This window comes from Gopherus flavomarginatus, chromosome 8, assembly GCF_025201925.1.
Source record: "Gopherus flavomarginatus isolate rGopFla2 chromosome 8, rGopFla2.mat.asm, whole genome shotgun sequence".
Taxonomy (NCBI): Eukaryota; Metazoa; Chordata; order Testudines; family Testudinidae; genus Gopherus; species Gopherus flavomarginatus.
In genome coordinates this window covers 87,525,462-87,597,550 of record NC_066624.1, presented here as the reverse complement: position 1 = coordinate 87,597,550, position 72,089 = coordinate 87,525,462, and the positions used below count along the sequence as shown (strand labels likewise).

The 72,089-nt window shown below is 40.4% G+C and overlaps 1 protein-coding gene across 1 annotated transcript; it reads right to left on the bottom strand.

Annotated features, from left to right (window-relative positions):
• Window positions 1–18,879: 18,879 nt before the first annotated feature.
• On the bottom strand, window positions 18,880–50,280 carry AADAC (arylacetamide deacetylase). The gene is made up of 5 exons (XM_050966063.1): window positions 50,125–50,280; window positions 28,468–28,690; window positions 26,261–26,330; window positions 21,447–21,618; window positions 18,880–20,175 (listed from the first exon to the last, which is right to left on the bottom strand). Exons 1-5 carry the CDS (start codon window positions 50,260–50,262, stop codon window positions 19,567–19,569), a joined length of 1,212 nt encoding a protein of 403 aa, XP_050822020.1. The 5' UTR covers window positions 50,263–50,280; the 3' UTR covers window positions 18,880–19,566.
• Between the last annotated feature and the right edge of the window lie 21,809 nt (window positions 50,281–72,089).

Genomic DNA, 72,089 nt, shown 5'->3' with positions numbered 1-72,089 from the left:
TGAACAATGGGGAACTTGTCTGGTACATCATGGGGTTTGCAGACTGAAAAGGGGGGCAGAGGCATACAAGCATCAGGAGGAATCAGCATGAATGCACAAAGAACATAGATTCATGAAGATTAAATGTAACCACTTTGTTCCTGCCCAGAAAGATCCAGATGATCAGAATGGCAGTTTCATGTAAAGAAGCTAAAACATATTCACAACAGCCAACTCTTGGAGAAATTATTTCATACCTCTAATCTTGTTGCAGGCTTTGCAATGTATATAGTATGTACAAACAAGCTGTCCTTCAAAACTAGGCAAATCTTATGTCATCTCACAACATGTAATGAAATACTTATTACCATCTAGGTTATATTCTACGCAGGATAATTTGTGTTTTGTAAAGCATCAATTACATGGAGGGCCTTTAAATAATAGACAGAATCTCTTCCATTTCATGTATACAATATCCATATATATTTTGATATTTCTGGAGGGAAGCCAAAGCTCTTTACAAACTTAAACGGATACACTAAGTATATAACTTTTTCCACTACTGCCACATGTGGGATGGAACACTGCAACCCTTTAATAGTGAATAGAAATACGACAAAATAGTTTACATCAGGAGGTGACAAATACTGCCCAACATGGAAATTGCAAGTGGAGGTTATAGTGTGCAAAGTGCACCTTTCCAGAGGGCTGATGTATGCAGCTCTGCCACGGCAAGTTTGCACAATACCTGCTTCCTTTATGCATGATATGAGCCATTGCTGATTAGCTCTTTCCCTTCATGAGCTGCAAATTCTCTCTCAAGTTTGCTTTTTAAATCTCAACATTTAAAACCAAACAACAAGAAATCAGTCTTCCAGTGGGTAAATACCTATTGTTCAGGCAGGGTTACAGCGAACAATTCATTATCAGTTGTCTGACATTCTCTCTAATGTGTGAATAAAAAAATAGCTAGAGTGGGGCTTGTAGAGAAAGCTTGAGAGATCACTATAGCTCATTATAGTCCCAACTGTGCAACCGCATGTGTGGCCTTTGAGACAGTTTATCTTTGGATAAATATGACGCAAGTCATCCCCTGTAAGGGGGGTTTCATATGTCAGCACAACACTGGAAACCCATGATCATATCATAATTGAGCCAGACTCCAACCAAACATTAGCCCGGCAAATGTTACAATGGTAAATCCTGTAAATAGGACACTTGACTGGGAGGCAGAAGACCTGGATCTTCTATTCCTGGCTCTACTGTTGACCTTGGCTATCAGTTCCTCAGTTTTCCTTTCTTAGAATGAGGCTAACACATGTACTAACCTCTGTAAAATGCTTTCAGGTCACCTCCTGAAAAGTCCTGTACAAAGACTAAGAAATGCTGGTAAGTAGTATGCAGACTTCATATTGCAACATGAATAAGCCTATGAACATTCCCCTATGTTTAAATGGCCTTAAGAAGTAATTTTTTTTCATAAACTTTTTCATGTTCATGTGAAAAAGGGAGCCTCAAGCATGGCGAAACGGTTTGGGAACAGGACACCATTCAGAACCTTTCATTTCTAGGTCACGCACTCAAATTCAGTTCAAGTTGCTAGTGAGCAAAAGTGATCTCAGCCCTCTTCCACACCATAACGTCCTATTACTGCCATTCCTGGCAGTCTCAGCAGATATGTAAGGGACTGAGTAGGCTTAGTGTTTGAACTACTCTCAACCTTGGAGGTGGTCTCTGTTGGTCAGGGCTAAGGCACATTTGGAAACAAAGAGGAACATGTGTATGGTTATCATCATACTGAACCTGTTCCAGGGGCAAATAAAACATTTCAGGCTGAAGTGCTGTCAATCTCTCCTAAGAACGAAATTTGATTTAAAACATAATTAGCTCAAATTGTGATATTTGCCTAGACTGAGTGGTCAGGCAGATAAGTGGATTTTGGAGAAGACAAAGAGGAAGTGACTAAATCAAAGGAACTTGTTACGCCTTGGAGGCCTTTTGCTAAAAGTACAGTGAGAAATCGTAGTCACTAATTGAGGCCTGTGACTATGATACATCACCAGCTGCAGCACAGAAAATGCAATACCTTGTGAATCTGATGTAAATAAATTCAATATTGTCATAGTGATATCAAGCAAGAACCAGAATGACAAGAACCAAAAAGACTGAAAATTTTCCACCCTTTCGAAACATTTATGCTTAATGCTCACAAAAAGTGCTGGATTGAAAGCCCTGAGACCCCCTTTATCTGCAAAACAGGTGTAGCCCAGAAGTGCAAGGGACATTTCCCCCACACTTCTTCTGAGAAGGGGAATCTTTATCCTGGGGACAGAGAATACAGTAAACAACCTTCCATGTCCTTTCAGGATTTATCCTTTCTAGACAGAGACCTCACACATTTTTTAAAAGGGTAGCAAATACCTACACAATAGTAACGAATTTTGGTCACTAGTGACTCTGGACTGACTTCAAAGTAGTAGAGAGGAGAGGCTTTATCTCCTATTATCAACCACCTAAGCCATCATATCTCCCATGGGAAACCTCTTGATCGCCAAGATATACATATAGGTTTAAGCTCAACCCTGAATGCCAGATATGTTGCACTTTGGACCCCTGCATCCCATGCATAACAGGGATGAGACCTCTGTGTCAGGACTGTAATGGGCAGTACACAAGATGTGAAAGTGGGTGTACTAGTGGCACAGCCAGTGGATATGTTAATAAAAGTTCACCAGATCAAAACACTCATAGCAATGGAACAGAAGGCCATATCAACCTCTCCCACCCATGTACAGCATTAACTAGACAGAATTTGCCTACACAGATTTTCCTGAGCCTTCCATTCTGTAATATCTCCTTCCCTCAGATCCCTCCCAGTTCCTTACAAAGAAGACATTTTTGCCAGGCTTTGCTCACTTGTTCAAGATTGAGACATTGGTACAGTGTTGCTAAAACATTTGTTAAAAGACTCACTTGTAATTTATCATTTTCAGGATCATTTTCCTCCCCCTTACAACAACAGCTTAGAAGTTTGAAATGTAGATCTGCTTTCTCCTACACTGTGTGAGCGTAATGATCTGTTACTTAGGGGTTGCTATTGAGCACCTGACCATGGGCCCTGATCTGCAGGTATCAGATCCTATTGCCAATCACCTCAGCTCCAGCCCCTTTTCAGTGTACGTGGAATAAAGAGCACTGAACATTTGAAAATAATTATATGGACTTTGCGTATTATAAAGAGAAAGTATGTTCAACTGGGGCCTTTCAGCAACATCTCTGTAAATGTGATGTAATTTAACATGTAATTTTTCTTTATATTAGAGCATTAAGATGAACATTTAACAGTAATTGAGTCATACAATGTAACTAATATGAAACATGTTTTTAAAATGTTTGGAATCTAGCAGAGTCTCTTTTTTCATTTGTAAGATGTGTCTTGATGGCAGGAATTAGACTGCCTGCTCCGGGTTCTAAACTGACCTGGATGTCTCACTCGATACCAGAGAAGGATTCTACTCTGCAGGACTCATATTTCTCCTGAGGGTCATGGCTAGGCCCTACAAAATTCACAGCCAGGATAAATGCATCACGGACTGTGAAATCTGGTCTCCCCTCCATGAAATCTGGTCTTTTGTCTGCTTTTACCTTGTACTACACAGATTTCACAGAGAAGACCAGTGTTTCTCATATTAGGAGTTCTGGCCCAAAAGGGAGCTGCAGGGGGTCACAAGGTTATTTTGGAATGGGGGAGATGCGGTATTGCCAGCCTTATTTCTGTGCTGCCTTCAGTGCTGGGGGGCTGGAGAGCAGCAGCTGTTCGCCAGGCACCCAGCTCTGAAGGCAGCGCCCTGCCAGCAGCAGCACAGAAGGGTGGCAATACCGTACCATGACACCCTTACTTCTGCGCTGCTGCCTTCAGAGCTGGGCAGCCAGAGGGTGGTGGCTTATTACCAAGGTCCCAGCTCTGCAGGCAGCAGTGCAGAAGTAAGGGTGGCCATACCTTACCATACCATCCTTACTTCTGCACTGCTGCTAGCAGTGGCTCTGCCTTCAGAGCTGGGCTCTCGGCCAGCAGCCCCAGCTCTCCAGCTGCCCAGCTCTTAAGGCAGTGCCACCACTAGCAGCAGCATAGAAGTAAGGGTCGCAGTACTGTAACCCCCACTACAATAACCTTGCAACACACACACACACACTCTCTCTCCTTTTTGGATCTGGACTTCTACAATTACAACACCATGAAATTTCAGATTTAAATAGCTGATATCATGAAATTTATTATTTTTAAAATCCTATGACCATGAAATTGACCAAACTGGACTGTGAATTTGGTAGAGCCCTACTCATGGCACAAGGTTACAAGAGTTGTTAGTGTCCCAGCATCCACTAGGTGGTAGAAACAACATGTAATTCCAGATACAAAATGAATACAGGTAGCCCTAGAAATGAACACTTCTTTCATCATCAAATCCCATTGACATATAAGGCTTTGAGAGCCCTCTGTAAAGAAAAACACTGCATAATATCAATTAAAATGATATCCAAATAAGGATAGCAGCGAGACATTAATTTTCAGCCAAACTGGGTGGGAGACACTACACAGAATCTGTTGAAACTTATTTTGACTACTTCTTACAATTTTGTTACATAAATTGCAGACAATAAAACTCCCATATTATGACACATTTTGTAAATTAAGCCAAAAAGCCAGGAAGATACTATATAATGTATGCAAAGATCCAACTTTTTATCAGCTTTAGATAAGGCAGTCTCCACACATAGTCCATCTCCTATTTAAAATAAAACTAAAAAGACTATGGTGCGGACTGGCTCATTTGCCTAATGACAATGCTGTGCTTTCTCCTACCGCACCAATGACTTACATTCGTCTTTGGTCCCTGGCTCTTGGTATGTATCTGGGTCATAGCTGGGAGTTCTCTTAATGTAGTGCCTTATGTCATTCAACAGCAAGTCCTCTAAATAAAGAATGACAGTGACTGGTCCCAAGGAGCAGCAGTACGTCTTAATGGAAAGGATGATGAATGAAGCATGGGGCCTTGAAAGTAGAAGAAACATAAAGCAGGAACACTTGGAGTGGCTGTTAAAAGAAAGATCAAAAACATATACATAATTACATGCTCACACAAGCCGTGTCTAAATATCACCACCGCAAGAATGAGAGAAATAAAACTCATTTTATTACTCCCAATTTGTGGATTGTGACTAGTGCTCTCAGTTAGCATGAACAGGTTCAAAAGTGGCTTTTTAATTTTGCTTTCAAGTCACATCTCCTTTTAAGTGATTTGCATTTAAGTTATTGGCAGATAAAATAAAATATACTTTTATACCCCACAGAGCTAACCTTTCTCTGGAGAGGCAAGCCACATTAGCTCAGCTAATATTTAAAAGCAATATGCTTTTGAAAAGTTACCTACACATCTGCTAAATAGTTTCTTAATTCATTTAGAAAGATGAACGGATTTATGTGAACTATACAAAAGTATTCACATATAATCATGATTTGATAGCATTTCTTTTGTAAGGTTAAATCTGGCTTATTGATTACTGCTATAGCAGACAAACTATAAAGGATACTCCCATTGTACTACCTAGTACTCACATACTAGCTGCTAAATATTTTGCTGCTTCAGGCAACCAAGTAGAGTGAGGCCTGAATAAACCAGTGAGTTTCTTCTATGTAGTAATAATGTTCAGACACTCTTTTCTTAACCCATGTACTAGATAATTTTTTTAACATTAGCTTCAATAAAATGTTTATATCTTCAAGATAAAGAAATAACAACATCCTTTTCAGAAATGAACCTGTTTGAAAATGCACATACGTCTATTAAAATGTGATTTTGCATATGCATGTGCACATCATTGGCAGGTACACATCAGGCAAAGTTTTGGCATTGCTGGGTAGGTTTGTTTGTTTATTTCTTAATTAGGGTAAAGACAAGGTGAAGAAAAATGGCAGGAAAGGGGGACTGAGTAAGGGCAAGGGAGAAGGTAAAAATGGAAGGGGAAAGGGAGGAAATTGCACCTCATCAGCTGTCTAGCCATGATCAGCAGGTAGAGTTTATAGGCATCACAGCACAGATAAGCCTTAAGGAGCTTAAGGGCATGATAGAAAAGGTTTTTTTCAGGGAGTCTTCACCATGCATACAAGGTGGTTCAAGAGAAAGTGCCGAGCCATTTGAGGCAGAAGCTTACTGGTAGATGATAACGGCTAGGAACAGTGGCTGAGTGAAGGTGTAGGTCGCCATTGTGATAAATTAGTACAGCCCCTATGTAGGTCTGGGCTAAGTATTGCTTACTCATCACTCTCTCAGAAAGTTGAAAGTAATTGTTCTATTTTGATTTTGTATCTTCAGGCTGGCTGTTGGTATATAAAGTCATTTTGTCCATTTCTTTTAGCAAATGTCAGTTCTCCTTTATGCTTTGAATGGAACTAAAATGAAGCAGATTTAAAAAATGAAAGAAAAGAGGAACTTTACTTATTTGCAGCTTTTCTGTTCCAAAATGTCTTTGTTTGTTCACCAGCATCTTTGGCTGATATCCGAATAGCTAATAGAGTTTGTCAATTAACTGGAGACACAGAAACAGCAGGATGGAACAAAATGCTGGGCTGGATGTATTACGCCTGCTATGAGGTCCACACCAGGGACATATTTGTCTATTGCATTTTTTTGTTTTATTTTTATTTTATTTTTATTCACAGCTAAGGTAAGGGGTCTTTTTATCGTTATTGTTTACTTTCAATATTTATAAGCCAGAGGAGTTTCTGCTTCCATTATTACCATCGTCAATTTTTGAGCCTCCAGTCCAGACTTTCCTCCTATGAACTGCACAGAGCCCACAACACATGAGAACATGCAACAGCGTGGTGGTGCTCTGAAGCAAAGAGGCCACAGTCTGACCAGTCGCCCCTTACTCTTGTGTCAAAGTGGCACCTGTCAACAAAAGTATAATATGATGACAAAAGGTTTATTGACTGAAGCTGCCCTCCTTCGGCCCACTTAGCCAAAATGGCTCCTTAAACCATTTGTTCTTAACAGAATCAAACAGAGACATTTCTATTGGTCACTTCTCAGAAGCTGATTTTGTATTCTTCCCTCATGAAAAAATGAAAGGCATCCCTTCTGCAAAGCTCACCCAGGATTCCTTTCCCTCAGGGTGGATTCTGAGGGTCTCCTTCATACTCCTTATGACAAATGCCTGACTCTCACTTTCCTCCTCCAAAAATAGCCCACTGTCCCATCCCTGAAACATTCCATTTGGCTGGTTCCCAATCTAAGGGAGTCAGCCAGCCACCAAAACAGCTCCCGAACTGGTTCCCAGCCAGCCATCCAAACAGCTCCCCAACAACACTAAGTCCTAAAAGTCAGCCCTTTCATGGAGGAAAGTAATGGCCATTTCCAAGAACCATGATGATATTCAATGGAACGACTACCTCCAAATCAGTAAGAGAGAGACACATTTGACACTCATGGTGTTTCCTGACAGGCTGAAACCACTCAGCAGATCTTGGCTCACTGAGTTAAAGTTTAAATTTGTGGGGGGACAGTTTTTAAGCCACCTGGGGTTTTATCATTATGGTAACCAAATGCCTTCAGACTGCTTCAAAAGAGTTGCTTTGATGTGATGCCCAAGTCAGTGAGGAACAAAGCCTCCATTACAGTGTGCTGGCCCAGTCCTAAGCACTGCATTATTGCAAAACAAATTCATGTTAGCAGCTTTAGTGGTACAAGATCAGTAGCAATGTCAGGAGGAGGATGGAGACCAACATGTTCAGAGTGAATCTATGATCCAAAATGATATTATCCCCATGTCAGTCAGAAAAATGTTTCTCTAGTCTGAAACTTTTCCCCTCTGGGACTCATTTGTATTTCAGCATTTATAAATCACCAACCAGTTTTCAAAGATCTTGTTTCAGAGACCTGCGAGGATATGGTATTTCCTTCTTTTGAAAGGCAGAGCCCTATTTACAAAGATAATAGGCTGATGAGCTTGAGGTTTATGGATTTTCCATTACCAGAAGTACTTCTAAGTCAGTGATTCTGGTGGCTGTAAAATAATTTCTGACTCGAGATAGGCAAATACTGCAAAACAAAACAGTACAATCCCTACCCTCAGCCTCTACCCTGCAAATATTTGAGTTTTTAAATGAATTCCCTTCATGTTTGCTTCCCTTTGCATTCACTTTCCACAGAAATTCTAGCAGACAAATTATTTGAAAAATGTTTCCCAACTCAGTGTGTTTTCAGCAAATATCGGAGAATATCTGTGGGAAAACAAATATTGAACCAATAAATGCTGGTATTGGCACCAGAAAACAGATTATAAAAATATCAAATTGGAACAAAATAACATTCTGACATTCTCCCAAATGCCAACCACAACTCAGACTCATGAGACCAAAATAAGATGATAACTTAATTGTGCAGAACTTCATAACACCAGAACACCTTTGCCTTGTGTGCTGTAATCAGCAATGAAATAGTTCATGTGGACATTTGGATAGCCAGCATTAAGCTTCAGCATAAACACTCATCTAGCATAAAAAGGGGCAAAACTCACACTACTTTAGGGGCTTAATTGCCTTAACCCCCTGAAATTAAACTAAAGCCACTTTGCTTGTGAATAAAAATTAGGATTTATTGAGCTTCAACTTCACATTTTCACTTCATTGGTCTTAACTTTTCTGAGTTTTCCACTGTATATATGCCCTAGATCTATTGTTTTAAACTGTTGGCCAACATCACCACATTGATTCATATACTGGTTGCTTTTCAATTTTGATTTATTTTTGTATCCAAAATAACTAAAAACATTTTTTTGTTAAAAAGGAAATCTCTGACTCCCGAGCTCAAAATTCAGCCACCAAAGAAAGGTACCAGCTGGCTGAATGCACAGAAGCTGGTCCAGTTTTGCCTAAGTCTAAGGAGTTTTCTAATCCAGTCAGGGAATAGTAATATACCATATTGCCCAATCAAAAATAACCATAGCTTAAATTTCAGCTATAATCAACTTTTTTCCAAACCAAGAATTGTTTGCACAATTCCATGACACTCTAGAACATTGTGGGTTACTTATAGTTTGTATCAAAATTTTAAAATCTTTCTAAAATCTTTAAGCAAGTCACTTTCCTTCTCCATGCTTTTTTTGCCTCCCACCATTTATCTGTCTTGTCTATTTAAATAGTGAGCTCTTTGAGGTAAGGACTGTCTGTTACTATATGTTTGTGCAGCATCTAGCACAATAAAGCCCTAACCTCAGTAGGAGCTTCCAGGCCATCCCATTATAGAGATAAAACAATAGCTGCTACTGTATAGTGTTAGCAAATTTAGTAACAGTACCTGTAATTCTTTCATTGCCTTCTTTTGTGATCTTCATTGGCAGAAAATACCAATACAATGTGGTCCATACACACTATTAAATGAGAAATTATTCCTCATCTCCCACGGTGTCCTTACCCTGTGGAATTCAGAGTTGCAGGACACTGCTGAGAGAAATGGAAGAACTGCATCGTCTAGTTCAGTGGCTGGGGCTCTCAACCTTTCCAGACTACTGTATTCCTTTCAGGAGTCTGCTTTGTCTTCTGTACCCTCAAGTTCCACCTCACTTAAAAACCGCTTGCTTACAAAATCAGACATAAAAATACAAAAGTGACACAGCACGCTATGACTGAACAATTGCTGCCTTGCTCATTCTTACCATATCATTATATATCAATTGGAATAGAAATATTGTACTTACACGTCAGTGTATTGAGCAGTATCAACAAGTCATTGTCTGCATGAAATTTTAGTTTGTACTTACTTTGCTAACGCTTTTTATGTAGCCTGTTGTAAAACCAGACAAATATCCAGATGAATTGATGTACGCCCTGGAAGACCCCTGCATGCTCCCAAATGTATGAGTACCCCTGGTTGAGAACCACTTGTCTAGTTGATAGGACAGTAGTTTAAACTCAGGCGAGATGGATCTAGTTCCACTCTGCAACTGATTTGCTGTGTGTGGTGTTGGGCAACTCAGTTCACCTCGTTTCCTTTCCCATCCTTTTATCTGTCTTGTGCAGTTAGGGTTCAAGCCTGTAAGGACCTCTCAGATAGGAACCTAGCAGCTTACAGGATCGAGCCCTTGGACTCTATGTTCCCCTGGGACAGTTACTGCTTTTTACAAGTTTGTAAGAGTTAGTGTTTGTACAGCACAGCAGCAATTGGGGCCTGCCAGTGCTATCATAATACAAATAATGCTGAGGATAACCACCTCCAAAGCTTATCTGCACATTTCCAAAATTCTCTAGAATTGGTTTGAAAACTGGAGTTCTCATGAACATCGGGCTGCCTTGGAAAATTTCTAAGCATTCATCATTTCCATCTGATCAGAAATGCCACGAGAAAGGAATAGCTGCTACTTCACTTCTTACTGCAACATATACCAACGTGTGCACAGACGCATAAAAACAAGTGAACGAAACATCTAAAAATGACTAGGCTGAATTCAAATCCTGTATTAAGATGTCCGTGCTACAGTACCAAGCACAATGGGATGCTTGTCTGCGGCGAAGGCTTCTAGGCACTAATACAAATAATACATAACAGCTGAACAGATGTTTCCCTAACCCTAATTATTGTTAGGCAAATTCTTTAGCAAACCTGTGTAAAAAAAAAAGTTTAGACATAGTTATATCAAAAGAAATAATGTCTGTAATGACACTAGCTTCTGTAGATTTGAGTGTCACAAAGGATATTAGTCCTTATATGAGGTTTCTCCAGATGCACGCAGCCTTCCTCTGAAATGTCACGTGAAAGCCACTGCTATAAGCAGATATACTAAGCCAGATGGGCCATCAGTCCAGTCTTATATGTCTATTCCTATGTGTAAAGCATTCAGAGACATTTTGCTCTCATTACTAGTGCACTATGCATGTTTACCCACAACAACTTTGTGATTTTTAGTTTTGGTGTTATATACATGGAAATTTCCCCAAACTGTTTATGTCCGCAGTGGCCTATTTTACCATGAATTTCTACAGCTTTTCTGTTATTAAGGTTGGTGCAAGTGTTGGCCCCAGTTTTAGGCTAACACAAAATCTTCAATTTTCTCCAGGCCATCAATGTATTAATTTCCTCTCCTTTTCAGGAAAACAATTCATGTTATAACACTCATGTATTATAGCAGACAAACAAATTTAATGTATCACAGCAATACTGTTCATTTGTCATATACTTTTGTGGTATACTGTCCTCTACTGGCTGTTCTTTCAGCACTAGGTTTATGTCTAAAGTTATTGAAAATACATCTTGAATGGTTAGTTCTCACTTTGAATGACATCTTGGTTGTCTTTATAATAAACCCCAATCCTGCAAACTCTTAGTACTGGCATAATGTTTACAGATGCAAGTAGTCCCACAGAACTCAATGTGCAGTAAACACACCATCTGGTAGTAAGCATTAGCATGCAGAAAGTCTCAGAGCTGTAAGGTTCTCCTTTTCCAAACACTGTAAATACCCGACTTTCAGAACACTTGAGGAAAAAGTACATGTTGAAATTTATGCATACTTCTTATATACTTAGGTAAACTCTGCAGAGACCATCTTTCCACTCTATGTCTCTTCTGTGTCTAGAACAATGGTCCTGATCAGGACCTTTAGTTACTACAAGAATAAAAAACATAAGTAAATCAGAGATTTGCTGATTTATGTCACCTGAGAATCCTATCTAAGGTTGAGTAAGAACGACTGAGCTAAACACAGCCATGCAAATAACATGTGGCAGGGAAATAGAAGTCATACCAAAGCAAACTAGAGAGATGATGTTTATCATCACCGTGTGGTTACTATGCTGGTACCCAAAAGATTAAGCAATAAACGGTAAGTTCTAACTGGATATTAACAGCTGCATTAACAGTTCCAAGAATAAACACAAACAGAAATTTCCCATGGACATTTTTTAATCCATATATAAACTTGTATGGACTATGGCCACTCTATTTTTTCATGTCAATGAGGCCTCTCGCCTTTCTCCATTATTAAATGCAGTAACTGAGTGGCTTTTGAGTTAAAAGTTCTAATTTCCTGAGACAGTCAAGCTCCAGTGCTTATGTACAGTGTAAATTTGATGTACACTAATGAACATTTTTCTGAAGCCTTAATGTTACACATAGTTCATTTGACTGGCTGGCTCTCTGAACATGTAAAAAATTGCTTTCACAGATGCGTACTCTGTCTGTGGGTTTCAGAGCTATATTTACTGTATGTACTGTGCTTAGGCAGTACATTAAGTAGTATAACAGCAGTTTTATAATTAAAGAAAAAGAATTTGAGGGGATATTTTATTTCCTCCCTCCACGCTGTCTCATTTGCAAGTACAAACTAGTTTGCTTTCCTCCACATACAACCATCATTGTATAAATAATGCTTTGATGAAAGGATTGGACATTAAATTTAGTACTGCGCTCAGTAACTTCCACTTGAAGCAAGGTCAGTTCTGAGCTGATGGTTGTACAGTCTCATTAAAACATGTCTGAAGGTAAGAAAATCTGTCTTCTGTTTTTAAAACTCCTTCTTCAAAGGAAGCACAAGATGCCCTGTAAGGTGGAGGATTGGAAGGTCACAGAACATTCCTTTTGACTCCCTGCCAACTGCTAATTATAATTTCACTTTTTCTTTATGTAAATTTAATAGCAGTTTTTGCCAGTCAGAAAAATGAGACCTTTGTTGGAGATGGCACATACAGTTAAGTCAGCAGTTAGCATTGTCTTTGCTAGCTTGACTGTGTCAGATGTGTTCATTTATGATACATCTGGAACAATTCCATTAGCCAGCTAAGCTACTAGGCCACAGTAGAGGCTTCTTTTTTTGTATAGGGTTTTCAAAAGCAGCCAAATGTCTTATCAGTACAAATCTCCTTGACTTTTAGTAGCTGGGAAGGTTCCAGGTTCAAATCCTGTTATGTGATGTAACTGAGGCATGTCCTAATGTACACAAGCACGTAGAGTTAAGGTTCATGGTCCACATTAGTACTAGCATTTTCTAATTTTTGAGTGATTGACTGTGCAACCTGAATGTTCTTCCATGGGGGATTTTTAAGTGTAACGTAAGAATTCCTGGGGTGAGAGCTTCTGATTTAGCACCTACTGGGGTGCATCAATGCATTTGCTAGTGAGCTACAAATCCTTTCACCTCTATGCCAGTTTGAATCCAGCTCACTCGAGTGAAGATTATTCCCATCTAAAAGATGCTTGGGAGCTCTTATGTGAGATGAGTTTGGTGAGTCTCAGTGTGAACTCCTACATCACAATTCATCCCCTTAATTGGCCCCAATTGCCTGACAGTTGCTTAGAGAAGCCAAGAATTGCCTGGGTTATGCAGACTGAACTGTGTGGGCGGAAAGCTTGCCCTGCAGATACATGGCAGGAACCATGCACCAGCCCTGATGCTGCACAGTTTTGCATGGGATGAAGTTTATGGTTATATGCAAATTGTGACTATGCAAAACAGCTCATTCTATAATTTACATAATACCACACTTAGAGCTGCCTCAAGCTTGACAGCTCTGCCCACTCCCTCCAAGCCTCCTTCCTGCTCTGCCCTGCCTCGTTCCTAAACCCCTTGCAGCCACACAATCACTCTGCCTGCCCTGCACTCATGGTTCCTGGTGAGGGTGAGTCAGCTGTGGCCCCAGCAAGCAGTCTGCAAAGCAGGGGAATAGACCGGCCTCTAGTGGCAGGTGGCCACACTTGCAGCATCTACTTCCTGCTCTGGCCATCAGCTCATCAGCTGACTCACAGGGAGTGCCTGAGTGGTGTCAGCAGGAACAACCTCAGGCTTTTCCTCCCTCTTGCCTACACACAGGATGCGAGCGTTCCCCTCAGGGCTGGCTTCCACACAACTGGCTGTGACTGGCTATCACTACTCATTCACCCTGGGACAGTACAGCAGGCAAATCTCATTTTTAGCCCCATTAGGTGGGGTGTTACTTTCAGTGCTTGTGCGTTCCTCATTGCAGAGGCTACTGTGCATTGAGACCCTTCCAGAAAAATGACTGGCAGTGATGACTGCTAGAAGAGTTTCCACAAACGCGTCAGGCTAGAGATGTGACTGTTTCACTGCTCGAGCTTACCAGGTATTTCCAATCTGGAAACCTCCTTTAGGATTCTAGTCAAGAAAATATTTATAAACTTACAATTTGACTAAACTTTTAATACATATATAGCTTAGTGCTGATGGTTATACTATTTGTACTTATTCATTTTCATCAGCTGGTGGTTGGGGTTCTGTAGTTTCTGCATCAGAGTGTTGCTCTTTTAAGACTTCTGAAAGCATGCTCCGCAACTCATCCCTCTCAGATTTTGAAAGGCACTTCAGATTCTTAAACCTTGGGTTGAGTACTGTAGCTATCTTTAGAGATCTCACATCGGTACCTTCTTTGCATTTTGTGAAATCTGCAGTGAAAGTGTTTTTAAAAAGAACAACATGCTTGGGTATCTTCCAAGACTGCTATAACATGAAATATATGGGAGAATGCAGGTAAAACACAGAGCAGGAGGCATACAATTCTCCCCCAAGGAGTTGAGTCACAAATTTAATTAATGCATTATTTCTTTAATGAGTGTCATCAGCATGGAAGCATGTCCTCTGGAATGGTGGCCAAAGCATGAAGGGCTATACAAATGTTTACTATATCCAGCATGTAAATACCTTGCAGTGCTGGCTACAAAAGTGCCATGTGAATGTCTGATCTCACTTTCTGGTGACATTGTAAATAAGAAGCAGACAGCAATATCTCCCTTAAATGTAAACAAACTAGTTTGTCTTAGCAACTGGCTGAACAAGAAATAGGACTGAGTGGACTTGTAGGCTCTAAAGTTTTATGTTGTTTTGTTTTTGAGTGCAGTTATGTAAAAAAAGAAATCTACATTGTAAGTTGCGCTTTCACAATAAAGAGATTGCACTAAGATACTTGTATGAGGTGAACTGAAAAATGCCTTTTCTTTTGTCATTTTTACAGGGCAAATATTTATGATAAAAATTATATAAAGTGAACACTATATATGTTGTATTCTATGTTGTAACTGAAGTCAATATAATTGAAAATGTAGAAGAACATCCAAAATATTTAATAAATTTCAATTGGTATTCTATTGTTTAACAGTTAGATTAAAACCGTGATTAATCATGATTAATTTTTTTAGTCACGATTCATTTTTTTTAGTTAATTGCGTGAGTTAACTGCGATCGACAGCCCTAATATATACACACGTACTTATAATCTTTCCCTTACCTTGTAGCTACAACAAAACAAACAAACAAACCATACTAATGGGAGAGAGCCAAACCTGGCCTTCTTCAAGACACACTATTGTTCATAAAAGGGATCACTACACCTCCTACAGCAAGGGGTTACTTACAATTAAAAGGGACAAATAAAGTGTCTTAATATGCAAAATCTTTTCTATTTATAGGGCAGGGAACATAATAGCTGCCATGCTTAGCAGGTAAACTGCCAGGTTCACAATTCTCTCTTCAGCATGGTCCAAATAAACAGAGCTAGTTTTCCTTTGCAATGGTGGGTTCTCTTTTAGCAGGGTCTAAAAACAGTATCGTTCTGAGCCTCCTTTTTGGTAGGAAAAATAAGCATAAAAAGCACCCTTCTGAGCAGGGTGGAATAAAAAAATCCAGATCTTTCTTTACAGAAGGATGGGGGAGACGAAAGGAGAGACGAGTGACAACCCAAAAGTCTTATACTTTTGGCTACAGAGCACAAGAGTCCTACATCCTCTCTCCTCAGGGCTGAATGAACTTCAGCACCTGAGCAAACAAGCCCACATACCCACAACCTCGTCCCTCTTTACAGATGATTCAGTACAAAGCTATACCAAGGCCCTTTTTCCCAGGAAAAAGCAGAGCAGGATCTCCTTTCATGCCCTCTTACCCACTTCCCCTTCTCCCCGACAACATCCTCACTGCCCTACCACCTCTCTCAGGCCCTCTGGCCACAATTCTGATCTAACCACCTGCTGAAGCCATACCTCAATCACTCTGCCCATACCACTTCCCTATGCTCCTCCCTCACTCCTCTATCCCCCCTCCCCTACCCCATGTTACCAACCCATTGCCCAACTATACAACGCTTCCTGCTACCTTCCATGCACTTTTAGCAGCTAAGAAAAGCCGCACAAACCCATTTACATTGTAGTTAGATTATGCAACTCCTAACCAAACATAGTATGTCAATTAAAAAAATCCACTAAAAACTATGGAAGTCACCTTCTAAGGTTAACTATACAATCCTGACCAATTCAGTGACACAAATCCATAGATTAGAAATGTTGGTAAGGCCAACCCTCTGCCTAATTCCAGTCTTTCCCTCTTTGTTGCTTTCACACTGAAGGCCTAACACTAGATACCTTTGCACAGTGAAGGGACAAATGAGTTCTAATAGCAATGCCTTGAATTAGTATTGTGTTGGGAAGTTTGTTTTTTCTCTCCAAATCCAAGAAAATATTTAAGGCTTAAAATTAACTAATGTGTGTTTTCCAGCGAAGCCACATTCTATATTTCCCAGACTCTCAAGAATCAAAAAGCAAAGACAATGCAGTCTTTTTCTACCTAGGTCAGAGTTGATCACATGTGCAAAACCAGCTGTGCTTTAAGACATTAGCACCTTCTAAGTCAGTATGTACCCAAATCTCAGTCCCTGCGGGAGAACAACCACTCTTCTGTTTGTTATCTGATTTCTTCTAACAGACTGAATGAGGAGTGACCTTTTCTAAACATTTTCAATCAGAATAATGTCATTTTATCAGCAGTGCCTTGTCGCTTGTGTGGGTGAAAATAATTAAAAATAGTAAGTAACAATGCCATAAAATTCAGTGTCTGACTGCTGATCTCCATGTCTGTGGTTAGTTGTGCACCTCCTCCCTTTTTCCTGAGCTAATATCCATAAAAATCTATATCTATAGCCTCACTCTGAAACCAGCTTTTTCTCTTGCTGAAACTAGAGGAAAGGCCAATTTCTGTTGTATACTATTTTGAGCAAGGATAATAGAATGGGGATAAAATATGACCTATTCAGAGCACACCTTAGTATTTTTAGATACGCCTATGACAATATTCTAACCCAAAACCAAAGTATAGGCAACTCCACTACACATGATTATATCACAAATAAAGGTCAGCCTGAAGATGCAGCTGAGCGTTAGCAAGATAATTCTTTGGAAAAACACCCAAACTTAACAGACTAATTTCCAATGACAGAGAGCAAGAGAGAATTCTTCAGTTCCATCCAGCCTTCTACTGTTGGAGAAGAGGAATCCTGCTTCTTGTGCTTGCAGCTATGTCTGGTTGTCAACATTGTACAAAGCTTTGTAAGGAACGTTTTTCCAAATATATGGAGGGTTCCAGCTCTGAACCTATATAATTCATATGTAATTCCAGGCTCCCAGCACTTATTTTGTTGATAAAAAGAAATCTTTTCAAGTCCTTTCCTTTCAGAAGAGACAAGAGTCCTCAAGAGTCATGGTGGTTAAGAGGTGCTGAGCAACCACAACTTCACTGAAATCAATGCTGGAGGTCGGTCATCAAATAGGATCTGGCCCAAACTGGTTATATTGATTATTTTTATATACGCAAAGTGAGCTTCTTTATCATCTCCTGTAAATGCAAAGTTTGAAAGTCGTAGAGTACATTGTGGTAGAATCAAAGCCAAGTTTAATTTTGATAACAATAATGATGAAAAATTAAAGAAAAATATGATAATCATTGCACACACATTCTGTTTTTATACATAGCTGTAAAAAATGTTGACTTCTTGAAGACTGTGTATTTTTCTTAGGGAGAAAATACAGCATGGTACTAGCACATCAAAAATCAATAAATATTCAAATAGATGCCACGTGTACAAACAAACAACAAACAGAAACTCAGGGCTGTGACTTTTCATGATTCTAAAACCTTTAGCACACATTTTTAATGTACAAAACATTTACATTTTTGTTAAAGCATATTCATGAATATAGACTGACTGAGATTTGTCTCTTGTTTGAGTCTATATCATGTCTAAGCCTAGATTTTAAAATGTGTTGTATGCAAGTGTTATACTAATGGAATAAATACAGCTAACTTAAAATCATAAGGCTTACCATATGAGTAGTAAGACAAACACAAGCCACAAAATGGTGTTATTGCAAGATTGTAATCTTCAGAGTTTTGTTTTGATGTTACAGTATCCAATGCTGTTAAATTACACTTTGTTTTTGCAGTAAACAAAAAAGTTAACGAATGTGGTTAGACAAAGTCTAATAATGGCACCAAAACCTAATTATATATTTATAACAGCTGTCATATTCACAGCCATTCAAGTTATGTTTTCAAATGCTTCCTTGCATTCTGCCAAGAAGAGAAACATACCCACACAAGTGCCAGCCACAAAGGCTTCTCAGGCTTACCCAAAATTGTGTCCTTACCTCCAGGGCCGACGAGATGGGGAGGAAGCTGGTACAAATTACCGGGGCCTAGTGGTATGGAAGGGGGCCTTGGGCCCAGCTTCCCCAGCCCTGTTTAGCCAGTTGGCCCTTACTGGGGGGCCCCCAAAAATTTTTCAGCGGGGCCCAAACCCACTCTCAGTGGCCCTGCTTACCTCAGCCATGGAATTTGGTCCCTGACCTGCCCTTAGGATGACCAGACATCCTGATAAAATTGGGACCATCCCGATATTTAGGTGTTTGTCCCACATCCTGACTGATCTTTGGTCAGGACACGATATTTCATTCCGCATGCAGCACTCACCCTTTGTATTTATTTATTTATTGCAACTCTGCTGGCAGCACTCGGCTTTTTCACTAGGTTTTTTTTTCCCCCCCTCGCTGCTCTGCAGGCGGACCTCCCCCCTCTCCCCCATGTGTCCTGATATTTTCTCCCTCTCATCTGGTCACCCTGCCTACCCTTCATCTCCACCCTCCCTTGTACTCCAGACTCCTTTCTCACTGATGACTATGGGAACTGACCACCACTGATGATATTAAATGGGCTGCCTCAAACATTCTATTGTTAAGTAATCCCACTGATATCCATTCAAGGGTGGGGGGAAGGACACTAAGATGGATCACCACACATATAGGCTTATGAGGCATGGATTGTAATAGAGAAGTCCTGAAAGACAAAGACACTTTGGGAAGTACGATGTGCTATGATAGGTCAGCGGCAAAACCCACAGAGTAGAAAGAGGAAGGGAGTGGGCAGAGCGGGTAGGGGTAGTGAGGTGTAAAAGGATCTGCTGCAGAGGAAGTTGTATTCTTGTGTAGAGAAATTCAAGGCTAGTAACTGATGGTAATAAGGGCGATTGTACTTGGATTTTGTATCCCAGTGATGAAAGAGCACTTAGATTAGAGACAGTCTAAGTTACCTGCCAGAGTAGGCAAGAAGCCAACCTGAACCCAAACCTTGTAGAGAAATTTATAGTTTCAGTATGGCATTTCACATCCACGATTTTCAGCAGGGATCCTTTTCTCTCCAAATACAGTGTTTCACTCAGATCCAATGAATAAGAGCCAAATGCATTAAATATCTCTTTTCACTTTATAAGTTTATATTTAACCACTCAATATATTTATTTGCTACTCTATGTCCTAGAGCTAAATCAGTTGGACTTGTAATAAACATTAGAACCCCATGAATTGCATCCTCAATGTGGTCATGTATTACTTCAATTCCTACTTCCCTAAGTCGTGAGACATACATTATTCCATCATCCCTCAAGACATCATGTTGACATGTGAGGACATATGTCACAGGTAAGCCAAGTAACTTGGTATCTTCAACCAAGAGTGGTGCTGCTCTTGGATCCAGAAATCCTGGATATTTTTTTCCAAGCATGGAACTTCCATAAATGGGGTTGGCATAAACATGATCCTTTTTAAACTTTTCAGGCAGTAAATTGCTCCAGTTTACAAATCTAAACAAATGGCTTGATTCTGCAGGGACATGTTTATTGGAAGCCATAGCTTCTTGAAGAGAGACGTCAGTAGTAAAGTATTCACTCCAGAATCTGACCATCAATGACTTGGGCAGAATTGGCTTGTTCTCATTATCTTTATAGGAGGGCAAATCCAGATCAAGGGTCTGAAGAGCAGGATAAAGTAAAGCTTGGATCTTAAGTTTAACTTTAACTTCAAGGTCATCTAGCAGCTGTAAAAATTAAAATGTTTACACAGTCAATTAAAGGTTTCAGTTCCCTGACAATGACTGAAGATCCTACAAGAAATGGAATTTGTTTATTTTACAGTATAAGCAAAATAAAACAAAATAAAACAGATTAATAAAAAATATAAATTCATAGGAAGGTCACCCAAGACTGCATTGTTGTACAAAAGCTCTGAGCATATCTTGAATGATACTAACTGTTTTCCCATGTAAAGTGCTAATTAAAGAAATAGTTCCATATTATTTCTTGTGCTGAATGAAAATAATACATCTGAAAATGTTCTTCTTTAAAGGGCATTAATTAGAAGTCACTGGTGCATTTCTAACTAGTAAAAAATGCTATTTTGTAATATCCATGATTTATGAAGCACAGACTTTTGAGACTTCATTAATTATTTTGCACCACATAAGCTTTATCCACTCTGTCTTAGTAAATCTGAGGAGAGATTTAGGGCTCTAATAATTGAGCTTTCATGCATCCTTAATACGTGGAGAACAAAATGAGAATCTATGAAATGAATTCAACACCATGGTTGCTTAAATGTCATCCTAGCCTTCTCCTGGCTGTACAGACCACCATGAACTTGGAACATTTCCAAAGCAGCAACTTCACAAAATACAAATAATTTCTTCTAGGGCTGTAACATCTTCACTTCAGTGCAGAATACCTTAACTGAACACAACAACCCGCTTATAAGGCTGTACTACACTGAACAGTTGCTAACATTTAAGCACCTTTTGCAGCAGCACTTTAATCAAAATGGACCAAATTCTGCAATTATTTTTTAAAAGGCCCCATACACAGGGTTTCACCTGAGTAATGGCTGCGTGATTTGACACTAATTATTATAGTCTTAAGTAGAGCTTTTTTCTGCAGGAGTATCCAGATTTGGAAAGTGCCCCCCCTCCATGCATGTTGTGACATCAGGTGCGGTATTTATCAATAACTGCTACAATGTTATTAAGTGGCAGCATTAGTAAGAGCAACTAACAGTGCCGAGGCAGTTTGTTCAATCTGAGATACAAAAATCACATTCACCAACCTGAGAACTGATGTTTGTTATCTACCCACTTATGTCTGACTCAGCTCTCACTGACACCAGCATAAATAGAGATAAATCTACCTCAGTTATTTTTCTTCTTTAATGAACTGAGATATTTAAGATATTTAAACTTAAAAGATATTTTGCTAAATCTCCCTGGTAAGAAAAATGAGTAGAACAAATCTCTAGACCTGTAAAATATAAACAACATACCTGCTGTGCCACTGCTGCAGCTAAGTTACCTCCTGCACTATCTCCTGAAATACAGATCCGATTTGGGTCCACTCCATATTGCGCAAGAACACTGTTTTGTAGGAAGAACTTCACTACAGTGTACACATCTTCAAACTGAACTGGAAAATGATACATTGGGGCTAATCTGTACCTTTGGGGAAGAAAAACAAATGTGTTAGTTGGAGCTGCCTGGCAAAACAAACACATTTTAAAGATGCTAATTTTCATGAAAATTCACACATTATTCCAGTAGCAAAATTTTACCATTTCCACTTCCCCTCCACCTGCAACCTAACAGTAAAAGGGTTGAAATGTGTTTCTTGGGGTCATTTGTCAATTTTCATCAGAGTTAGTTGAAATGGCAATATTTTGCCAGTGGGCCTTTTCTCTCCTTCCATTCCACTGAAGATATAAACAAATCATGGTCCTGGTAGTTATTGCCCTAACATATTCAAAATTAACAGTGAACTTCCATTGTTCTGCAATTACCCGCTGACTACAATACATACACTGATTTGTTTCACTTCTATCATGCTCTCTCTGTTCCAGGGGTTGTGATAAGAAGTCCTACTAAATGTAACTGGTTTGATGTTATTGTGATTAAAGAAATCCCCCCCGCATATTTTGAGAACAGCTGAATACTATGTAAATGTATTCATTGCATTGTCACTGTTCTACAGATCTGTGTAATGAAAATAATTGCATACCAGCATATATCACTGGTTACAATAATTGTGCTGCTAGAGAAAATATGGAGAAAAATCCCATCACCTCTGGGTGGTTACTGATTTAAAGAAAGTTCATGAATGATGAGCCACTACTGGGAGCTGAAGCACAACTCTGTCCCAAGTAGACAACTAGCCAAATGCATAAAATACTATGAAACACTATACTCGTCCATCACTGAAGACACCAGGACAGGGTAGGTCCTGAACAGGGTGCATTTTATTCAAGTGGTTGGGTGGGGATATTGTATTTATTTCCAGACTGGAGCCCAGAGGGCAAAAAATAAATCAGTAAAAAAATTATTTCAGTCACTAAAGTTAACAAATGGGGCTCTGAACATACACACAGGGAACAGATTTGTGGAGTAAGAAGGCACCATTTTCCATAGTCACTGTTTAAAGTGTTTTACATTTTTAAAGAAGTTTTAGAAACTGAGGGGGGTGGGGGGAGCGCAGAGATGAATGATGCCTGTGCCATGGTGAGTCCCTGAGACAGCTTATTGATAGGATGGCTCAGAAAAGCCCTGGTGGAATGGGCTGTGTACCGAGTCTTAGTCCAGATCTAAAAAGAGGCAGTCAGCACAAACAATTTTGTGAGTGCCTGCAGCATATGTGCAGTGGAAACAGTAACGTAATCGCCTCAAGCTGCCAGGCTGTGGCCCTTGGGGTGACAGATCACTGGCGGATACATTTCTTCCTATTGCTTCCTCTAATCCTGCTCATCTGCATGCAGAAGTGTGCAAAAAGCAAAGAGCCTCCTTGCATCCTTTCCCTGAAGTGCATCCAGGAACACAGGGTAAAATGTTGTCCTATCGGAGCAGTACTGTTGCTCTTCCTACTCCTGCTCTCTTTCAAATTTAATGTCCCAGCCCTTCATTTCTTATCTAGCATATTTTAAAATAAAAATAGGATATTTGCAGAGGAAAACTTAATCCCTTGGTTGATGAACAGCCATATCACCATGGCTGACAGTTAGGGTTGGTGCCTGGGAAACCTTGATTCGCAGTATAAGGCAATTAACATTCTAACAATCTAATGGAGTGCCTGTTAATTTAATGTTAGTTTTACAGACACTGTAATTACTACAGTGGAGTCTCGCATGCCAAGCCAATTTCCTATTGCAAAGAGGCAGTTACGGAAACAATGGCAATCCTAGAAGTAGTCTTCAATTGATTACATTACTGTGTTCTTAATACCAACTACTGCAGTTTTTTCTATAATTAGGCCACCCATGGACATCAGTGGTTTGCTCTGCATTGCAAATGACTCTTTGATAGTGACATTTGAATGGTGAACTGAAAATAAAATCTATATTTGACATTTAATAATGAACTTCCTATGGGCAATCCTTTTAAAAAAGATACACAGGCCTTGGGTTCTGTGGATGCATTTGTATTGTATAGCTACACAACTATCTTGAGTAATTACACATGACAGCCTAAGTCCAAAGCAGATTGTGAAGAGTTACAAATGGATCCCACAAAACTGGGTGACTGGAAAACAAAATGGCAGATGAAATTAAATGTTGATAAATGCACAGTAAGGCACTTTGGAAAATATAATCCCCACTATACATATAATATGATGGAGTCTGAATTAGCTGTTACCACTCAGGAAAGATCTTGGAATCATTGTGGAAAATCTCTGAAAACATCTGTTCAATGTGCAGAGACAGTTAAAAAAGTGAACAGAATGTTTGGAACCATTAGGACAGGGATCGATAATAAGACAGAAAATATCATAAGGCTATTATACAAAGCCATGATACACCCACACATTGACTACTGAATGCGGTTCTGGTAACTCCAGCTCAACAAAGATATATTAGAATTGGAAAGAGTACAGAGAAGGGCAACGAAAATGATTAGGGGTATGGAACAGCTTCCATATGAGGAGAGTTAAAAGGCTGCGACTTTTCAGCTTGGACAAAGAGGACTAAGGAGGGATATGACTGAGGTTTATAAAGTCATGAATGGTGTGGAGAAAGTGAAAGTGTTATTTACCCCTTCACCTCACACAAGAACCAGGAGTCACTCAATGAAATTAACAGGCACCAGGTTTAAAACAAAAGGAAGTACTGCTTCACACAACTGACAGTCAACCTGTGGAACTCATTGCCAGGGGATGTTGTGAAGGCCAAAAGTATAATTGGGTTCAAAAAATAATTAGATGAGTTCATGGAGGATAGGTCCATCAATAGCTATCAGCCAAAATGGTCAGGGATGGAAACCCAAGCTCTGGGTGTCCCTAAGCTTCTGACTGTCAGATGCTGGGACTGGACAACAATGATCACGTGATAATGCTGTTCTGTTCGTTCCCTCTGAAGCGTCTGGCACTGGCCACTGTCTGAAGATAGTATAATGAGCTAGATGGATTATTGAACTGATCTGGTATGTCCATTCTTATGCTTTACTTACACCATTAAATATAATGGATGTGCACTGCCAGAGAGCAGGGCTAGGGTACTGCTGGGGTCAGAGCTATTACAGAAGCACAGATAGCACTGGCCACTTGCAGATTTCTAGAGATTCACATGAATACATGGAGGTTTAATCAAGTTTGGGGTGGCCACTGAAGTCTTTTCTTGGGGAGAGAAATGCCACGTTCCACTCCCTTACACCAGTCTGGCCAGCATGGTGGGAAGAGACTCAGTAAAGAGAACATGGAAACTTCCTTCCTCTGCAATCCTTCCCATGGACTTTTCTGCAGAAAGGAGTGATCTGGTGTAGGCTTTTCTACTATGCCCAACACCCTAGTAATGGAATGCCTGTTATAAATCTCTTGCTTCAAGGATGTACAATTCAACTATTAAAATCTATTCCTGGTGTGAATTTGATTAAAGTGAAGAGTTGTAATTTTCTAAATAAAATCAAACTTTATATTTCAAAGTTACAAAAATGTAAAAGCTGAGATACAGGAAAAGGAGAAACAGAGCAGCTTCAAATGTCTTTTAAAAGGTGCAAAAAATGGCTTCCAAACTTTGGCTGATTTTTTCCCATATCGTATATTCCTGTTGAACATGGACCCATTCTTTTTAATAGACAAAGACACAACTAAATAAAACACTGAGCTAATTGAAACTCAGCTTATCTCATCATCACCCTAGGGTGGCCAGGTGCCCAGTTTTCAACCAGAACGTCCAGTTGAAAAGGGAATCTGACCATATCCGGTCAGTTTCACTGACCAGACACCTACTGTGGGAGAGGGAAGTGGGGAGGCACTAGGTCATCATCTGCGCCAGCCCCTACTCAGCCAGGGCAGCTCTCAGCCCCGGCTCCGCAGGGGAGTCTCTCCTGACTCAGGCAGGGAGGGAAGGGTGTGTGTAGGAGGGGAAAAGCAGCGAGCGACGAGGGGGAAGGGGAAAGAGGAGTGGATGGGGGCGGGACCTGAGGTGGAAGAGGCGGGGCCGGGTCAGTTCCAACACTCCTGCTTGATTGTCCAGTTTTTAAATATTACCAAGTGGCAACCCTACCTCCCACCTGCACATACCATTAGAATTTAATTTCATTTTGTAATGGCATTATAAAGGTGTGGATTCCATGCAAGTCTTTCCAGCTATTTGAATGAGCTGCTTTGGATCAGGCCCTCTGGAAGGAGACGGGAAAGCAGTCAGGAAGGATGCTGCTCTTTTCCTCCCTAAGCCATTCCATGGAAAGGATGCTGCTCTTTTCCTCCCTAACCCATCCCATTTCCTCCCTAACCCATTCCATGGACCCATCTGTGGGTCTTGGCTCTTGTTTGTTCCCTTTTCTGCAGGGAAGTATGGGGCCCACTGTAAGTGAAAAATCTGACATAAAGAGGAGTGATAACAATTAGAAAATGCCTATAACGATGGACTGGGCACATCTGGAGAAGTAGGCAGAGCAGAAGGTTAGCTACCCACCCCCTTCACAAAAGAATACCCAGCACCACCACCAGGACAGTGTTCACTATTAAAATCTTCGAAGTTTTTGTTTGCAAGTAATTATTGTTCACCACATAAAACATGTACCCCAACACAAATATATAGCAAACAAAGGATCACTTATCCCAACCCCTAGTTCAGTCTAGAAACAGAATCGCTCTTACTCGACTGATACGACAACAGCATTTAGCTTGTTTGCAGTCCATCTTGACAGGAGATCATAGGGTTCCATGGCTGAAATGAAATAAGTCACTTAAAGCATATTTGATTGCACTTATAAACAAATACGTAAACAGCTCCACATTTCTCTTGGCAGAAGTCCTCTGGTCCCTTTCCAAAATCTCCACAGTTCAGTGCCTTCACAGCAATGCAATTCAATTGTTGTACATACAACTTAATTGAGAAGCACAAAGTAAACAAATGATTCAACTGGTGCTTGAATACTATCCAAGAAGACATCCATGAAAGAGCAGTGCATTATTTAAACTCATGAAAGCTTGGATTTTATGAGAGACAAAAAAGGAATGAAAATTACACCGAGGAGGAGAAAATTTCTCTCTCAGTTACATGTGTGCAACCATGCTGAAATTAAAGGGGTTGTGTGTGTGTGAGAGGAGAGAAATTTGTCTCAGTCTCTGGCAGACTAGCAACAACCTTCCCGAGTATATAGGGAGCAATGCAATGTGAATTATTTAGTGATCATTAGGAATTTAAGCCATAGATGCTTTTGTTTGGCTGCTCATCCTAAAATGGTAATTTATAATCATTTATTACAGTCATTAAAGTACATTAAGAAGAAGGAGAGAATGTTTACAATGAGGGAAACCATGACTGGGTGTGAGTGTGAGGGACAAGAGAAATCATTCCAGTTAAATAATACTAGCAAAAGCATAGCACAAAAAATCAAAACATTTTAAAATGCCTTGTTGGAAGTAATGTAGAAGAAGACTAAGCAAAAACAAGCAGGGAGATAGTCTCTAATAGCAAACTGAAATAAAAGAGATTTACTTTTCCTTCTTCCAGGAGAATGCACAGTATCAGAAATGCCAACCTTATAGGAAAAGCTTTCCCTAAATGGAAGAGACCCTTTTAAATTACACATGTGGTTTGGATTTATTTATACAACATAGCACCACAGGGGAACCATGTCATATATGGAGAAATATAAGTAATGCAGTGGTACCTGAAGAAGCAAGTTCAGTTACAAAAAAAAAAAAAAAAAAGAAAGAAAGAAAAGAAGTTGTAACACATTTTCCCTGCCAGTGAAAACACAAGACAGACAGGGCTCTTGCTCTAATTTCTGAAAATGATCTCCTAATTCAGGCTTTTCCTACAGGCACAGTGCTAAAATCATCCTCAGTGGTGAAAGAAATGTAACATATAAGTTAATGCATAACTCTGCCTTCTCAAGAGGAAAAGGGGACCCTCCACTATATACACTACACATTGACTTGTTAGGAATGCTTCCGACTTCTGGCATTCTGAATACGTACCTTCTAAAAGAAAATATAGAGTAACCATAAGAAAGGCCTAACAACCTCTGCATTGCACCAATTGATTTCCTCCCATTTTCTCTCTATGGTCATTCTTAAAAGGCATGGGGAATCTAAGGATCTGGGCCAATCAAAATACACTTTAGGTGGCAAAAGATACCAGGCTGCCCTCTAGGTTGTCAGAGAGAGACTGGTGGTTGCCTTCCCTCTCCTCCTGTGGAGGCAGCAACTCATGTGGAGAAGCATCTGGTAGCCAGAGCTCCTTTCTACCTCCCATTCATTGACCCTTGGGTTGTCTCTTCGCTTTCCCTTGTGAGACACTGATGACTCCAGGACACTTTTCTTCCCTGCACTCAGCCCATTCTCATAAATACCCAACCATCACTCACACTTAACCCAAGAGAAACTCGGTCCCTCCCTTGTGATGGACACTTCTCCCTCCCCATGAGGCTCCACCATGAGCACTGTCCTATCTGTGGATCAGCCTTTCACATGGATTTCCTCTTCTGGAAGGCACCTGACTTCCCCATTTAGATGCTCTTCTTTCTTATGAAGGGCATGGCCATTCCCGTTCTTGCTCCTTTCTCCTGTTTTTGTTAGTGTAACAAATCCGTGTGCTGCAGATAACATTTATGTGATCACATACACAGTAACGTCAAACTAGAACCTTTATTCTTCTCCTCAAAAGACACTGACCTGTGTCACCTGAGCTACAACAGAGCTTTCACAACTGTGATTACTAGCAGGTTCCTTACCGTTTTTGTGGGCCAGTGACTAGAAAGCAATATTGTATACAAAAAAACTAAAACCTTACAACAGTAGGTGAGACCTTGTGTACAAGACTATAGTTTGTGAAAAGAAGAGGCCCTTGTATTTACCTGAGCCTCCTACACACCAGCCTCCACCATGAATGTAAATCACTGCCCTTTTCAGCCCACTGGATTGCTTCCTGGGCATGTACAAACGGGCTGGAACATTGTTAAATTTTGTGTCAGTGACGGTCACATTTTCATCTGATATTGGTGCAGTGTACTCAATACTTGTGATCATCATCAGAACTTCCATGTAGTGCATCAAACCCAGCCATTCAGCGAACTCAGCCTAAGGTCAAAGGAAATGAAAACAAAGTAAGTTTTAACATCAGTATAACATCAATTATAGACTGAATCCTACCTGTACAGTACATACTATGTACAATAAGGGCCGTCCTTTGCTTTATTAAGTCAATAGGAGTTTTGCCATTAATACTCTCCTACTGAACTCATTCTGTAAACTAGTGGTTGCCAACTTTTCTGAGCAACTGTATCAGTTTGCCATACTAGGAGTCAAGGTGTACCATCCACTGCCCACTATTTCCCCCATCTCTTTTGTGCCTTCTCATCTGTAATGGAACTTAGGCTCTTCCAAAACCCAGCCTCATAACTGAATGGAAGGTGGACAGAGGGAGAACTCCAGCCCCACTGCACAAACATATTACCATTAAGACAGAGAGCAGGAGCTGGACTTGGTGTGGCTGGAATGCTGATGTGCTCCCGGCAGCCTGGTCTGCAGGAACAGCCTGTTAGGCGCTGTTGCAGCCCCGAAACAAAGCAACAACTTGAGTTGACCTAGGAACTGGACTGATGTCTGGTATTCATTTGTGCCCTTTTGAGTCCCCCAGGATCAGATACCTACTCCCAAAACATGGAAGGACAAGTACTGTTAGGCACCGGCTGGAAATCACTGTCCTAAGAATTAGATAATTAAAACAAAACAAAGAAACAAAAAACAACGCACATACACCTACCAAAGCTGCCTCTCTATTTTGAAATATTGATTTTAATGGTTTGTCTTTTCATGGTGTCTTGTAATAGCTAAAATGATGTACAATAAACTGAACCCAGATCTTTCATCTGAATCTTAATTACTGTGGGCCATTCTACACCATCAGTTATTAAGGCGAACTCTTTACTGATTTCATTGTAGTTCAGCGTAAAAACTGATGGTTCTGCATATTTATTTTATTTTGTCTACATGTATTATGTGTTTTATACCTTCATTTCTGCAGAAATACACAGAAACAAACACAAAAATACCACATGAATCAATCAATACAAAGACAAACAAATTACAAGTGAGATAGGCCTTATATGACAACAGGATAAGAGGGAAGATGTGGCCAATGGAAGTCTTTGACCCTTTCTGAGGTAGCAGCAGGAAATTAATAGGGAGACTTTTGGTGGCTCTCCTCTCCACACCAAAAAGGAATTTCAAATTAATAGGAATTTCAAATGAAGCCACATCTTCTCTGACAGGAGAAGAAATTCCCTCAGGGTTGGAGAGACAATGAGGATAGTTCACTCAATCTCTTCATCAAAAATATTCCTTCCTTATTAATACATACAGTATTCTGCAGCAATAGTCATAAGGGAGCTGCTGCCTTTGAATCTTACCTGTGTGGGAACACTACATGCTTTGTAGATTCATATTAGGGGAAGGGGAACTCTACCACTGTTATTAGGCATACAAATGAACAAAAACAGAAGATCCAGTAGATAACCTTTCACTACCAGCATTCCACAGTGCCTGAAACATATCAGCCCACATTCTTTCTCCCTCCAAACATCCTGTAAATAGATTTTAACAAGCTCTTGGAAGTTTATCTGCTAGGACAGTTTCAACCCCCAGGAGTGTTTAAAATGAAATTCCTCACTATAAATCTCTCTGACATACTTAACTGCCCAGAACCAGCACTGTCTGTTTTATTACATACAAACACAAAAACTTCAGAGACAATGGCACAGCAAAAGAGTAACTTAACAATACAAACCAAACAGAACTGGCATTGGACATAAAAATATCCAGAGCTTCCAGATATCTCAGAGCAGGCAACATACAGTATGCTATTATGGTCTTGGTTTTTTTGGGGGGGAGGGTTGGGTTTTTGTTGTTGTTGTTGTTGTTGTTTTAATGGTACAACTGACAGTGGCCAGCAACTGACTTCATCCTCCGCTGATTATATGGATCTAGAAACCATTTCCACCTTGCTTAAAGTCAAAGTGCTAATTAATGGAATCTGTGCCACGGGGGCCCTCAGGAGTAATGGAAGTACTAACTGCTCTTGCTACAGGGGGCTGCCCCTGAGGTTCCATCACAGGAGCAAGTAGATGACCAGGATATATTGCAGTGCTAAACTAGTTGATCACAATAGTCTTAAAATCTATGAAGCTTTTTGGTTAATTAGTTAACAACAAATCAGTAACAGATGTTTGAAATAGTCTCTGTTCCCGACAACTGGAGGAAATTAAGAATGAAGAACTTCATGATGGTGAAGATGCCTCTGGTTTGGTGGGTACCAACATGTGCCCAATGGGAGGGCATACTGTTTGTGACTGGAAAAAGCAGGGAGGCAGGATGCTTCAGTGCTTAGGGCACTACCCTAGGACTCAGGAGTCCCAAGTTTCACTTCTTGCTTCACCAGTCTTCTTGTGATGCTTAGCATCTCTGTGCCTAAGTTCCCAGTGTGTGAAAAGAGGAATAAAGAAGTTCCCTACCTCCCTAGGGTATCGTGACAATAAATACATTAGACTGTGAGGAGTTCAGATATTACAGTATTGAGAGACATGTAATTATACTCCCCTTGTTACCAGACACCACTGACGCTCCTCTGTATAGATATCAGAGGGATAGCAGTGTTAGTCTGGATCTGTAAAAGCAGCAAAGAGTCCTGTGGCACCTTACAGACTAACAGACGGATTCACGCACGAAAACTCATGCTCCAATACGTCTGTTAGTCTATAAGGTGCCACAGGACTCTTTGCTGCTCTGTATAGATGTTCTCCTACACAGGTGGAGGTAGGGAGAGTGGCAACATGCTAGAAGAGACACTTGGCGTCTTGTAGGAATGTCTTAAAATTCTGCCATCAGTTCAAGGGAAAGTTGGGCTAATTTCACTGCTTCTGCTGTAGTTCATCCCCTCTCTGGGGGTTCCCACAAAATGTCCATACCACAATCAGTGTGGCATAGAGAGGTGCTGAGGAGCAGTCTGCCTTCACGGTGTACTTCCTGTGAGTTAGGGTGGCTTTCCAGTTGGAACACATCTACTGAGAATTTACAGAGCTATTCCTCATGGTCATGGAAACGCAGATCTGACGGACTAAAGTTTACTCCTAACTAGGAAAACAAGGATTTCATTGTATGAAAAATTGGGAGGTTTCTTTTTTTTTTGTTTTGGTGCAGAACAAAACTTCTGTGTGAGACATGTACATTCAAGCCCTTGCTCCAAATGAGGCAGAACAGGGACTTGACTCTGTCTCTTCCACATTTCATGTGAACACTCTTACTACTGGGTTATTGGGTATCTAAGGGTCACTCGCTCCCCTTCCTGTTTTGATCAGAAATTACATCCTGGATCTGAGCAACCTTCCCATTTTTTTTCTTGCCAAAAGCTTTCCATTTCCACAAAAAGTTTTGGTTTTCACAAATTGGCATTTGTCAATAAAATGTTTTATCTGAAAACACGTGCCCTTGCTGTTCTTTAGATGTTATATCGAATCTTCTGAAAGAGGCAATTGAATCCAGCTATGAAATGCAAATTTAGGTCACGGCATTCTTGCTGCTAGTTCGAAGAGTTAAAGTATGTGTATAGTAATGTTTCTAGAACATTTGAAAAGTCTTTAGAAGTTGATTTTAGGAATATATATATTGTTAGTACTGCAAAGAATTATATGATTCTTTACTGTTTCCCTGTGTAACTCCTGTAAGGTAACCGACAACATATTTCAGTTTCTCATAGTGTTCTGCTCACACCAATATTAAGCATAACTACTTTTAAAAACCTGCCTTTTAGAACTCTAAATAGCCCAGTTCAGCATGTAGGCTTATCTACTTTTATATTCATTTATAACTTCAGTTGCATGCTAGACAGCCGATCTTAGGCAAGCACTAAAATAGCAGAGTAATGATATATACATAACAAACAACATTGATATTTTATGAAATACCTTTACTTAGCTTATTGAAGTTGTTCTGGGGAGGCAAAAACTGGTTTCCATATCAGAGGGTCAATGTATTTGAATACGGCAGAATGGCCTTATTACAGTGGAAGGCATATTATAAATAAATCCACTGGTCTGCACATGGAGAGATCAAACAATCTCATTAGCTTTTAGAGTTTTGCAGGGCCTATTATTCAGTATCTGTGACCATTAGCTGTTCCAGTACTTTTGGAAAAACATTAACATTTTCCAAATAATCCCTGATTATTTCAGAGATTGTTATCATTTAGGGGCAGTTGTCTGTGTGACGATTTAATATTTGGTACTCAAAATCAAAATAGCAGAATAATTAGGAACCCAGGAATTGCCATATTGGATCAGATTCAAGGTCTATCTAGTCCAATATCCTGTTTCTGACCATAGCCAGCACGCAGATGTTTCAGAAGAAGTTGCAAGAAAACCTCACATTAGGTAGAGGTGGGATAATGAGAGATCACATTGTGGTCCTCTTAATCCCTTACCATTAGAAAAGGACTTAAACACTGAAGCATAAAGTTTTATACCTCTTCCAAAATTTAGGCTACCATTTACTACTATAACACTGGATATGCTTGTTATTGGTATACACATCCAACCTTTCTCTGAATAGTGCTAAGGTTTTGCCCTCAGTGACATCTGCTGGCAATGAGTTCTACGGTCTAATTTCATGTAGTGTGAAAAGATTGGTTTTGAACCCTTTAGCTTCCTTGAATTTCACCTTATTTTAATGTTGCGAGAGAGGGAGAACCAAAGCTACCAATACATCTTCTCAAGACCATTAGAGACTTTTATTATGTCCGTTCTTGTTTGTTTCATTTCTAAGTTAAACAATCCCAATCTTTCCCATTTCTGTTCATAGGAGAGTTTTTCCCATGCTCATAATCAGTTTTGTTGCCCTTTTCTGAATCCCCTCTATTCTGCAAACTCCTTTTTGAGATGGGTGACCAGTACTGCATGCCATATTCTGGATGAAGCCACACTGTGATGCATAGATTTACTTTTCTAGAACTGTTTACTTATGTAAATATTGGGTAAAAACTCTGGTGTAACTCCATTGACCCCTACTGAATGTCACCCACTGTCTCCTTTGAAATCATATACAGAGATTTGGGCCAACTTTTTTCTTCTTTTTGTTTTGCAGAGTGCTAAGAACTGTCATTATTGCTATCAGTATATAGGCTGCCTGCAAAAACTGATGCACCTCTGTGGATTATAATTCTTTGCTCCTGAGAGAAGGCTATGTTACCTTCCACTTCTCCTTTCCATCTGCAGCAACAGTCTTCCACAGCTCTAGTTACACTCACATTGTGCATGGAGCTGACGGTAAAAGCAAAAGGGAAAAGGACAGGAGTTTGGGTCAAATTCTGTTGCAACCAACTGATCTTTTTTAAAGCTTTGAATAATGCAGCTACTCTTTCCTGTTTTGTTTGCCTGAACTGAGCATTAAAAACAATTTTCATCTGTACATAATCCAAATAATGAAGAGATTATACGCCAGGACATGTATGTCATGAGGCTGTCTCGTGACAGCCAAGTTCTCTGTTTCAGCATCCTACTTCTGCCTCACCAGTCATGTGTTACACACATGAATTTTTCTCCCCAGTCCTGCAGAGAACCACTGCCTGAACTCTACTGTGGTGCTGATTCAATGTTGCCTACAGTATAAATTCTCTCTTTGCCTGAGTCTGCCAACCACAGGGCATAAATAATAAGATCTGAAACATCTCTAATATAACATTAGTGCCCCTGTATGACCTTTCCTCATTATTTTTTACTTTTCCAATTTTGTCTGGAATAATGAATGCACCAACTACTTAGTATTCTATTCCATTCCTCAGAAGGGTAAGATTATTTACTTTCCATTTTTATAAGCCAGTTCAGTAGATTTTGATAGAAATACCTGGACACCGGGGTTATTCCTTATTCTGCTGAAAAGTGCCAGCACTTTGAAATTTACCCAGCTCATCTAAATCCTGGAAATGATAAGGGTGTAACAGAGCTGGTGTAACAGTTGGGGAAAGGCCATGGTCATGATGTTTCCCTTTCTCTGCCATACAACATGAATATAAATGTAAAAATTCGGAATTTTCTGTAGTAGCTCAGTTATGTCACACGTCTTTTGAAAAAACAAACAGGTTTCTCCAGCTGAAGTGGTTAGTGGTAAGCACAGGCTATTTCACATTCTTTGCTCACCACCAGTCTAATATCTCAGTTCAGAAGCCAGGGCTTTCACAAATAATAATTGCCAAAGTATTTATGTCAGTCATAGCAGTAGCATTCCTATTTACTCTTCATTGCGTTTGAAACACACATGCTACAGCTAATTTCTCCAAAATCAAACATTCAGGTAAAGTCGATGTGAAGTTTCCTCAGTGCTGTTTCTGAATGCATCAGTGTAAACAGAGAGGATATAAGCTTAAAAAGGAATCTGCCTTGTGTTTTCTCTGGCTTGTTTCTTCTTCCACTTGCTTTTCCTCCCTACCTCCCTTCCAGTGGAACTCTGGGTTTTAAAAATATTGAAACCTAGTTCTCATGTTGCTTTAAAATGTTTAGCAAGAACATGATGAGGTTATGATACATGAGCAATGGAATAACAGAGAAATGCCACAGTGGCTGGCAAGTAAATCAAGGATTCAGCTTCTGAAATTAAAATCAGACTCTTAGAATTAGACACTATTTAACTGTTATTATACAAGGCTTATCACAAGTGATTCTGGGGGGCTGAGGGAGAGACATTGGGACAGTGATTATTATGCTGTCTCCATATCATGTGCCGGCTCCCTGAAATTGTAGCACATTTTGGCAATGAGTTATTGGTATTTTCTTTTAGCTGAAGGACCAAATATAATCTGGACCATAAAGTGAGTATTATTCATGATTTGTGGGCATTACAGTGTCATTCTAATTGCTACTGAGACAGATAGCAATAACTTTGTTGTAATCATGGTCTGGCACATGCCTGTAGCAGAATTTGCAGTTTATTGTGAAAGTTTAATATATGATCTGGAAAGCAGAGCTCATGCTAAGAATTATATATTGGTTCCCTTCCTCCATCTCATTTTCATTGACCCAGGGGTGGTAGCCATGGAGCTGTGTGAACAGAAGTGCAGTTTGCAGGTACTTTTCCTTATTCTCTTTCACTTTGTTCTCTCCTTCCCCTTATTGGATTTATATTTTAATAACTGACTATCCTTTTGTATAAGGTAGCAACCCTCTACCTTATCATTTAGTCTATGTAATCTGGATCAGATTTCCCATATTATGAGAAACACCCACAAAAAAGGGCTGGAAAAGAGAAGAAACTCCAAGAGTTTCCTACTGCAAATGTTACTTGCATCATCATCATCTTAGGTGAGTAGGTGGGCTATAATTTTGGAGATCATGAACCCTCCTGGCCCTCTGCATCTCCTGAAAAAGGAACTGCCTCCCATGAGCTGTTCCACAGGAATGCTAGTGCTTCATTGACCTTGGCCCCAAGGGAAGTTTGCTATCAACAACATCAGCATAGTCCTAGCATTAGTAAAACTAGACACCAATTACTGATACCTGAGTAACCTGCAAGTAGGTTACAGGCCACATTCAGAAGTGACGTATGGAAGTTGGGGGTAAGCAGTAAAAAATAGTGTCTTTTATACTACTAAAATGAGTAACTTACATGCAAAGGGGACTAAAGAGAAGTGTCATAGAAAAAGCATCTCTCCCCCCGATGTTGTTTTACCTTCAGGTAGTTATTTTTCCTGTTACACAGCAACTTCTACATCCTCAATATGTAAGTTACTCATTTTACACATGCACAAAATGCCAGATCTGTGCAAGTGACACGTTTGCCATTTACACATTTTACAATCAATTTACACCACACAAGCAACTTTTGCATCACTACTTAACTCACTACTGAATTTAGCCCAGCAAGCCAGAGTTTGATCTCAATTACACCAACATAAATCCACGCAGCTTCACTGATGTTTGTGGAGCTATTTAGATTCACATTTTAATGTTACTAAATAGACCTAAGGATCCGCCATCATGTATTTTGATTTAATGGTAAGATATAGTTTTCAATAATTGGATGGGTTTCATCCAAATCATTTAACAAAGCTCAGGAGAATGTATTGAAGAAAGCAATACTGTGTTGGCAGATGGATTGAATAAGGTCACATAACAGGTCTTTTCTGTCTTTGATTTCTAGCAGTCTGGAATAGCCAGCTTCACAGTGCAATTGCCACGTGCTTCTCCAAAGGCAGGGCAGCTCTCATTCTCATGTCTTTGCACCACCCATGAATGTGGTTTTCCTCATGCCAAAGTTCTGCAGCCCCTGCTTGTCATCCCAGACATGCACCGCGATGTGATCCCACCACTCAGTGCTTGTTTCCTGAGCCCATAAGCAGTGTTCCACTGTGGTCAGCACCTCCGTGAATGCCACAAGCAATCTCGTATCGTAGCTACTATGTGTGGCAAGATCAATGTCACACTCCTCTTGCCTTTGTAGTTTAAGGAATAACTCCACTGCCACTCATGACATGTTGGTCAGAGAGAGCAGCAGTTTAGGATCACGGAGCAAACAGGAAAGAGACTTTCAAACTTGAGACTAGTCTTCAAATGGCCCTGCACACTTCCATCAACACGACTCCAATGGTCGACTTTCCACTGAGACAGCACAGAGCAAACAGGAAGGGGATTTTCAAATTTTCAAAGGAATGTACGGGGTGGGGATGATGGTTGGTCACCTGAGGGCAGTAGAGTTCAAACCGATGGCCAGAGAGGTGATAACAGGCATTGAGGGACACCTCCTGGAGGCCAATCGCAGCGCTTCTAATCACCATGGTGCCTACACTGGCACCGCAGTGCTGTAGCCCCAGCACAGAAAGCTGTACGTCTTTCATCGGAGTGATATTTTTAGAGCGCTACAACTGTGCAGTTTCTGAGCACTGCATGGCTTGGCAGTGTGTACACCTTGTACAGTGTGTACAGTGTGCACTGCATGGCTTGGCAGTGTGTACACAGCAGAAAGCTGCTTTACTGTGCAGAAACTTGCCAGTGTAGACAAGGCATTAGTAACTACAACAGCTAATTAGCTAGTCAACCACAAACTCTTGCAAAATGATGATGTAACTTCTTCTGTTATCTTTTTTCCTATTTTGTATACTTTATGCTTGTAAATTAGTAACAGAGTAGATCACATTATTATATTTGTTACAGTATCACAAGACATAATCCTGAAAAATGACAATTAAGATTTAAAAAACTGTATCAAAAGATTAAAGCTATCAAAGTTTTCTTAATAGACCTCTTCAGTTTTGAGGATGCTGCATTTCAGTTTGTGGCCTAGCCAACCATAGAAGTACTGCAAGCAGTCTGGACCATGCTGTCAATATTAAATAGAAATGTGATCTATACCTATGTAAAAACAAGTCTTTAATGATCATATCTAATGAGGTATTTATTTTGCATGAAAGAAACTGAGACATTCAAATGGCAGTTTGAGAAGCCAATGTGAGGTGTAAATCTTTGTGCTGAATCACCAGGAGTTTTATAAGCCCTGATCAACCATATGTTTGGCACATATGCAGACTAGGATCATTTCATAGGCAGGACTCCCTCACCTTGCCACTGAAGTTCAGGGATTGTAGTGGTGCAGAATTGTGCACAGCTGTTTTGTATGATTTCTTTCATTGTTCTTTCCTTTTAGGGATTGACCAAGCACAGCGTGTCCTGGTCCATAATTAGCAGTCCTAGCACTACAGTAACACAAACAACAAATGGGTCAAACGACTTTATATTGGTTTGGGATGAGCTACTAAACAAGGACAACACCATCAAGGAATGTGATGAGACTTTACATAAAGATTCTATTCGAAGTTCAAAAGTGGTGATGAAAAGAGTATGGAGTCATGCAAATTTGGCCAAAGGATCACACTGCAAATGGGCCCACGGAAAGTAACTTGTAGAAGAGAATTATTGACTGCAGCTAAGCAAGCAGGTATTCAGCATATGGTTCAACATGTCTTACAAAAACTGCTATGGCATGAGATGTTTTGCACGAAGACACTGGATTTTTCCAGGCAAAGTTGCAAGAAGCCATAAAAAAAGAGTAGGAGACATCCTGTTTTCTCACTGGATGATGAGAAAAGACACCTCAGATTCTGGCTGGACATTTCAAATCTTTATCAGAACTATGGGTCAGTTTCTTTGCCAAAAAGAGGACCCAGGTTATGCCATCCAGCAGAAAAATGTACAAAATACTGTGTTGTTCAATACATCATGCCCTGAAGCCAAAACATTTGGATGAGAGAGTTTGAACAGATGTTATTGCCTGGTCAGTGAGAGTAACCCTTCTGCTAACAACTAGTCTTGTTATGGTCTAGAAGACATGCCAATTCAAAAGTAACTGAGCATTGAAGCAGGGGAAATTCATTACACTAATTAAATCTAGCACTATTTAGAAGAGAAAGTAGCAAGAGCTACTGCAAGAAATCTTGAGTCTTTCAGAGCTCTGTGTGATTTTGAGGTTGATTTTGGTCAAAAGAACTAACAGACAAAGAGGGGAGGGAGCTTTAAATTAGCTTGCAAGCTAGATATTTATCACTGTTTGAAACTTTGGGGTAAAGTGGTATAAGAGCGTATGAGATACGTTCTAGATAATTTTGATGCTATTCTACTTTATTACCTCCATATTTTGTTTTTGTTTAATGTGTGATAGTCTTGTATATGTACAAGTGACAAAGCTTGGCTGCAAATATCCCCTTGGCAAGGTAATTTTGAACTGAATTAACATTCTTTGATAATTAAGTAGCTTGTTTAAAGTTCTAGATTCTATGGTAGAACTGTTTGGTTGAACTGACATGAGCTATGCCACCATTCCATTGGCAAATAAACTTGATTGGAATTAAGAAAAGATCCATAGTTCCATGTTAGTAACAACAAATCACCTGCCCAGACTGGTACTGAAGTAACACAAAAGTTTGCCTTTGTAAGAAGATTGTGGTAAGATGCTGAATATATTAAACTAAATTTATTATCTCTGAAAAGATGTAACATCCCATGCTGAGTTCAGTTTTTGACACATTACTATTATTTAACCATTCTTATTTAGCTGTAGGTAAGTTCTTGTTTGCTTTAAAAGCTATTTTGTCTAATCAAATAAAAATAATAATGATCCTGCCTCTACTTTACTTAAGCTAAAAAGATCCAAAGAACAATGAGAAACCTTGTAGAGGTAACTGGTTAATTAAAATTATTTAACCAATGTGTGTTTTCTCTCACACTCCCTGTAGTTCCTGTTTCTGTTCCCCAGACTATCCATTTAACTCCATATTATTTAACATTTGTATTTCAGTCATATCCCAGTGCCACATCAGCACTAGGGCCATATAGTGCTAGGTGCTGTACAAACACATAGTAGGAAATGGTCCCTGTCCCAACAAGCTTGGAATGTAAACGGACAGTAATTGACAAATTCCTGGTCTACCAGACAACCTGCTCTGCCACAGCTAAACCTAGGTGCCTAATTTCATGCACTCAAGTTTGAAAGTTTGCCCTAAATTCAAGAAGGCACAAAGAGCTTTAGCATCTGTAGGATTTTTGATGCTTAAAAAAAGCATCATGCATTGTCTGCTAAACTCCTTTACACTGAGTTCACCTTTAAACCTAACAGGTTTATTTAAACTGGTTCTGCATTAGATGCCTAAGCAACCTCTTGTTTCTGAAAATGTGTTTAATACTTTAATGAATTTGCAATCAAACATAATTACTAACTTCCATTTAATTCCTAGAAATAATAGTATAACTCAACATAAGCCCTGAAAGGAGTGTTTAATTACTACAAGCTAGTTTTATTAAAGGTGATTAGGTGCTTTTGAAAATTCAACTAGGCGGTTGAACACCTAACTCTAGGAATTAGATGCTTTTGAAAGTCCCCTTAGGTGCATATATGCATCTTTCGGTGTCTGAAGGCTTTTACAAATCAGGCCCTGCATCTAAATGCACATATAGTGAAATTGTCCAAAGAATGCTAAAACACATTCTGTGGAAAATGTCAGCACAGTTAACAGTGGAAACCCACAGCCAAACCCTGCACAGTGATTTGCCAAAGGCATGTGAATGGGAAAATAAAGATATATTTGATTAAGTCGAATGGTAAAGGTACGTATACAAAGTTCATTTATTAGTGTTTGAATAACGGTGACATCATAGCAAAATTTTCTGAAGCATTCTCAATCCCTCGCTAACTTCATGGGAGAAATGTTCAGTCTGAAAATTTAAAGCTGACTTCTCTCTGCTGCTCCAACGGTGAAAGAAACATTTTCCTGGCATGCATGTCATGTTAATGGGAAGACCTTGTGTGTCACAATGGAAAAATATCTCCCCCACCTTTAAACATCCAGCAGCACTTTTAGCTTAAAACGTACGTGCTTCCCTTCTTACCTCTAACACTTGCCCATTTAGTGGAAGTGGTGAGAGGGAAGTGAATATAAGCATTCACAGATCAGTAGATTTGGAATGCCAGAAGGGACTATTATGATCATCTAGTCTGATCTCCTGCATAACACAGGCCAGAGAACCTCACCCACTAAGTTCTGCATCAGGCCCATAACTTCTGAGCTATAGCATATCATTTTAGTCAGATAGCCAATACTGATTTAAAGACTTTGTGATGGTCCCTAGGTAATTTGTTCCAATGGTTAAAAATTCTTCAAAATTGTGCTGTATTACTAGTCTGAATTTCTCTAGCTTCAGCCTCCAACCAGAGACCTAGAGCTGCCCACTTCAGGTGTTCTTTTTTTTTCAGCTCGTCAAATACTTTATTATAGTAACAATAATGTTGAGCACTTCTACAGCATTTTCCATCAAAGACCTTGGCAGATGAATCACCGCAGCACCCCCTCAAGATAGGCAAGTACCATACTAAACTGAGGAAGAAGTGATCATGAAAGTCAATCTGGTGCTCAGAACATCCTCCCCAAAATACAAAACAACTCAAGATCTGAAAATCTGTTTCAGAAACAAAGATCTAAACACTCATATCCAAACTACCCAAACAATAGGAGGTAGCTGAGAATAAGAGAATGTATCTGCGACTGCTGTTGCAAGTGGTTGTGGGTATATGCAGAACAATTTATATTTTCTATCTTGTGTATTTCTATGTAAGTTGAATGTATATTAGGGCTGTCAAGTGATTAAAAAAATTGATCGTGATTAATCACACAATTAAAATTAACCACAAAGTTAAACAATAATAGAATACCATTTATTTAAATATTTTTGGATGTTTTCTACATTTTCAAATATATTGATTTCAATTACAATGCAGAATACAAAGTGTACAGTGCTCACTTTATATTTATTTTTATTACAAATGTTTGCTCTGTAAACAAAATCAATAGTATATTCCAATTCACCTAATACAAGTACTGTAGTGCAATCCCTTCATCATGAAAATTGAACTTCTAAATGTAGAATTCTGTACAAAAAATAAATGCATTCAAAAATAAAACAATGTAAAACTTGAGAACCTACAACTCAGTCTTACTTCAGTAAATCGCTCAGACAAACAAGTTACAATTTGCCGGAGATATTGCTGCCCGCTTCTTGCTTACAGTGTCACCTGAAAGTGAGAACAGGCATTCGCATGGAACTGTTGTAGCTGGCGTTGCAAGATATTTATGTGCCAGATGTGCTAAAGATTCATATGTCCCTTCATGCTTCAACCACCATTCCAGAGGACATGCTTCCATGCTGATGATGGGTTCTGCTTGATAACAATCAAAAGCAGAATGGACCGACACATGTTCATTATCATCCGAGTCAGATGCCACTAGCAGAAGGTTGATTTTCTTTTTTGGTGGTTCGGGTTCTGTAGTTTCCGCATCCAAGTGTTGCTCTTTTAAGACATCTGAAAGCATGCTTCACCTCTCGTTCCTCTCAAATTTTGGAAGGCACTTCAGATTCTTAAACCTTGGATCAAGTGCTGTATCTATCCTTAGAAATCTCACATTGGTACCTTCTTTGTGTTTTGTCAGTGTTCTTAAAATGAACATGTGCTGGACCATCATCTGAGACTGCTATAACACGCAATATATGTTAGAATGTGGGTAAAACACAGAGCAGGAGACAATTCTCCCCCAAGGAGTTCAGTCACAAATTTAATTAACACTTTTTTTTTAAACGAGCATCATCAGCATGGAAGCATGTCCTCTAGAATGGTGGCCAAAGCATGAAGGGGCATATGAATGTTTAGCATATCTGACACATAAATATCTTTCAATGTCGGCTACAAAAGAGCCATGCAAATGCCTGTTCTCACTTTCTGGGGACATTGTAAATAAGAAGCAGGCAGCACTATCTCCCGTATATATAAACAAACTTGTTTGTCTTAGCAATTGGCTGAACAAGTAGGACTGAGTGGACTTGTAGGTTCTAAAGTTTTACAATGTTTTGTTTTTGAGTGCAGTTATGTAACAAAAAAAAGTCTACATGTGAAAGTTATACTTTCACAATAAAGAGATTGCACTATAGTACTTGTATTGAAAAATACTATTTCTTTTGCTTATCATTTTTACAGTGCAAATATTTGTAATAAAAATAATATAAGATGAGTACTTTATATTCTGTCTTGTAATAGAAATCAATATATTTGAAAATGTAGAAAAACATCCAAAAATATTTAATAACTTGGCATTCTATTGTTTAACAGTGTGATTAATCATGATTAATTTTTTTAATCACAGTTAATATTTTGAGTTAATTGCATGAGTTAACTGCGATTAATCGACAGCCCTAATGTATATATACTGTGACAGACCCAGGCCAGTGGGGTAGAGGAGTCTGGTAGAGGGCAAATATACTGGTCACTGGGTGAGTAGTTTTCTGTTCCCTGAGTGACCAGAGCAGGGGCTGCACTAGAGTAATCAGGAACCTGCTAGAACCAATTAAGGCAGACAGCGCTGACTGGAACACCTGCAGCCAATCAAGGCAGGCTAATCAGGGCACCTGGATTTAACAAGGAGCTCACTCCAGTCAGGCTGGGGGGAGTCAGGGGAGAGGAAGTGCATGTGAGGAGATGGGAGCAAGAGGCACAAGGAGCTGAGAGTGAGAGCTGCGAGGACTAAGGAGTACAAGCATTATCAGACACCAGGAGGAAGGTCCTGTGGTGAGGATAAAGAAGGTGTTTAGAGGAGGCCAGGGGGAAGTAGCCTAGGGAGTTGTAGCTGTCATGCAGCTGTTACAGGAGGCACTATAGACAGCTGCAATCCATAGGGCCCTGGGCTGGAACCCAGAATAGAGGGCGGGCCCGGGTTCCCCCCAAACTTCCCAACTCCTGATCAGACACAGGAGGAGTTGATCCAGACTGAGGTGAGCAAATCTGCCAAATAAGCGCAGGACCCACCAAAGTAGAGGAGGAACTTTGTCACAATGCACAGAATCCAGGGCTGGCTGCAGGCACCAGCCAAGGAAGCAGGTGCTTGGGGCGGCCAATGGAAAGGGGTGGCATGTCTGGGTCTTCAGCGGCAATTTGGCGGCGGGTCCTTCAGTCCCTCTCGGAGCGAAGGACCCGCTGGCAAATTGCCGCTGAAGAATGAAGCGGCATGGTAGAGCTGCTGCCGATCGCGGCTTTATCTTTCCCCTCCCCCTTTCACTTTGCTGCTTGAGGTGGCAAAAAAGCTGGAGCTGGCCCTGATAGAATCTCACCCACCCATATATTGTATAGTCATACACATTACACAGTTTATATCAACACTCCAGCCTTTTATTACTCTCCCTAAAACTAAATACAGTTGGCCAAATTGATCACTGGTGCAACTCTATTAATGTACTAAAAATCTGGCCTATCAAATGTTCTTGAGAATTTTTCTTAGGTTCAGGGCTGTGAACTTTCTGTTCCTTGTTGATGTTTTTTAAATCCCAAGAAGTGTTCGGCCTTTTTACGGAATTTTAATTGTCAATCCACTTCCTCAGGTTTCAAGGGATATCAGTTACAAGTGTCACTTCTATCCCTACTACTATTGTAACAACAGAGATTTCTATAACTGGCAGATAAGAAAACATTTCCTCTATTTTTTCAGTTTCTTTACTTTGTGCATTTGACAGCACTTTGTATATAGTTACTTTCACAATCTGCCATGAATAGTAAATTGATTTTCCTTTTTTGGTGTGGGAACAGCAATATGGAAAAGAAAAATATTTTAAAAAATATAGAACTCTGATTATAAAGCCCCTAAGATTGCCATGTGCACTGCCTAAAAAACCTTTTAATTGTTCTGGTTCTTTCTCACTGAAAAGACTTCAAGTTCAAGGTATCCCTTTAAGATTAGCTGAATAAGCAGTCAATTTACCAAAACGACTGAAGAGAACTCAGCATAGGGGACATGCTAATGTCCCGGGGGGCGGGCGGGGAGGCAATCCAGAGTCCTGAAGGCAAGAAAAATGTTTGACAAAATGTAGATTACTCAGGCAACAAAGAAACTCTTCTTTATCAAAACATTTTACAAACACTTTATACTGCTTATACACATTGACTTCACCCTTTTACACAATTACTTCATTACACGGAGAGAAAACACATACAGAGTCCTGTGTAGCCATACACCACACCCAATCTTTCCAGTGTGTTCCCAGAGATCAGACACCAGCTCTGCTATGAAATGGCTTGGAGCTGGAAGACTGTTCTTGGTATTAACATATAAATGAGCAAACTAAGGTCCACCATCTTGTAATCTGCACCACACAGTTGGAAACCTGTGACCAAAGAGAGCTCCACTGAAATCCGTGGGACTCTGGACAGACATGTGCCTGCTAGTTTGGATCCAATCACAAAATAGAGGTGTAAACCTCCCACTTTACTTCAGAATTCTTGTATCCACTGCAGCAACCTTTTCATGCTCAAAGTAGGGGAGAGTAGAACTCAGCAGTGTTGGTTTTAAAACTCAACTGCATGCCATATCAATGTGTCCAGGTAAAAGCGAAGCGAATATATATTGCATCCACACTCAGGAATAGACTTCAGTGGAGCAATGCTAATTTACATCCTCTGAGGATCTGGCCCTTGAAATCTGAAACCAGGGAAATCTTTGCACAATGTGGGCTTGGAAAGCATAGGCTACACTCCCCATGATATTTGTAAGGAAGAGAGAAAACACTTAAATTGGCTGTTTCACAGCTTCATTCACCCTTTTATCTTGGTATTTGATGCAATTTGTGTGTGTTTGTTTTTAAAGCAAAACAAGAGATGGAAAAGCTCAAAAGACATGCAGCCTTTTAAATTAGATCACCTCTTCACATTCAGACCCATGATTAAGTGACAACAAATCAGTGCCATCTGGTCACATGGCAGTTCAGCAGCACATGATAAGTGAGCTAAAGGAAATACATTAAAAAGACTTTTCTATGGATTACCTCTTTATTCAGAATGGCTAGAATATGGTGTAAATTCAGAGAAACCATCAGAGTCAAAGAAATCCCTCCAGCTTTGCACTCTTGTTTGTGAAATCATAATCTGGCCAACTGATGTGAAGAAATTTGCACTATTGGTGCCAGAACTGTACCAGTTCTATGGAGAAAGAACGTCAGTCTCAAGTGCAGTTAATGCAACATGCTTCAGAAGTACCAATTCCACTTTCAAAATGAAAAGACAACACTGCTGTAGTTACATGTATGTAACAATGCATATTGTCTCCGATTTCTAAGGGCTTGACCCTGTTAAAGTCCAGGAGAGTTCAATGGAAGCCGGATCATGCACTGGATGCACACAACTCCCACAATGATTAATAGGAGTTATGCACGTGCATGGATTTCTTGCATACGAGACCCAGTAATGCTAACACCGTACTTGCCCAAAAAATGAGAACGTATTACCAGAGCTTGTACAGACAATGCTGCCAACACTACAGCTGCAGGGGGTCCTTGGTATCCCACTTAGACAGATTCAAGTACTAGTGTGATGTTTGATAGCTGTGTTATAGCAATGCACACTGTGTTGTATGCACCATTTAATTGTGACAAAACTCTGTCATAATAGTAACTTGAGCCTATTTTAAAGAGCTCTTTTATCATTTCCCAGGCTGGGATATATTGCAGGCTTCTCCTCTTCTAGTTTAATATTAAACTTTTACCAACAACTCCCCAAGCCACATACACATCTGTACTAGACACATTACTTATGGCCCATCACCACATGCTATAGAAGTTTGGGATAAGTTAGGGGTGAATGATGTTACTCAAGGAATTTTGCCCATGCAATCCAATGAATTTGCAAGCAGACCATGATTTGCTTCAGCTGCAACATATTTGTAACTATGCACTAACACCTTGAATTCTATACATTTCCTTTGTCCCCGCTGACGTCTCATGTGTTATAAACTTTCAAAACAGTTCCCATTTCTCACCCTATTTTTCCCAGCACATCTGACAGAAGTGACTAGACAAAGAATAATTAGGCTATGTATTGTGTCAGACATGGTATAGAAATCAATTAGTGTATGAGAGAAAATGTTTACATTTGAAAAAGCCATGGTATGTTTTTCTGTTACAACATTATAAACATCTCTACATTTTAAGTACTGTTCAAACTGTTTAATCCACAGTGCTTCTAAGAGGCAAATAGAATGCCTATTGTACAGATGAGGGAACTGAAGCATAGAGAGATTAACCCATGATTTGCCCAAGGCTACCTAGTGAGTCAGCAGCAGAGCCAGGATTAAAACTCAGGCTCTCCAGACTCTCAGAACTCTAGACCATGCTGCTTTCTTCATTTTATTATGCATTATTCATTCACAGTCAGGGCTCATGCAGAGTCCTTGAAATCATCCACGTCACATTGTGTAATCATCATCTTTACAAAGAGCTCTGTGTAGAGTTTTATGGCACACCCATAGAACATTCTACTGGAAATAATTTCTTTTTAAATATTGAGTGAATACATTACTTATAAAAGCAAAGAGCCAAACATACTTCGAACTTCACCATAAAGCTCAGATAATGCCCATCTGCCCTGACTTTCACTACCTGACATCTTGAACTGATACAATCAAGCATGTCAGTCTCTCCCCCTGGAAACAAACTCATACTGTAATGTGTTTGTGCTCTCAAACACATCCTGGACACAACTGTTCCCCTGTGATATTACTAATTTTACCCAAATGGGTAACAACCAGCTCCCTCAGACACAGAATCATAGGGTTGGAAGGGGCCTCAGGAAGTCATCTAGTCCAACCCCCTGGCTCAAAGGGGGGACCAATCCCCAGACAGATTTTTACCCCAGTTTCCTAAATGGCCTCCTGAAGGATTGAACTCACAATTCTGGGTTTAGCAGGCCAATGCTCAAACCACTGAGCTATACCTCCCCCTCACAGCCTATGCATCTTACTTCATGTAATAGATGGTACAGTATGTCCATTCTGTGTTTTAAAGGACACAATTAGACCCTTAGTCATAGCTTTTCACAATGGGCCCTGTTAAGTAGCCTCTCAGTCCTTTATTTCCTTGGACACAAAAGAATACCTTTAATAGTACGTCTGGGGACTGAATGTTAGTTTTCCTCTCTCTTTCTTAGTCCTCACCAGTCAGACCTCCAGACTTACCTGGCACATGACAAACAAACCCAGGGTGATCAGCCATCCCAATATTTGGGGTTTTATCTTATATAGGCAACTATAGCCTATCCCATCCCCTGGGGGTGGGGGGAAAAGTGTCCGAATTTTTCACATTTGCTATCTTGTCATCCCAAATAAAACCCATAATGAAATTATACCAGAGCAACTACTTTAAAATTTGTAGTTATGCAGTCAGTTCCTCTAGCAGGGGGAATAACTTGAAATCCGCTCACACTGGTGATTTTACTCCCCGGTGGAGGGGTAAGGGGCTCTCTAATGGAGGTTTTCAGGCTTGCAAAGTCCGTAAGGCAAACAAGAGTTATCCTGCAAAAGGGCGAGATTTGTAACAGATCAGACAAGCTAGTGCAGGATGAATGAGATACAGAGACCAAATCAAAACAAAAGCCCATCAAAAAGCAGAGTCCAGTTTATTTATAAATTAATTAAATGACTGTTTCCCCCCTCTTAGATCCCACAACTCGCTTCCCAACTGACACCGATAAGAGATCGCCCACCACCCCAAAAACTTATTCTCCCAGGCCAAAGTGCTCAAAAGTGGACAATGATTTTGGGTGACCAAATCCAGACACGACGCAGGGCTTCGTTTTCAGAGATAAGCACGGTCAAGTCCTACCGAAGTCAGTGAAAGATGCGCGGCGCTTGTGGCAAATCACACCCAAGCATCTCAAGCTGGGCACCAAAGGGGTAAGACAACGAGCTCCCCCTCCCCCTACACACAAATGGAGCACGTCTGAAACTTGAGCCCTGATATTTACAGCCTAGTACTGTGTGTATTCCTGACAGAGCGAAGCAAAAAGCTGTCTACAGAGCAACACATAGGCTTACACCTCTCCCTCCCCCCGGCAACAACCACAAACCTTCACAGCTAGCTAACAAAAGATCAAAATTGCTGCAGCCTCTGCTGATTCGCAAATGTAGGCTGCGTTTTAGGCAAGGCGGGGGGGCTTGAGTAGATCAGAAGTTTAAGATGTATGTTTCTTAAACTGTACCACGCACAATACTACAGATTTGACTACCCAGAGCTGGAAACGACAGCCCTGTTGTTTATCCACACAGGACGAAAAGCCCTGTTATGTATACATGGTGTGCAAGAGTTAGTGATGATTGCATAGTATATGACTAACATGCAGCCCAAAATGTAATAAATAGAGACAAATGGGTAGGGCTACATCAGAATATATTTAAAAGTGTCCTGTATAGTCATTATAGCCACACTACTCTACCAAAAAAAAAAAAAAGGAGTACTTGTGGCACCTCAGAGACTAACACATTTATTTGAGCATTTCTAGAAGGCTGTACACAGTTCTGTGCTGCTGAGTTAGCCGCCTCTCCTGTTATCACACAGGATTACAATTAGATCTTGCATCAGTACCCAGGGAAAGTGATTAGAAAGTCTCAGAGCTTTATAGGTGATTGATTACATTAGCACTTCTGTAATTAGCTGGTGTTTATTCATAACCTCAGTCATGCGCGCACGGACTATGTAAATCCCCAATGATGTACCATATTTAAATACATCTCTCCATTTCCTTCCTCCGACGTCTGACACAGTATTTCTAGTTGGGCTCAAGAGGGAAGAAAAAACAAACAGCAACAATTTAGCTATACAGGATTGTAGAGTAAATTGCTAATCAACTACAAGTTTGCACTTCCTTATCTGCTTTGAAATTAATATATTTCTATTATTGTACATACTTATGTTAGTAGATTTCATTTTCTCTAACAGTTTATTTCGTGTTAGGGTTACAGTTTCTTGCTTGGTTTCAGGTATTCTTAGATATAATTTTGGATATTACTTAACCAGACACTGATATTATTCTTTGATCTGTATTTTTCTTTTCTCCACAGTAATACATTACTTGAACTCAATTTCATACATACGCACCTGGAGTAAATAAAATTCTAAACTTACCATATGTGATACAGTTCTAAAGCCAGCATTTATGAGCATCAGTTTCCAGCGTTCCTCAATATTCTCTGGAATGGGTGTGTAAACATAAGATGCTACCAGAACAGACGCCAAAAGAAGGCATAGGGATTTAGTTCCCATGCTCTGCTATCCACTTCTTTCAAGACTGATCAGATTAAACGTTCTCACTGACTCTTAACAGTTGCAAATCAGCACACGCTGATAGGGCAAAGTTAATCTGTCGTTATGTTTGGATCACGCCCAGGAGGTGAGTTCTCATCTGATCACCCTGAACAGAGGTCACACAGAGGGGAAACGCATGTTTAAGTGAAAAGCATTCAGCTACAATATTTAAATGTAAAGATTAAATATCTAAGTAAATACATGGATATCACGCATGGGCTCTTTTAGCAAGAACCACAGCTCTGAAAGACTGGAGAGGAAAATGCAGTTACAAAAATAAGTACAGAGTGCAGCATACGAATTAAGAGCTGCAGCAAAAGTGATGATCATAGACAAAAAAAAGCCTCTGAAAGGTCCACCTGTCTGATAAGTTTGTTCTTCATCACTATGAAGGCAGCCTGAAATAAATGCAAACATGTCCCACTGATAGAGACATAGAATTTATCATAACGGATCAGACCATACATCCTTCTAGTCTAGTATCACCTTTCTGACAATGGTCAATAACTTAGATTTCACATTTCAGAGTGGTAGTCATGTTAGTCTGTATCAGCAAAAACAATGAAGAGTCTTGTGGCACCTTAGAGACTAACAAATTTATTTGGGCATAAGCTTTTGTGGGCTAGAACCCACTTCATTAGATGCATGGAGTGGAAAATACAGTAGCAGGTATAAATACACAGTACATGAAAGGATGTGAGTTGCCTTACCAAATGAGAGGTCAGTTTAATGAGACAATTCAATTAACAGTAGGATACCACCGGAGGAAAAAAATCACTTTTGTAATGGTAATGAGAGTGGCCCATTTCAAACAGCAGAGAAGAAGGTGTGAGTAACAGTAGGGGAAAATTAGTATGGAGGAAATTAGGCTTAGGTTTTGCATGGCTACAGATATTACTTATAAAAATTATATTACTGTCATAGTATAATTCCCAAATCTGAACCTTAGCGTCCAAAATATGGGTACTAGCATGAATTCCCCTAAGCTTAATTACCAGCTTAGATTCTGTAGCACTGCCACCAATCAGGAATTTCAGGGCCTGATACCCTCTGGTCCCTCCAAACCCTTCCCTGGGGACCCCCAAGACCCAGATTCCTTGAGTCTCAAAACAAAGGGGAATAAACCATTTCCCTTCCCCCTCCTTTCTTTCTCCCAGCTCCTTCCCGCCCTGGGTACACTAGGAGACCACCGTGATTCAATTCCTTGAATCCCCACCTGAAAGGAATGTTCCCTTTCCCCTCCCTTCTTCTCCGGAGAGAGATACAGAGATAAACGCAGAGAACAGGTTTTTCTTCCCTTCTCCCTTTCCTTTCTCCCACCAATTCCCTGGTGAGTGCAGACTCCCTTCCCTGGAGTCTTACAAAAGATAACCCAAAAAAAAATCAATTAAGTTCTAAAAAAGAGGAAAACTTTAATAAAGAAGGAAAAAACATAAAAATTGTCTCTGTAATCAAGATGGTAAATATACAGGGTTTTTTAGCTTATAGACAATAGAAAGAAGCTTTCTCCAGCAGAAACACAATTTAAGCTATTTCCAGCAAGTACACATCTGCAAATAAAGAAAAACAAGTTAAAAGACTATGACCGCCTTTGTACTTACTTACTATTCTGAATAGATAAGAGACTGTACCAGGGAGATTGGCAGAAACCTGGTTGCACCTCCAGTCCCGTCCAGGACCCAGAGAGAACAATGCACAAACCCAAAACCCCCAAACAAAGGCTTCCCTCCACCCAGATTTGAAAGTATCTTGTTTCCTGATTGGTCCTCTGGTCAGGTGTTTGGGTCCCTGTTTGTTAACCCTTTACAGGTAAAAGAGACATTAACCCTTAACTATCTGTTTATGACAATTACTTATAAAAATATTCAGCTATTTTAAATATCCATGATATTCAACTTAATAGATTCTTGTTGCAATGAATTCATATGGACACTATTGGGAAATACAAACTTTTGTCTGCTCAAGATCAAAAGAGCTTCTGAAATGAAAATGTGTGTTTCAAATGAAACCTCTTCTGTGAAATTCACCTTTATGCAGAGGAATACCATGGGATTCTACATACCACTTAGCACCTTTGAAATCAGAGCTCAGATCTAGGTCAGGAGCGGAGTATAGGATTGACAACCAGGTTTACTAGCAGGAAGCTAAAGAAACTTGCATGCCAGCTGCGTCATCTCTCCACAGGGGAAGAGAATCTGTAGAGCAACAGTGACAGATCCACAGTTGGATTCACCACTCAGTATCCTGCCATAGAATCATCGATTAGGTTTGGACGAGACCTCAGGAGGTCATCTAGTCCAACCCCCTGCTCAAAGCAGAACCAACACCAACTAAATCATCCCAGCCAGGGCTTTGTCAAGCCAGGCCTTAAAAATCTCTAAGGATGGAGATTCCACCACCTCCCTAGGTAACCCATTCCAGCGCTTCACCACCCTCCTAGTGAAATAGTGTTTCCGAATATCCAATCTAGACCTACCCCACTGCAACTTGAGACCATTGCTTCTTATTCTGTCATCTGCCATCACTGAGAACAGCTGAGCTCCATCCTTTTTGAAAACCCCCTTCAGGTAGTTGAATGCTGCTATCAAATCCCACCTCACTCTTCTTTTCTGCAGACTACACAAGCCCAGTTCCCTCAGCCTCTCCTCGTAAGTCAAGTGCCCCAGACCCCTGATCATTTCCGTTGCCCTCGGCTGGACTCTTTCCACTTTGCCCACATCCTTTCTGTAGTGGGAGCTCCAAAACTGGACGCAATACTCCAGATGTGGCTTCACCAGTGCCGAATAGAGGGGAATAATCACTTCCCTCGATCTGCTGGCAATGTTCCTACTAATGCAGCCCAATATGCCATGAGCCTTCCTGGCGAAAAGGGCACACTGCTGACTCATCCCCAGGTGCTTTTCTGCAGAACTGCTGCTTAGCCAGTCATTGAGTAGGGGAAAATTATTGCAGAAAGAAGAGCAGGAGTTGTCCTTTACACAAATGGGATGTCGCTCTTAGGATAGCTCTAAACAGCTTTTACTTCTTTTCCAGTCCTGGGCAAAATAAAGTACAGAATGTCACACATTGGTTTTAAGCTAAACTAACTCAAATCTCAAAGCAGTGTGTGTTCAGGTCATATAGTTAGATCTTTTTTTTTTTATCTGAGCCAGCTGAGTGAGACCTTGTACATTCTGTAAATATTAATGAGTAGTATCCTCGATACCTATATCTGTATAGTCCAAGGGCTGTGTCTGAATCTGTTGATAGATACCACCTCATTATATGCAGCTAATTATATTGAGTATAGATTACTCTGGCTCAGTGGGTGGATATTTATTTTTCCATTTCTTCACAGAACCATTTTGCCATGGTCAGTTCCCTAGTTAATCACCTTCTACGTACCTACCATATTTCTGTTAAGATGGAATGATCAACTAAGGGGGGATGCAGTTTTGTGACTCCCATGTGGGCCTCGGTATTAAAGCATCTCTCCCCAAATTTCTGGATCTCTTCACAACTACATAAAACAAGAAGGAAACATATTGCAATAAGCTGACTCATTACCCAGCACCGTTTAACTCCCTCCTCATTCGATTTCAACATCTACTTCCATAAACCCAGAGTACACGGAAGTGAAGTATAGCCTAGTTCAGGCATAGGAAAAATACTGAGTTTCTTTAAGGTCAGAGGAGACAGTCTAGAGGAAGCAGCGTGGTAGCTGACTATTGACAGAAGAGCTGGTTGTAGGCAGCTGTCATAAACAGATAAGTAAGGGTTAACAGAACAGGAGTACTTCATGTCTCTTTTGACTGTAAAGGCTTAACAAGTTCAGTGAGCCTGGCTGTCACCTGACCAGAGGACCAATCGGGGGACAGGATACTTTCAAATCTTGAGCGAGGGAAGTTTGTGTGTGTGCTGTTAGTTTTGGTTGTTGTTCACTCTGGTGGCTCAGAGTGACCAGACGTGCAACCAGGTTTCTCTCCAATCTCTTTGATACAGGCTCTTATATGTCCAGAATAGTGAGTACTAGGTAGATAAGGCGAGTTAGGCTTATGTTTGTTTTCTTTATTTGCAAATGTGTATTTGGCTGGGAGGAGTTCAAATTTGTATTTTGCTGAAAGGATTTTAATTTGTACTTGTATACTTAGGCTGAGAGGGTATTCCCAGTGTCTATAGCTGAAAGACCTTGTAACATATTCCATCTTAAATTTACAAAGATGATTTTTACTGTTTTTCCTTCTTTAATTAAAAGCTTTTCTTGTTTAAGAACCTGATTGTTTTTTTATTCTGGTGAGACCCCAGGGGACTGGGTCTGGATCCACCAGGGAATTGGTGGGGAGAAAGGAGGGAAGGGAGAGAGAAAGGTTAATTTTCTCTCTGTGTTAGGATTACTTTCTCTCTCAGGGAGAGTCTGGGAGGAGGAGAGAGAAGGAGGGGGGAAGGTGGATTTTCCTCTCTGTTTTAAGATTCAAGGAGTTTGAATCACAGTGATCTTCCAGGGTAACCCAGGGAGGGGAAGCCTGAGAGAGGCAACGGTGAGGGAAAGGGTTTACTTTCCTTGTGTTAAGATCCAGAGGGACTGGGTCTTGGGGGTCCCCAGGCAAGGTTTTGGGGGGACCAGAGTGTACCAGGCGCTGGAATTCCTGGTTGGTGGCAGCGCTACAAGTACTGAGCTGGTAATTGAGCTTAGAGGAATTCATGCTGGTACCCCATCTTTTGGACGCTAAGGTTCAGAGTGGGAAATTATACCATGACAGCAGCTAGGAAGGCCAAGAGCTGGGCAGAGACACACCTTGTTGCTCTCGGGGCTGGCAATAGCTACAGCAGGAGCATGCAGGCAGCCGACTGCACGCAAGTAGGACAGTATGTAAAGGTTACCAGAAGACACAATTATCCTTATACCCCTCTAGTGAATGTCCCTAGAGGCTGGTTAGGATATGTTATTGTGATTTTCATTCTATTGTAACAAAGTCACTGCACTTAGGGCATGCACTTCGTAGATTTTAATTCTGGCAGTCCTAGTAAAGGAATCCTCTTATTTGAGGTATATGGATGTTTATGCACATCCAGCTTTGTATGGCTGCATGTGTGAAGTTTAACGCAAATTATTTAAGGAGATATTTGCATACTCTCAAATATATTATTGTGCCATCCTCCATGGGGGCTGGATCCTCCCTTTTAAGGAGCTGCCTTCCTAGGTGCAACAGGCCTTACAGGTGAATCAGACAGGTGGGGCTGATTGTGCCCAGACGAGGGCCTTAACCCATTCCAGACCAAGGTGGGAACCCGCCCCACCAATTTTACTATGCTCATGTGTATCCATCATCCTATTTGTTCAAGTTATTCTGAATTTCATTCTCTGCTTCCTTTGTATTAACAGCTCTCCTGCAGTGTTATGACATCGACTGCTTTCTTCATCTTACAGCACAGTCACTCTTACAGGTCACTAATGCATGAACTTAACAAAATTGTTTGTCACATTGACTCCAGTGGCACTCCATTAGTCACCTTGCTTACTCCATGCCAAATTGCTTCCATTAAACAATACCTTCGCTCCTTAATATATTGCTTCTGCTCCGCTAGTTCCTCATTACATAAGTAAAGATCTTGCAGATTGGTCTTTTATACATCTAGTGGTGTACACTGGTCATGTATACATAAGACCTATTGAAATGTTGTTAATCTATACAGTAGTATGTGAAATAGTGTAGGCCTTCCCAAAATACTATGGATAAAAATTGTGGTATCTCAGGTATCACTATGAGTGAACTATTAGCCCAAGTATACTATATTCCCATCTTCTCTCATGAACCCTTTTAATTTCCTCTGAAGAGTATGATGACTAGACACACTAGTCCTTGTGTGTCCATATGTACTATTTCTAATAAAATCAAAACTAGCCTGAAAATATCTAATTTTCTTAGCATCTCAAAATTACACTGTAGTTCAGGTTTTTTCTCTCTGAAAGCAAAGTTATGCCATAAATTTGAGTTGGGGCCAAATCTAAGCTGGATATAACCAAGTCCAATTAAGTTAATGAGTAGAACCTGCTTACTGCAGGCCTGCTTTGGAATCTAGCTTTTAAAGGGGCCTTAAAATCTTCTGTCTTGAGGTAGTATTAGCTTTTTCTACACAGCCAGAGCCAAACTCTCCTCAAATGTTTCAAATAGCACCTATCACCATCAGTTAGGCTGCAGAATCATCCATCATATTAATGAACTATGAAAAGCTCACCTAGATGAACTACATAATTTGCCATTTACTTTAGGGCTTGTTTGGAATGTTTAGTAGACTGTATCTAATGACTGTTTGATCAAGTGGAAAAGTCAACTGTGGCTGACTGTTTACTAACTGTATTTGGTGATGAATACCCAGAATGTCCAGAATTGTCAATAAGTACTAACAGATGAGTTCAAATTAAATTTCAGTTTGACAACAGAGCACAATAGTACTCAGATTTACCTACCTGCTATGAAACAAATCTAGGGACATCTTAATTTAAAAGCAGTCTTTGTTTTATTGCATCAGTCATCTGGTGTCCATTTGGCACAAGTGACAGGCCACATGGATTCGTTGCTGGGAAAGAAGTTTGCTCACTTCATACAATCCATCTAAATTGAGTTTCCTTAGCAAAGCCATAGATAGCTAGTAAATGGTACATTTATCAAAAGGCTGCCCTCATCCTATTAAATTATTTTAGGAACAGATTGCATTGGATTTTTTCTGAGTTATTGTGAGCCCAGAATAATAGTGGTGATGAGGATATTGAGTGTACAAAAAACGTGTGCCACCAGGCTGGCCACTGAAATGCAAAAATATAACTTGACATGAAGCATATCCAAAGATTTGTTGATTTTGCTTTTTTATAAGAGAAGTCCCTCAGTTAGTTACATATTAAGTGTTACAAACAGAAGATGAATTTAACCTGCCAGTTCCACACTGTTGTGGGTCTTCTGGGAGATCAAACACAATCAGGGTGTTCGGTAAAGAGAGGAAGGGAGGAATCAGAGAAATACTTTGAGTCGAGGAATTAGGAAATAACAATAATGGAAGCAGGTAGCAGAGCCTCAAGCACTGTGAATTTTATATTAACTGAACCTTAATCTGCCTCGCTATGATAAACAAGAACAAAATCTTCACTGATGCAACAACAATCTTACAAGATCCCCTTACTGCATTACAAAATAAATCAAGCATATTAATATTTTAGCTAGGTCTTGTTTAAATGGTTTTAATAGAACAGGAAGGAAGCATTAGAACTAGATAATAGAATTGTGAGCCTGAGACTATTCTGTCATGGTCTGGGGCAAATCACTTGACCTTTTTGTGTGTCTGATTCCTCTCCCCCACACCAGTACCAGGATTATAATGCTTACTTACCTGTTATTCAATATCATTAGTAGTGATCTGGAAGAAAATATAAAATTACTGGTAAAATTTGAAGATACAAAAAAAAATATCAGTGGAATAGTAAAAGAGAGTCAGGACAGGTCAGTTATACAGAGTGAAATGAATCACTTGATAACATGGGCTCATTTGAACATCACGAATTTTAATACAGCCAAATGCAAGAAAAAACAAATACACGTTTGAACAACAATACATGTAAGAACGAGTGTAAAGAGTAACAAGATGAGACATAGTATCCTGCAATGCAGCTATTGATAAGAATTTAGGCATCATGATTGATCAGCACTTGATCATGAGCTCCTAGCGGGGTGCTCTACCTAAACTAGGGTGAACACAATCCTCGGATACATAAACAGGGTAATATCAAGTAGATGTAGGGAAAGTCGTGTCACTTCTGTTTATGGCATTAGTGAGACCATTATGGGAATACTGTGTCCAGTTCTGGTGCCCAAATCTGAAAGTCCCATATAAGAACCAGATATTATTATTGTAAAGGATGTTGAAAAATTGGAAACGGTTCAGAAAAGAGCTACAAGACAAACATGCATAAGAAGTTCAGTCTAATTAGTTTATCCAAGAGAAGTTGAAAAGGTGATCATGGTCTGCATATGTAAGGGTGAGGTTACTGATAGTAGACCGCACTTTCATATACAATAAACCCTTACTATAATGCCCTTCATAAAAATGAACCTTTGTATATAATGAACCTGGTCCCTGGATCCCACCTCTCAAGCCTCGCCTTCCCTCATGGCAGGTCTCTTTGGCTATAACAAACCCCTGGCTTGGATCCTGAGGGGTTTGTTATAGCAGGGGTGTACTGTATAGCAGAAAAAGGCATAACAAGGTGGAATGGTTGGAAGTTGAAACTAGACAAATTCAGACTAGAAATAAGACATTTTAAATTAATAGTAATTAAATCAGCATTGTTCCAATGGTAATTAACCATTTGATCAACTTGCCTAGAAATGAAGTGGATTTTCCATAACTTACTGAGTCAAGACTGAATATCTTTTGAAAAATGATATCACAATAGTTCAAACATGAGTTGAGAGCTTGCTGCAGAAACTGGATGAGGTGCTTTGGCCTGTGTTATGCAGGTCGTCAGATTGGATGAATGTAATGGTTCCTTCTGAATGTTATATATATATGAATATACATATATATATATGAATCTGCCTACGCCAGAAGGGTAATGGTAAATTAGTTGAAAATTAGCTGTAAAGTGTTATAAACGTTGAGTGTTTCATTACTGCATAAGGATAATACATATAATAGATTACATTCAAATGGCATTTAATTATTGATTACAAAGTGGAATGAGAATTACTTCACAGCAGCAGATTTAATATTTGCAGATGTTTTTCTGGCAGCAGCAAAAGTCCTCAAGCAATTTGTCTTTAGAATGATACAAAGGACTATGGATTTATAAGGAGAAAGAGGTAACACCATTATCTTCATCACTTTTACAAAATTTATCAGTTTTGTAAAAGTATGTCTTGTAGGGTATCATTTGAAAACTCATAATTCACTGATCATTATTGTCCTGGTAAAGTATGTGTGGCAACATTGTATGTAAAGTTATGTCCAGTGCTCAATTTGTAATGAAAGGGTGCTGGGACTCAAGCAATTGCTTTAATTTCACAACGGACGCTTCAAGCCCAGAGGTGCAGGGATATGAACTGCCAAGTTCAGAGGTGCCAGAGCACAAATTAAGCAATGGTTATAACATTTTATTGTATTACATTGCTGAGATGTGCTTTAAGTTTAGAAAAGCATCCCAGATCAGTTCCTCGGAGAAAAAAGATTAGCTAGCACCTTGGTGTGGTGTTAACATAATCAAGTGGATTATTGCTGTTAAGTGGCCACACTTTGGCAGGAAGAAGGCTGTAAACAGGAAAATTACATATGGGCAAAGAAACAGCTGGGGATTCCTGTCCCAGACAGATTTGCTGTCACCTGAACCCCAGCTGGAGATAATTCTGAAAGAGAAGGAAAATATATATTTTTAAAATGAGGAATAGGGGCCCCAAATCACCTTTCTCTTCCCTTTCTCTCTGTGCACAGCTTCAGCAATGTTTGAAAGACACAGGAAGCACCACTAAACTGGGGGAGTGGTCCTGACTGAAGGAATTTAGCAGTAAAAGCATGTGATGAGAAAAGCCTTTGCTTTGAATTCACTTAGCTTGTTAAGTTAGGTATTGGTTTGTGTTTTACCTTTAATTTCTTTGTAACCAATTCTGACTTTTATGCCTCATTTCTTGTAATCAATCACTTAACATCTATCTTTCTGTAGTTACTAAACTTGTTTTATTATTTATCTAAGCCACTGTGTTTGGATTGAAGTGTTTGGGAAGCTCCAGGATTTGTGCATAGCTTGTATTGTCTGGAAAGAAAGATGCACATTTCTGGGGAAAGTCTGAGAGCGGGAATCTGCTGGTGTCACTCTGCAATATAATACAGAAGTGGCTGGCTAGCAGCACTCATTTAGCTGGGAGTTATTTCGCATGCTAGAGATGGTGTGTTAACAGCAAAGCAGGTTGGTGGATTGAGAGGACACAGATGTTCACTGTCCAGATTGTACCCTGGGGAACATCACACTAGCACCTTGTGAAATTCTTTGAGTCACTAGACAAGATATAATTAGGGAGGCACCAGTTACGTGCAAAACTCAGCTCAGCCGTAGCAGGGATTAAAATTCCTTTGCTATGAATAAAATGTAGTATGTCCTTCCCAAAATCAGAGTACTTACTCTGAGTATAGGATGCACTTTTGGGGAATTAAAACTAGTTAAAGGATTTACTTATAAACATTAAACATAATTTTAAAGCAAGTCCTTAAAAAATTTAGCACCTTGAGTCAGACCTTTTCTTGTCCATTGCTAATGGAATAATGGAGACTCTTCAAACTCCCATATACTTAAAACCCACTGAAATCTTATGTAGCCTTTAAAAAAAATTGGTCCCTTCCCCAGTTATTCTTCCTAACTAAAGGCTTCTGCTTCGGCCAAGACTGAAGAATTTTCTATTTCAAAGAATTCCATGAAGAATTGCCTTCTTTCAAAATGTCTGCCGTCTCCTAATGTTCTCAATGGGTCTGAGATCACAGGCTACCCTTAGTAAGGATGTCAATTGCTATTATTAATCTGCTTGTCAGTGTTTCTCTCCTTGTGACAGTGAGGGGTCAGTCCCAAAGGGCAGCTTGGCTTTACTTCATGGAAGATTTTTATAAGGGTATCTTCACTGAAGGCAGCCTGTGAAATCCCAACATGTTGAAGTATGGAAATATACGAGTATGGAACCCAAAAACCTTAGCTCTACTCTGTAGTGAAACCATATGGGGTAAAATAACCCAAACGTGTCTTTAAAAAAATTGGCTTAATCTAACCTGGAACCACTAACACTAAACAGCTTTATCATAATCATAGTTATTGTATGATGTCACTGCAGGCAGGGGCTGCTCTATGTATTTTGCTGCCCCAAGCACGGCAGTCAGGCAGCCTTCAGTGGCACGCCTGCGGGAGGTCCGCTGGTAATGCGGATTCGGCGGCTTGCCTGCAGGAGGTGCGCCGATCCTGCGCCTTTGGCGTACCCGCCGCCGAATTGCTGCCGAAGCCGCAGGACCGGCGGACCTCCCACAGGCGCGCCACTGAAGGCTGCCTGACTGCTGCCCTCACAGTGACTGGCTTGCCGCCCCAGCCATGCCCTTGGTGCGCTGGTGCCTGGAGTCACCCCTGACTGCAGGAGAGCTAAGGTTGTTTGCGTGCCCAAACCATATATTTCCATGCTTGAACATATTTGGATTTTTTACATTTACCCATAACTCAGAATCTCCTGTATTTGTCAGGATTGGTTTGGGGATAATTAGAACATTCCTGTAGTTTACTTTACTGCACCCCAAATTACAGGCATGCGCTCTGAGTCTTACACTCTGTTTTAACACAGAGCGTGTCTGGGATCGTAAGCTAGGGTCCTTGTTTTTACACAGGGCTGGATCATCTCCTCAGCTGGTAAAACCCTTGGGAGAAGAGTGATTTCCCACATCATCCCATTGGGAATGGGGATTTAGTCCCTCTCAGAATGGGCTGCAGAACCTGTCAGCGTCAAGGTAACTGTACTTATGTCTCTCTGTCCGTGGTCCCTTGACAGCACCCACTTAAAGGTTTCTGGCGCCCATTCATTACCTCTCCTGGGAAAAGACCTTCAGCTTATTCCCTTCTGAGCAGGAGTTTTAAGGCAGCACAGCTCTCTGCCTCACACCAATATCCTCAGCAAGCCAGACTACCTAAAAGGCCAGCCCTGGTACTTTCCTTTCTCTCTGAGGGCTATGACCAGTGTATCGCCAGCAGTTACAAGTTACCCAACAGCTCCTTCTAAGCAAGCACAGTTATTCTTCAGGTAGAAGACTTAGAGAACACATATTAAACACAATAAAAAACCTCCATGCATGCTAGAAAGCTTACTAGAGTTCACCCCCAACTCCAACCTAGGGCTCTGGTAGGTGTCAGTCCTTCAAACCCCGCAACAGAGTTTTCTCTGCAGTTACAAGTACATGTCACTCTTTAGAACAGCAACTAGAACAAAGGCCCTACAACCACTTAAGGGTGCGCTATTTATCCAAAAGTCTTTTCTTTATCTGTTGGTCTCTGGAGAACCCAGTTTGAACCACAGTCTGCAAGTTCTCCAGGAAGGGTACCTCTCCTGAAGTGTTATAACTTGAGTGATTCCATCTTAATCATCCCCCACTCCTGTTTTCCTTCCCACAGAAGATGCCGTAACCATCCCTCCATGGAGTTCAGAGTCCTTGGCCCACAATGTACATACACCATTCATACACTTAACACAATATGGTCTCAGCTGGGCAGATTTACTACAGGGCAATCCCAGTTAGATGGCAGGCAGGTATGTCAAATGTTGTATCTTCCGCAACAAGTCAATGCTCTGATTTGGAAGCCTGTAATTATCAACATTAGTAGCTCTAATTTTCCAGTTTCCAATGGAGTTTCCAACATACATGTTTATGATTCCCATACCTCTTTTGCCTCTAAGAAATTCTGAGGTGCAGCTGGTTGGTCTGTGAACTGTTAGTCTTCTCGGAGAAAGGTTTGTTTCTAGCACTTGCCCTCCTCCCTTTAGAATACTGAGGCACATGCAATATGGAGCACATCTACTACATGTTACACTTAAGCCCACTGCTCCTAACTAATTGCAGCTACAGTTTTATTTTATTTTTTCCTATTGCTATTTTACTCCATCCCTAAACTGCACTGAGTGAATTCATTTGCCCTCTCATTATATTTAATATAACCTGCCCCTTCTGTTTGTTATTTCATCACACATTCTGCCTAAATGAACCTAAGTTTTTGCATAGGTAGCTTGAGAAAATCAGAGAACCCAGTTGTATTACCACATTTTGATATTTGGGAGCAAAGGAGTACAATGAGTTTGAAGAGGTATTAAATATGTAAATCCTTCATACACAAAGCTCCTTCTTTATAAAAAGACCTTTTATCTTCAGTGAGTGAAGGCAGCAAGCATACAGCTTTATTGTATTGACTGTCTGATGCTGGCTGGTAGCAGACAGACAAATAGAAAATATCATGCTACCGAGTCAGTGGGAACAGGGTTCCCAGGGGCGCAACAAATCTGAGATCCTCATTGCCAGCATGCACCATTATAAATCAGATGCAGAGAGAAGAGCTAGAACAACAAGCTGTCTACTTAATGCTCCAACCTTCTGCTCAGCCGAACTTTAAAGTGTTTGCTAATGTACCTTCAAATCAAAAGTCCTACTGTTACATCACCAAGCCACCTACAGGACCACGTAAACACACGTCAAAGCATACATTTCCTTAATTATTTCTGATTTGCCATGAACTGTACCAAGCTGTGAAAAGCTCACGTACGCCACCTACTGTAGGGTGACTCAACTAACTTTACATTTGCTGGAAATAGTTGGTTTTGCTGCATCAGTCTTATTTCCTGTAAAAGAATTAAAATGGAAAAGTACAATGGAAAGCTGTGTGTTTTTTACCAGTAAGATTTATGGTGTTTTAAATTAGCAAAATTTAGGTTAGTTTAACAAGATTTTCAAAATAGTATCACATTTCCCCTCTTCAATCTATTTTATAAGAACCTGGTTCTCATTAAAGTGAGACCAATACTATAGGCACTTCCAGGGGGGATGAACAGAAAAGGCATGTTCTCTTCATCTTAGCTTTTACCGGCCTGCTTATTTCTCCCTCATTATGGCTTCTGGTCTCAGGCATTTTCACAGCTGTTCCCACCACTTCAGCTGTTTGTCTGTGACTCAACCTCTGATCATATCATAAGCTAGAGCTAGCTATAGCACAAGACGATGCTTTATAGGCAGAGGTAACATGTGGGCGCAGGCAGGGTCACATCCCCTCACCCCCAATATCTGCAAGCACTGAGCTGCCCTTGCAGGGTTTGCTCTGCTCAGCCTACCAGCAGGGGTGGGGGTTCTGTCCTTCTGCTGAGCCTCCCACTCCTAGCACATTTCAAGCTTGCTCAGCCCATCTACCTTGGCAGCTGAGCGCTGGACCAGGAGTGGAGGGCTTGGGACGGAGCCACTTCTCATGCCAGGTGAGGGTGGCCATTCTGAGTCACTGCCTCTGTGGGGAGGTGGCGGCAGCCCACCCCCTCCACTCCCTGCCTGGGCCCAGCTGCTGGGAAAGCGGGCCCAACGAGCCAGAAATGTAGGGGAGGGGCAGGTGGGTTTCAGGCTTGCTGTTGTGCTGTGAGTCTCCCCAGGCCATCCCAAGCCCGGCCCAAAGGCACATGCTCACAGCTCCTGTGGTCACTCACCCCCACCTGAGGCAGGGGCACCAGAGCAGGGGGGGCAAGGTGGTGATGCAGAGGTGTCCCACAGTTTGGGTACCTGTGGCCTTCCCCCAGTTGCAGGGTTCTTCTGCCGCTTCTGCCCCCAGGAGCAGGCAGGATTGGCTACCCTGACCCAGGGAGATGGAGCTGGAAGGTTCCTCCCAGAGGCAACACATGGGACAGTCACATGCCCCTCCTCCCCCAACTTTACATTGTGCCTTCCCAGTATCATCAGGTATAAGTCTTGTTTCCCACTCAGCTTTGCCAATGCACCTCAATTCTAATTTAAAACTATTCTTGCTATTTAATTTCAGAGTCTCTCCTGAGCAGAGATTGTCAATTGTGCTGAAATATACCAAACTGATATTGCTTTAGTGAAGATGGACTAGAATAAAACTACCAGCTCATTTTCTCTTGTGCTCTAAGCAGAATTTGGTCACCAAAATGAAGGACTGAGAGCTAAAATCTGTTTTTTTAAAGCTTCCCATATGATAGGATTTCTCCTGGCCCTGAGTGTCATAATACCTCAGTTCCTTGGAGACGTGATGAGAGGAAAAAATATTAATTCCAGTGACAGATAATTGTTATACAAGAGCCAGAAAGACAAAGAAATATATGAGTTAGATGTTAAAAGTTCAAATGACATTGTTGCCATCAGCCTCCTACAGTACCTTCTTATCTGGGACTGTCCTACTGGGACCTTTCACTCAGGAGAAAAAAAGTCAAAGAAAAACCATATGGAGAGATCCCTGAACATAATAAGACCAGGATCTCTCAGGACAACAAAGGCTTAGAATCCCAAGAAATGATGGGAATGGCAGCTGTGGTGGTGAAGCTCACTTCAGTGGTCAATTATTCTCCCTAAAGTCTTCAAGGACCCCAAAATGAAGTAATGGGTGGAACAGCCCACTCCATCATTGTTTTGTTCACTAATTTTGGTTCATTGATTTCTGATACCACACTTGTCTTACCAGGCATGATCTTCACACAGTGTGAATTATATCAGTAGGTCTATTTTTATGTGGACTAATTCATTTTTTCCATCTTCCCTTCGTACCTTTTCCCATCAAGATGTATTCTTATAAATTGTGGCCTAAGCTGTCACTTTTTACCTTTGCACTCATAATTAGGGTAAATTTGTAGGCCCAATTATTACACCACCACCTTCGTGGAATTGCAGGAAGTCTTGTCCCTTAAAAAGATACACTGACTCCTCTTGAAGTATACTTGTGCCCTCTGTGTCCAGTCGACTCAAATGACTGGTGGGTTGCATGAAGGGGATCAGCATGGTCCCTCCACTCACTACCCTATTTTGAGGCATTAGAACAGTGCATAATGTGAATAGTTCTGGTTTGTAGCAATGTCTCTGCTGTAAATAAAATTAAATTTGCACTAAAAAGGACACTTGATTTTGGCATGAACCCATTTCTTTATGGTCTTCTTATATTAAGTGAATTTATTATTGTCCTTGTAAGATGTGCTAGATTGACAGCTGTGGAGATCAAGATTCTCTGTCTACAGAACGGGCCAAGGTAGCCACCATGTGAGTTTCTCTACATTTCCCTGCCAATGTACTTGTGCTGTTATGGGTGGACCAACTTTAGATACGACAGGCATTTCAGTCTCCATGCTGATTGGACCATTAATCTCAGACCCCAGGACAGATTCTGTTCCCACTGAAGTCAATAGGACTTTTTCCACTGACTCCTGTGAAATCAGGGGCAAGTCAAAGAGTATCAGTTAATACCAGGTTTGAAAGGTGATTTTTTTGTGATAGCAGCACGGGCAAACACACATTTGACATAGGTTGTGAAACAGCAAAATAGCTAGTGTAAGGGCAACACGTTCATTAGTGTTCAAGGAACTGAAAGGGAATAAGCTAGTAATTAACATGCTTAGAACTGCAAAAGTACCTGGCAAAAAGCATTCCTAAAATCTGTGTGTGTCTGTCTGTCTGTCTGTGTGTGAGAGAGAGAGAAAGATGAACCCACATATAACTAATAGAGTAAGAAAATCTTCCTTCTGAGCAGGTTGTTCCAGAGCTGCCTCTTGCCGGACTCTGAAGCATCTGGCAACCGTCCAAGACAGACCACTGGTCTGGTCCAGTATGGTTATTCTTATGTCCCTATATTTCAGAGGGAACTGATTTAACTGTGTCCAAGTCCAAGGCTGTTAAGACCTGGCAGTGAGCTCTATATTTCTGGTGTGTGAGAGTTGTTTCCTAACACACTGGGCCTGATCTTGCTCCCAATCACACAAGTAACACAAGTGTCATTGCCTTCAGTGGATGCAGAATTGAGCATATTGTTCCCATCAGCCCTGGATAAACTGAAAGCAGCGGAGAGGACGTTGATTAGGTGGAAGGAAGAGAATTCTAACTTATGGTGAGAGTAAAGGACTAAAGTGTGCTTATTCTCAGTGAGTCATGGACTGGCTAGGGAAGTGAACTGTAAAGAAATAGGCAAAATATAACTGATTGAACAGAGGCAAAACATGGGTGTGTGAACTGCTCATGGCAAACATTTAAATAGGCCAGTCTCTTAGGCTTTCATGTTGGAACAATAATTTTATATGGAACATTTTAGCACCTCAATTAATGTTACAAAATAATACACCAGATTAAGTTAATGTAAAATAATAACAATGGCATTGCTTTAAGAATGTTGCTGTCCTTAATTTGTTGTCTGTCACACCCATCTACCCTTTATAATTATAGGGGATAAAGTCAGGATTTGATATCCTACCAATTTAGGTAAGAACACTAAGCTCTTTTACTACTGACATGCACCTAAAGCTACAAGCTGGAATCAAAGTTTTAATGCAAGACTTGGCAAATGGAAGAAATACTTAAACAAATGTTACCTTATATAGAAGATACTGTAGTCCAATACTATGATGAGGCTTCATAGCCAATCAGAATCAAACATGGAGGGAATCATGGATATATTTTATAAGTTAACTCAAACCAGAATTCAATCATATTCTAGATTAAATATAAGCCATCCATCAACCAGCAAGCCTCCAAATTATGCTGGCCTGACCTTCTAAATGCAGAACTCCTAAAGGGTAGAACTGGAACAACAGTTGTTACAGGTATACAGCACTTACTGGATTGGAATCTCTGTTTGATTCAAGGCAATTCACAGGCACAGTGTCTATGTAAAATATGACAAAGAAACCTGACGTCTCCAGAGTCAAATCTCAGTAAATTGAGTATTTAGCTACCAGTGTGATAGTCCCATCATCTGACTTATTTGGCCAACAAACAATTAAAACATCAGAATTGAATGTTCCCTTCAGTATGTGCTATGTAACAAGTTTGATTCATAGTTAGTTATTGTATTATAAGAAATAACTTAACAAGCCACCAAGAGGCAGTACAGTATCATAAAAGCCCAAACCGCTCCTCTCCATTGAAATCCATATGTTTCAGAGTTCTCAAAAGCAGCCAAGAAATGTTTGTTATAGTGATACCGTTGTCTCAAAAGTTCCAAGAAAAGCAAGGATCAGACATATAGTTAAAAATCAATAGTTAAAGAGCCAGGCAGAAGTGAAAAAGGACTAACGCAGCTTGTACAGTTTGACTTAGTCAAATTAGTTAGACTGACTGCGTGAGTAAGATATGCAGCATCAGGCTCTTAAAAGACAAGTAGTAAGAAGTCTGCAAATAGATCAGCCACAGGACAAGTGTAAATAGAATACTATGGAGCCTGAAAGAAGATGACATCTATCTTTCATAGCTAGTTCTTGGTACAATATGTATAGTGTGCAGCAGATATTCTAACTAGTTGACTAGGAGGCATCTTTTGAATGCAGAATAAGACAACAGGTTGGGTTTAACATTAATACTTCAAGCAATGGAGATTTCATCACATCCTTTGCTAAACAGGTTCCAATGGTTAATTACCTTCACTGTTAAAAATGTGCAGTTGATTTTTAATTTGTCTAGCTTCAGCTTCCAGCCACTAGCTACATTTTATGCCTCAGTCTCCTATATTAAAGAGCCCCATGGACCCTGATCAAGTCAACTCTTAACATTCTCTAAATAAATTAAAGAGAAGGATCTTCTTAAGTTTCTCACTGTAAGGCATGGTCCCTGTATCTTACTCTTTCACTATATTTTTAAATGTATAGATTGAAATAAATAAGAGAGAGAGATTCAATATAGGAAAAGGCACAGGAAAATGTCTATTATATTTCTTTGTATGCATCTCCAGAGCACAATATCACACATGCTATTTATACATCTACATACTAAAACAGAGATCCATACATATTGCATATGTGATAGATGTGCTATAGTCATATACAAAAGATAGGGTCCAAGTTGAAGGCACTCTCTCTGCAGGTAGCCAGCATGTGCTTTCCTCTTTTTCTACACTAAAAAAACAAAAACAAACAAACAAACAAAAAAAACCTGTGTCCAACTTGTGCTTCATTGGCTTGAAGCACAAGACTTGACTGATGGCATTGAGCCCTGTTGCATGTTTTAGTTCTATGTTATAATCAATAGCTGGGGGACAGAGATAAGCATGCACTGGGGGGAAATGGATTGACCCAACCTGTAAAAAATATTCATTTTTGTTCAAACACTCACTGGTGGAGTTCCCCCTAAAAATTGTATTTGAAAATTCCAGCTAAATGTTGACTATGTTCTCTGTGTGGTTTGATTCAGTGGGAATTGAACAGTTTGAGTTGTCAGTGTTTTCACAAACTTTACTGTATTTATTTCACTGAATCATATAAATGACAATAACAATTATTTGAAGAGTTTTTGCTTTTGTCCTTCATTGGCCTTTATTATAACTGTATCATCATTACTTTTGAACAGATGCTGCTACTACTTCTGACTACTACTGCTTCTTCTGGCATATTTTTATGACAGACAGATCATAAGTTCTTGTCTATAACAAAGGAGATCTGGATTTCATTCTTCCATCTGTTTATCAGTGAATTATAACTTGTGTAAATGGAAACAAATGTCTTACTCAACAATACTTTCACACTTGATCATCTAAACAAGCAGCAATTCACTAAAGTGAAAAAGGTGAAATTTTGCACTAATTTCTGAATGTAAACTTGATCAAGTTATGTAAGAAAGTACAGTACATTCCAGAAGAACTCATGCATTATATAAGAATGCATGGTCACCATGAAGACTGTGTGGGGATAGTTAATCAAGCAACCAATGCTACAGTCAAGCTTCTTTGAGGTATTCATATGACAACTTGCCTGTCCATGAATGTTTTTCATGCATGTGGCTGTAAAATAGTCTGCCTTGTAAAATGTAAAGAATGAACTTGCTGTGTCATTACTCAAGTAAAGACACAGTAGGAGAGGAGTTATAGCACAATATACCCTTCATAAAATATCTACTTCACTAAAAAACAAACAAACATTGATCAATCTAACACCCTTTGCAATAGTAAGAGCTTAGTTTGTGTCAGTGTTTGAGAATATTGAGTAAAGAACACAATGTTGATGTTAGGCAAATGAAAGAACTGCAGCAAAACTATTCTAAGGGCAGTCTTCTTTCCAAGTGCCACAAATGGAAAATCTGTAAAAGCTTGGCTTCCATCCCCTGCCCTACTTCCTGGGCAGAACCCAGGTGGGAGGCCTGGTCCCTACATTAAGGGAAATCTTCTTGAGACTCCTCTCACTGATCTTTCCCTTGTTGTTCCATGGGGGTTGTGAGAAGGGCAGAATTTGTATGGCCTGCCCACAAATGCGAAAGATCACCCACAATCATATGGATGAATAGTAAATGCAGACCATGCACACAGTTTCTCTGCCTCCATGTCTGTTGTAACCCCTGCCTCTTTCCTGCTCTCTGTTAGCTGTCTCAAGTAACCCTCTGCAAGGAGTTTGTAGAGTCATGAAAAATAGTACAGCCCCCTCTGCTGTATTACCTTAGTAACCTGAGTTGTACTTGTTGCAGTCTGCCACTGCCCATCTTCTGCACACCTGTACAATTCCTTGAACTCACAGAGTGCTCCCTGTAAAGGAAGCATGCTGGCATGGAGACCATTTACCTAGGTCTTTGACTATTAGTGGTAAATATGCCCAATGGCCTCTGATGGGACACTAGATAGGGTGGGATCTGAGTTACTACAGAGAATTTTTTCCTGGTTATCTGGCTGGTGAGTTGTGCCCACATGCTCAGGGTTTAGCTGATCACCATATTTGAGTCTGGGAAAGAATTTTCCTCCAGGGCAGATTGACAGAGGCCCTGGGGGATTTTTGCCTTCCTCTGCAGCATGGAGCATGGGTCACTTGCTGGAGGATTCTCTGCACCTTGAAGTCGTTAAACCACAAGTTGAGGACTTCAATAGCTCAGACATAGGTCAGAGGTTTGTTACATGAGTGGTGAGATTCTGTGGCCTGCATTGTGCAGAAGGTCAGACTAGAAGATCATAATGGTCCCTTCTGACCTTAAAGTCTATGAGAACCTCCAGTTCCCCCATCCCTGTCCTCTGGCGTGGCTACTGCTGTACAAATGGATGAGACACAGCATTGTGAAGGGCAGGGGTTAGGGTTGAGGGCGGTAGAGCCGCTCCAGAGGAGCTGCTGGTGTGGGGCTGCCCAGCGGCCCCATGTTCTGCTCCTTTCCCTGCTGCAGTTCTGAAGTCTCTGGTGTAGCAGGAGGAGGACAGAGCCTCTTCACCCCCACAGATAATGTGGGATAGATCATGGGGAGAGGAGACCATGGGGACCCCAGGCTGGGAGGAGTCACATGGAGGGTCATGTGGGGTCATCACATGCCCCTCATTAGCTGGTGCTTCCCATCCCCTCGGGTAAGAAATGAATTCTACTTGCACAACTGACTATAGAACCTTTTATAGAGCTGTGTAGTGAGAAGTCTGAAATACCATCTAACAGCCCAAGTCTGTGCAGTGGTTTTATGGCATACATTCCTGCTGAAGGAGCTGGCAATAAGCTGAAGAAGTTGGCCTGTGGTTTCAAGGAAGGACATGCCCTGTCTTTGACCCACATACAGAACTCTCACTGATGTCAATAGTTCTACCTAAATATCAAGATTGGACTAAATCCTAGAAGACAGTGAGATCATGCAACACTGACTGTGCCAGTGAGAGCTGCTTATGCTCAGCACTTCCCTGATGGCCAGATTCTGTCTGATCCCATGTGGGCATGCAGTGGGAATGAAGGCGTGGGAGGATGTAACAAGCCATTCCCCAACTCGCATAGCCTGTGTAAGGCCCAAGCAGAGTTTCAGTCCCTGCACACTGGGAGAGCAGGGAGCGATTCCGGCCTTTTTCTCCAAGAGCAGAGCATAGGAATTAACTCACAGAAGTCCTGTGGGTTGTGTTATACAACATGTGATGCTGTATGGAATATGTGGGATACTTTATGATATCGTTAATGCCAATATTATAAAATTGCAAGGAATCCGACCAGATAAGCCGTGTGTGGTGTCTGCAAGAATGTTATTTGCCAAGTATGATGATAATCTTTATATATTTGTATCGCAACTCATAGATATGTATGGTATATCTGTATTTCAAACTTGTGTTGTGCATCTGGATGACTCCCCCA

What these genes read in the sequence shown, in the direction of transcription:
- AADAC (XM_050966063.1), bottom strand. Translation starts at nt 50,262, where the DNA reads ATGGGAACTAAATCCCTATGCCTTCTTTTGGCGTCTGTTCTGGTAGCA. An exon ending in CTGGTGTGTAGGAGGCTCAG is followed by an intron (nt 26,331 to 28,467) that starts GTAAATACAAGG and finishes ATTTCATTTCAG; the next exon opens with CCATGGAACCCTATGATCTC. An exon ending in GCTGTTGTCGTATCAGTCGA is followed by an intron (nt 21,619 to 26,260) that starts GTAAGAGCGATT and finishes TCTTCCCCAAAG; the next exon opens with GTACAGATTAGCCCCAATGT.